This window comes from Urocitellus parryii, chromosome 4 (assembly GCF_045843805.1).
Source record: "Urocitellus parryii isolate mUroPar1 chromosome 4, mUroPar1.hap1, whole genome shotgun sequence".
Classification (NCBI taxonomy): domain Eukaryota; kingdom Metazoa; phylum Chordata; class Mammalia; order Rodentia; family Sciuridae; genus Urocitellus; species Urocitellus parryii.
The window spans coordinates 117282009-117333718 of NC_135534.1; the positions used below are offsets into that span (position 1 = coordinate 117282009).

At 45.7% G+C, this 51710-nt stretch overlaps 1 protein-coding gene across 1 annotated transcript; it reads left to right on the forward strand.

Moving 5' to 3' along the window:
• Positions 1-446: 446 nt before the first annotated feature.
• Positions 447-45393, forward strand: St14 (ST14 transmembrane serine protease matriptase). The gene is made up of 19 exons (XM_026392446.2): positions 447-542; positions 21719-21878; positions 22192-22319; positions 22543-22613; positions 23585-23742; positions 23933-23968; positions 24254-24494; positions 27622-27761; positions 28096-28193; positions 30564-30673; positions 30805-30935; positions 32325-32429; positions 32845-32955; positions 33062-33175; positions 33485-33607; positions 34436-34622; positions 43466-43740; positions 44611-44747; positions 44841-45393. Exons 1-19 carry the CDS (start codon positions 462-464, stop codon positions 45000-45002), a joined length of 2568 nt encoding a protein of 855 aa, XP_026248231.2. The 5' UTR covers positions 447-461; the 3' UTR covers positions 45003-45393.
• Positions 45394-51710: the final 6317 nt, after the last annotated feature.

Below are 51710 nucleotides of genomic sequence, written 5' to 3' on the forward strand. Positions count from 1 at the left end.
CAACCTAGCTAAAGAAGCTCTCCGTTCCATAGAAAGTGCACTTGGTTGTTGTTAGGTCCTTACAGATCTCTGGTCTAGTCTGGACATCCCCTCTCCCTTAACTGGAGGCCGGTTAACCCTTAACTCCTCTCCGCCTTTACACGAGGGGAGGAGCTTTCCTTGGAAGGCGTGACCAGAGGCGGAGCCCGAAGACGCGGCGGCGGGCAGGGAACAGGTGCGCGGGCTGGCGGGGCGGGACAGACCCTGAAAGCCACACCCTGAAACTACCTGCGCGGGCCAGGAAGAATGAGAGCGAGAGCGAGAGTGAGAGCCGCCGCCGCCGGCAGGGCGCGCTGGGCCTGCCCCGGAACTCGGCCTTGCCTGCGCCCTGAGCTCCCCGTCTCCCCCGCGGCCCGCGGGCCATGGGAGTCGGCTGCCTGCAGGGATCACGTCTCTGAGACCCAAGACCCACCACCGAGACCATGAAGAGCGATCGAACCCACAAGGCCGGAGGGGATCCAAAGGACTTCGGCCTGGGATTCAAGTACAACTCGCGGCAGGAGGTGGGCGAGGACCGGGGTCCTGGGTGGGCTGGGCGCTGAGGATTCGGCCCCACGAGCCCCAGTGTCCTGCGCACGGCGCTTAGTCTCGGCCAAGCTCCACTCCATTGCCCGTTGGTGGCCCGGTCGCTGGGCGCACAGGTGGAATTTCCTGTTCGGCGGGTACCTGTCCGCCGGCGGCCGGGCGGGGCTGACCGGACCTTTGGTACCAGAGCTGCGGTGCGCTGGCCACCGTGGAGGTGGGAAGCCCCAGGGGCCTGGAGGCACTGAATCACCCCCTCCGTCTTACTTCCCTCTCGGTCCTTTCCCTGACTTGAAAAGAGGAGCTCCGTATCGGTCCCTCCATTACCTTTGGATTATTAATATACATCTGTGGGGAGCCAGGGCGCGGACGCAGGGAGTAAGATGATTTGGGCCAAGGAAAGGAGGTTTCGTGGGGCTTGGAGACTTGACTATCCTTGGCCTTTGCAGAATTTTTTTTTTTCTCCCTTGATCAAAAGCACTTTGGGACCTTTGCTGAGAGTAATTGGGAGACCTAGAGCTTTCCGTGGTATAGAGGGTGGAGCGCGGGTCTCCTAGTGTTAGTTTTGCCTGGGCTTTTCCAAAAAGGAATGGAGCCCTTTGGGAAGGTGACTGGGTAGGGATGTGGGAGCGCGTGCTTGAGTCTTTTGGAAGATACTGAATCAGGAAGCTTTTCTTTGACTGGAAGAACAGAAGCGAGATCTTTTGAAAGATCTCAAAAACATTGCATTTAATGTACAGAGTCCGGGAAGGGGGTGTTAGTCACTTTATTGAAGGACACACCTAGGTGGCAGTGCCCAGGCAGGACTAGCAGCCAGAACTCCCTATCCAAAGAGAGGACCCCAGGAGGACCTCACACTTCTTGGAAGGCACTGAATGGGTACTGAGAGGTAGGTTTGTTTGGTGAGGGAGATTTATTCCTTTATCCTCAGCCTCATTGTTCCTGGCTTCTATGTCAGGCCAGATTTTTTTTTTAATATGTATTTTTTTTTCAGTTGTAGGTGGACACAATGCCTTTTTTTTTTTTTAAAGAGGGAGGGAGGGAGGGAGGGAGGGAGAGAGAGAAAATTTTAATATTTATTTTTTAGTTTTCAGCGGACACAACATCTTTGTTCGTATGTGGTGCTGAGGATTGAACCCGGGCCGCACGCATGCCAGGCGAGCGCGCTACCGCTTGAGCCACATCCCCAGCCCATACACAATACCTTTTTAAAAATTTTTATGTGGTGCTGAGGATCGAACCCAGTGCCTCAGGCGTGCCGGGCGAGCACCCTACCACTGAGGCCAGATTTTGGAGCCATCTCAAATTGATTCCTTTTCTTCAAGCAGCATCCTGACTTAGGGAGCTTGCATAACACAAGATTCCTGGCTGTTGTGGGTGCCCCCACCACACATACCAATTGAGGCTGGGCAATGTTGTTCTCTCCACTTTTCGCCCCCAAAGACTGGAGCTTCTGGTTGTGCCTCTGCCCTGCTGTGGAGCAGATTGACCTGTTCCTGCCTTCTCTTCCTTTCTGTAATTGGGGTGTTTGTGAATCCTTAATAATTACCTACTTGAGGCTCTAGACTCCTGCCTCAGCAGAGAGCCTACTATTTGGTGTTTATTATTTCAGGGCTGTTTTTCTCCCCTCCTTCCATGTTTACCCTTTCTGTCTTCCCTTTCTGGGACTTTCCTGCTGACACTGGGAAAGTAGATCTTCCTGGAGTCTGAGTCCAGCTTACTCCCTGGGCCATTTCCTGGAGGGCACAGCATCTTCCCCTGATAGGGACCAGACTGGGTCTAACTTCCCAATCTTTCCTGGGTTGCTGGACTTGTCTGGTCACCTCATTTTCTTTTCCTTTGGTTCCTGCTCATTTTCTCCTGTGAGGCTTATCCATTCTCCATGCCATTGGGTTGCTCCTTCCACTTTTGATTCTGCTTTTTCCTTCCCGTGACTCACACTTTGTCTTCCTTTTGCAGAGCTCCACTGAACCAACTCTGTACGTAGTTCTAGGCCAAGTACTGCTGAGGGGCTGGCTCTCAAAGACCATTACTGTGTGGTTGTTCCTGTAAGGAACTTATAGCCTGGGGGAGCAATGCTAAGAAACATGTGCAGAAGGTTAGATGGGGGCAGTGTTTCTGGAAGGAAGTAGCCAAAGCTTGTTTTCATTTCTTCTGAAAGTTTTCATATATTCTTCCCACCCCAAGCCTCACCCGAAATCTCACTCCCTGGGATCACCTGGAATTGTTTGTGACTGGGGTCTGCCTTGGCACATTATCTGACCAGGAAGTGGGGCTGCTCTCCCCTGGGTTTGTTCTTTGTGTCATCAGGTCATGCTGGGTCCCAGGAGCACTGTTGCTAAGGCTGATGACCTAAGGCCCTTGCCCCACCCCCGCTGCTCCAGTCAAGTGGGAAGTGGCCCTATTATTCTCTGTGGCTCTAAGGCCCCCGTTGCCTGTACTGTGTCTGGGGATTGTGTGAGCCCTGCCTGTGTGGGAGCAGGTGTGCAGGTGCCAGTTGTTAAGGCAATATTAAGGAGAACTGAGAAGCCCGCCTCACTGAGTTGCTAGGTCCCTGTTGAATATTTGGTGGTGACTATGAAGCTGTTTTGACATATTCATATACAATCAGGTCTTAATTTTCATAAGCAAGATTCAGTGTTCCCTAGCCATACGGGAGACTGGCTTTGGGGAATTGGATTCTGTGAGGTCAAAATCAGGTGCTTGGGGTGGGGGGCTAATCTGTACAGCCCTGGCTTTTTAGGGTCATCTGTTTATCAATTGCTCAAACATTCACCCATTCATTAAGTCTTTCGTTGACATAAGAGACACTTATTTATTAGGTAAGTACCCACTATCTGAGCATGCACTGGGAAATAGAAGTGACACAGTCCCTGCCAGTCACACAGTGCCTGCCTTCAGGGCCCCCTTGTGTGGTATGGGATAATGGAGTTATATTCAGTGTCACGAGTACTAGATTCTGGACAAGCCCTTAGGAGCATCAAGAGAGCATCTGTGTAACCCAAGCTGGAAGTGTTTGTGATCTGGTGGCAGTAGAATGCTACATGGAGCCGGGGCCCTGCCTAGCCATATGATCTCAGAAATGTTACTTAATTTCTCTAAGTCTCAGTTTCTTGTGGTTATAAAATGGAATGATGCATATGTGCAGGTTGCAAGTATTCAAAGGGATACTTTACATGAAAGTCGTGTGTAAGTTTTTGCACAGAATTCAAATCATATAGTTTGAGTTTTGGAGTTGGAAAGCTGTGGGATGAATAGGAAGTTGATATAATAGTGGGATGCAAGTCAGGAGGCTGAGAATCCCAGAGGGTTTTTTTTTTTTTTTTTTTTTGATACTGGTGTTTGAACCCAGGAATGCTTAACCACTGACCCACATCCCCAGCCTTTTTTAATTTTATTTAAAAAAAATTTTTTTTTAAAGAGAGAGTGAGAGAGGAGGGAGAGAGAGGAAGAGAGAGAATTTTTTTTTAATATTTATTTTTTAGTTCTTGGCGGACACAACATCTTTGTTGGTATGTGGTGCTGAGGATCGAACCCGGGCCGCACGCATGCCAGGCGAGCGCGCTACCGCTTGAGCCACATCCCCAGCCCCTAATTTTATTTTTAAAAAATTTGAGACAGGGTCTTGCTAAGTTGCTGAGGGCCTTGCCAAGTTGCTGAGGCTGGGGTGGGGTGGAGAGTGAGGGGAACTGTAGTGGAGGCAGTGAGCAGAGGGAATCTGGAAGTGCTTGGAGGGAGGGATTCATAGATCCTAGCCTTGGAGGGGAAACCTGTCCTTTCCAGAGTACTTCCCTCCACCATGGTCCTGGGAATATCTGGAAATTCATAGTCCTCATTTAAGAGTCTGGAAAACTGAAGCATAAGAGACCATCCTAGTTTGATAGCAAGCTTCTTTGGGTAAGATACCCAACTTGTTTGCTACCAGTGGACTTCATCAAATGGTGGTTCTGCTCAGAGCCAAAGCAGCAGCTTGGGTGTCTTGTCATCACAGGCTGTAGAAGGAGAACCAGCTGAGGCTCCCTCACCCCCAGCCTCTGTGGCCAGTGGCCTCTGTCCCTCAGAATGCTGTGGTCTTGGAGTTCCCCTGGCTTCTCCCTGTTGGTGTGGTTCTCTCCTAAGACAGGAAGTCTGTTCTTAGAAGGGGAGGGAGAAAGTGACACCGTCCCCGGGTATCCTACGTTCCAAAGATGAGATATTTTTCCTGATACTGTGCACACGGCTACTGGAGCATCTGGACTACTTGTAATGACACTAGCATTTATGAGCATGGATGGGTTAGCTATGCCCCTTAGAAGTAGTACTATTGTCTCTCACTATCTGAGGGGGATTGGTGCCAGAATCCCTGGTGGACACCAAAATCTGAGGTGCCATTAGATAATGTAACATAGACAGTCATGCATTGCTTATGAGGGATATGTTCTGAGAACTTTGTAGGTAGGTGATTGATGTGTGCAAACACCATAGAGTGTTCATACACAAACCCCCATAGTGTAACCTACCACATACCTAGGCTATATGGCATATACAGTTGAATCTGTGGTCTGTTGTTGACTGAAATGTTAATCACACATGATTCTATGTGCAAAAATTCTGTGCACATCCTCCAGTATGCTTTAAATCATCTTTAGGTCACTTATAATCCCTGATGCAATGTAAATAGTTGTCGCATTATATTGTTTAGGGAGTAATGATAAGAAAAATCTGCACCTATTCAGTTCTGATGCAATTTAAAAAATATTTTTGGTTCTCATTTGGTTGAATGCTCTCATGAGTACCAGGGGATATGGCATGTTGACTGCTATTATTATTATCATCTTTTTGCAGGTGAGGAAAATGGAGTCTAATTAACTTGCACAAGGTCACAAAGCAAAACAGAAGTGGGGTCTAGGTTGGGACCCAGCTTGTCTGCCTCTGCTCTATTGTACTTGGACTTTAACATACAAAACATGTCTGTCAGCCCAATAGGCACAAGAAGGGATGGATTACTAAGGATAAGAGTTCATTTGATATGGTTAAGAAACTAGATTTCTTTTTTGGGGATGTTTCTGAGATGCCTGGGGCTAAGTTATGAAAGCTGTTTGATAGTGTGGAAATGAGAATAAAAACTTCTTGGCTTTTCAAGAGAGTTTCCACACTAGTTGGCAGTGGTGAAAAGAGTGTTTGCTATTGGCTTAGAGTCTGTGGATAGTAATTCTTTATTGCAAGCTTTTTTATATTAAGAACTTTTTCTAGAAGCAGGGCCCAACTAAAAATTCTGTCTTGGGTGCTCATTCTTTCCGTATTTGCCCATTTTGTCTGGGCTTAGTGCTATGTTGGGTTTCCCCCAGAATCCTTATGATAGTTGACTAACTGTTGTAAAGCTTGGATCCTTCATCTATTTTGTCCCACATGGATAATTCTGAGATGCTGTTGGTGGTAATGATGATGGTGGTGGGAAGAAGGTGAAGAAAAATATGACAGTCATTTCTACCCTTCACTAAATATGTGCACTTCAGTTCTCACTTGCTCCTTGTAGCAGCTATAAGAAGGAAAATGCCTAGTTCACAGATGAGAATACTGAGAATCAAAGGGCTTGTGTAAGTGTCCCAAAGACAGTAAGAATTAGAGCAAGAATTTAAACCTAATCTGTGCGACTTCAAAGCCTATGATCTTAACCACAAATGCTATCATAAAATTGTATCCCAAAGATGTTGGTGATTGACGCACATCCCTAGCAAAGCCCCAGAACACATCATTAGCGAGTTGTGAGCACATAAAAAAAGAAGTAGTGATCACCAGGTGCCAACACAAGTGCACCAAATTTTCTCACTTCAAACTTGTCTGGTTTCCCTTTTGATGAGGTTACTTAGCCGGTAGACCAGGAGCTCACTAAGCTGGAGGTATGATTCCAACAATGCTTTAAATAACACGTAGCTTTGTCTATCACGCACATGATTAAATATCATTAAAAATTTAAACTGAAAAAATAATTCACCTACCCAAGCCAACATGTCGTCAGGTTCCCATCTCTTGTTCCTTGTTCTACATAGGTGTGTGTGCTTTGTCTAGTATGTTGTAGTTGTGCACATACCCTCTGTGTTCTGGGGATGGCCTGTCAGTCTTCTGTCTATTAGACATGCTGGAGGACTGGGGAATCCTGAGATCTGGTAGTATTATGTCTGATCGTGCAGTTGCATTTAAGAAGGTCCCTCTGGGTGTGGTCTCCCACCTGGGTTCTGGGCCATTTCCTTTTTAGTGACAACTCAGATGAGGTCTTGGGGCTCTTGCCTATTAGCTGTTATGGATGACACCCAGCTGGGAGGGAAAGGTCGATACCTGGATGATTTAATTATGAGTCAGAAAAGAGCTGGACAGTCGGAATGAGAGGCTGCCACGAGCAGAACATGTCCTTCTGGCTTAGGAGTAAGAGCTGCACATACCACAGCACCGTCAGTGCCAGGAACAGAAACACCTCCCTCCTGTGGTCACCCTTGAGGAAATGGTTGACTCCACCATATGAGATCCAGATTTAGAGTTGACAGTAATCACAGGAAAGGCCACGCTTGTAATGTGGCTGCCCAAAATCTAAACTAAGTTTTTTTCCCCTACAGTTTTATTTGGTCATACCTGTAATATTATTAAAAGGCTAATATACTATAATTTATTGAATACACACATATATAGTCAAAGAATATCTGGCCAATGAAGGCAAGTAGTAAGAATTTTAGAAATGGAGGACAGTGCCCATGCATAGGCATTGTGACAATTTTCTGTTGCCTATGCCTGTTTCCTAAAAAATGTTTGTTTATTTTTCATTAGAAAAATTAAGATTTTTTTTTAATCAAACAATGTAGAACTGTATAGCTAGAAAGCAAAATTCTTCCAAATTCTTTCTAGATTTTAATCCCTGTAAACGGAGTGTCCCAAAGGCCCATTGGAGATGGTGGAAACTTAAAGAGGTACAGCCTAGTGGGAGGTTTTTGGGTCACTGGGGACATGCCCTTAAAGGGGATTTTGGGACCCCAGTCTTTCTTGCTTTTTCATGTCCCCACCATGAGGTGAATGGCTTTGCTCTGTCACTCATATCCATCATGATGTGCCAACACAGGCCCAAAGCAAGCATGCTGATTGGTCATGCACTGCAGCCTACAAAACTGTGAGCCAAAATAAACTCTTCCTTTTTATAAGTTGATTATCTTAGGTATTGTGTTACAGTAACAGAAAGCTGACTCATGCAAATAGTTTCACTGATACTTTCCCACAAGTCTTCTATGCCTATACTAATGTCAATGAAGACGTTAATATATATATACATACACATATTCTTTTCCAAATGAAATCATAGTATAATACCATTCTGTAGGTAAGACATGATTCTGACTAATTGATTCATCAATCATATATTAAATATCTTAATCTGGGCTGGGGTTGTGGCTCAGTGGAAGAGCGCTTGCCACACATGCAGGGTCCTGGGTTCGATCCTCAGCATCACATAAAAATAAATAAACAAAATAGAGGTATTGTGTCCATCTACAACTAAAACATAAATATTAAAAAAATATATCTTAATCCATGCTGGGATTATTGAGCAAAGACACAAGTCTTTCTCGTCCCCTTCCTCATCTAAGAAGAGATACCCCATAAACTGAATGGTGGGAAGTAGCCATATAAAGTTGGTGCTCAATATCTGCATACTGCATTTATGAATTCAACCAACCACCTATTGGAAATGTTTGGAAAAGAGATGTGTTTATATTGAACATATACAGATTTTTTTCCCTGTATTTATTTCCTGAGCAATACAGTATACCAACTATTTACGTAGTATTTACATTATTAGTATTCTGAGATGATTTATAGTATAAGAGAGAATGTGTGTAGGTTATATGCAGTACTGTATTATTTTATATAAGGGACTTGAGCATCTGTAGATTTTGACATCTTATGGGGTCCTGGAAATAGTCTTCCGGTGGATATGATGGACAACTATACTTTTTGACTTTTTGTATTTTTTCAGTCTATCTTAGTACTTTCATGTTAACTACCTACTCTTTGAAAACCATCATTGAGGGCTGGGGTTGTGGCTCAGCGGTAGCATGCTTGCCTAGCAAGTACGGGGCCCTGGGTTTGATCCTCAGCACCATATAACTACAGCTAAAAAAAAAAAAAAAAAAAAAAGAAAGAAAAAAGAAAACCATCTTTGATTGCTGAATAAGCTTTTATCAAGTGGATATATCATTTGTTCTTATTTTCATTTTATTGCTGCACGTGCTACTTGTCTGGATGAGGTGGGTTACTGATGAACAGATACTTTGGAAGTCATGTGGGTTAGACTTCGTGGAGTTATGCTGTTGAATTCCAGGGACTAAGGTAGTTGTGTTCATGGAAATATGACTAACAGTGAGGTTAAACCAGATAGCCAAAAGTTTAGAAAACATTTTGTATACACAATCAGAGGAACTGATCATGGTTAACTAGATCAAGAGAGAGCTTTAGCACTAATGTGAGATGGAGAAATTAGACTGGTTCTGTTGCAATGCTGACTAGTGCCGCGGTCATTGCAATGCCACACTCTGGGGAAGCAGAACTTGCTAATATTGATGCTCAGTGAAACTACTATTTCCCCTATGAAGGATGGCCCCAGGAAGATGAGAAGTGAGCTGCTCTCTAAAATCTGTCCTGCTCTAAGCATTGGGTTCCAAGAGCCTTGAAGTTTTCACCTTGCTCCTCTCTTTTTACTTCCAGAAATTTTACCACCAGAAATTCTGCTTTGCAATAATGGACCCAAGGGTCTCCCCTGTTCTCTCCTGGGGCCAGGGGTTTTCTTATTTGCCTATTCCATCATTTCACTCCAACATCTTATATAGCTCAGTTAGGGGACTGGGAGCCATAGGTATTTCAGAATCCAGTCAATTCTCAGAGGCTACATGTAGATTAGGACTTTTCCACTAACTTCTGCAGATCCCTAGGTCTCCCAAAGCAGAAACAAATTGGGTACCTGCACGTCACAGAATACTCCTCAACCATGAAAAAGAACATTGTCTAATCTACTGATAGATGTCATAGCTTAAGTGAGTTACCAGGGAGCTTTTTACAGTGAAAAAAGGCAATAGTCCTTAAATCCTATATGCTGATTTATTTATATGAAATTTTTAATTTTTATTTTAATTTTTATTTTTTTTAAAGAGAGAGTGAGAGAGGGGAGAGAGAGAGAGAGAGAGAGAGAGAGAGAGAGAGAATTTTTAATATTTATTTTTTTAGTTCTCGGCGGACACAACATCTTTGTTGGTATGTGGTGCTGAGGATCGAACCTGGGCCGCACGCATGCCAGGCAAGCGCGCCACCGCTTGAGCCACATCCCCAGCCCCGATATATGAAATTTTTTAAATAAATGAGAGGATGGATTAGTGGTTTGGGGGTCTGAGGGGGATGGGAGATGGGAGGGAGGTGAATATAGTTACAAAAGGCAACAGGGGGAACCTGGTGCTGGACCTGCTCACAAGCTTGACTGTGATAGTGGCTATAGGAGCTTGTACAAGTGATTAAATTCTGTGTAACTCACTACACACATAAGTGCAAATGTAAGTAAGACAAGCTGTCTGAATATCATCCCAGGTTATATCAATGTTGTGGTATGATCATATAGTTTTATGAGGTGTTACCATTGGGGAAAACTGGGTAGAATGTACAGAGGAGCTCTCGTATTATTTCTTACAACTTCAAGGGAATCTACGATTATCTTGATAAAAGTTTCAACAGTAAAGAATGCACTGAGCCACGGAATCAGATTGTGGGTTCAGTGAAAAGAAAGGAAGTAACATGCTACTGGCCACACCCTCACTCCTCTTGTTTAGTGTTCAGAGGATCCGGTGTCTGGCTGAAGCTGTGCAGGAGGAAGGTGCCTGGGCTGGGAAGGGCTTCTGCAAATAAGGAGAACTGTGCGAACTTGGTGTAGGCTCTTCTGAGAGCCTGAGATAGAATTCTTTGGTTGGAATTTCCAAAAGAGGATGTGTCCTGGTGGTGGTGGTGGTGGTGTGTATATGTGTGTGTATTGCGGAGGCAGGGACAGGAGAGGAAGAGACCAGGCAGAATCCAGAGTGGAATGGTGGCCCAGCCACTTCTGACACCAGAGAGCCCTTGGGGCGGCGGGGGGGGGGGGGGGGGGGGGGGCTGTCAGCAGAGCTCCTCAGTGGGGATAGAACATTCTACCTTTTTCCAGGATAAGGAGAGTACTTTGGGACACAGGCTTGGAAACTGTCCTGGTGCCTGGAACCTCCAGGATAATTCCAGCCTGCCCTGGGAGGCTACCTAGATCTAAACATGGTGGGAGAAGTCCTTCCATCAATCTACCCACCAGTCATCAATCAATAGATTTACATGCCCTGGGCTCCATCCCCAGCACTGCAAAACAATCAAGTGCTAACTCTGGGCAAGATTGGGGGTGGAAGGGATGGAGGGGAAGGGGGCAAGAGAGGAGGCTCTCCTGGCTCGGGTCAGGCTGGCTGGTTGGGCAGACCTTGACACAACCCCCCATCCCTATGCCTGGGCTTCAGGAAGATCTGCCAGGTCTTTAAATCGGCCCACACACCGTAAACTTGTGCTGTAAAAGTTTGTGTTTTGTTTCAGTGTTTGTACTCCAGCTGTTCCCACCAGACCTGAGGGAGAAGTGGGACTGCATGGCCTTGGCAGGTGGATGGGTGGTGGGTGGAGAAATAAAAATCAAAGGGAGGTTAGGCCCCTGTCATTAGCAGAAATTAGCTTAATTATATCCTACAGCTGGTTTACTTGGAGGGGCATAAGGAGTCATTAACCCACTTTTAAGGGGGAAACAGGCGCCATGAGAAGTATTTGCCCCAGTGGCTCAGGGATCTCAGCTCCGACCCCTTATCTAGGTCACACCCATCCTACTCTCCCCAAAATGAGTCTCTGTCTGAGCCTTGTTGCAGGGGTGTGTGGCTCCCATCTGGAAGGTGTACCGGCAGGGAGGGCCCTGGCAGTTCTGGCAGGTATGAAACCTGCAGGATCTAGCTGCTCCCTGGCAGAGAACCACCGTGTTTCTGTGTTGGCAGAGTGTCCTCAGTAGACAAAGCCAGGTCCCTGGGGGACTTTCCTTCATGATCTGGCTAGGTGTGGAAACTTGGTCTATTTCTTTCAGTCAGAGCTACCAGCTGGCCAGGGGATCCGCTTTCTGTTCCCCTGGTGGGTTGGACTTACACATGTATAGCAAATTCTGGATCCTCCCTGGGAGCCTCATGCTCCCATTTGTTTCTCAGTTGCTCTCGGTCTGGTTGGGCAGCTGAGGAAAGTGATGGTCAGAGGGCGAGGATGAGAGGGCTCAGTGGCAAAATGGCAAAAATGTTTGGAGAGCTCAGTGTTCTCCTGGAAGCTGGGACTGGGAGTATGTGTCTGTGGAAATTGGTGACAGCCCAAGGGACTTTTGGGATGATGCTATAACCTATGGTGGGAGGATCCCCAGGGCAAGGAAGTAAAACCCAACCCCACACAGCAGGTACCTTGCACCTTAGGTGGTTGCTTAAAATAGACCAGCCTGACTGATGAATCTCGAAGCCTCCTCTCACTGGTGATGGGAATTGGGTGAGCCAGGCAGGCAGCCTCCTGCAAGCTGGAAATGGTAGGTGGGATTTCTCAAACTCTCAGGTTCCTAAGAATGATCTGGTGCACTTGTTAAAATTATCAGATCCCAGGCCCTGCCCCTGACCAAAATATCAACATCTCCAGGAAGAGGAGTTTGGGAGTCTAGATGCTAAGCAAGCCCTTTGTTTGTTTTAGTTTATTTATTTATTCATTCATTCATTTTTTTGTGATACTAGGGATTTAATCCAGGGGTGCTCTCCCATTGAATTATATCCCTAGCCCTTTTTATTTTTTATTTTGAGGCAGGGTCTCACTAAGTTGCCGAGCCTGTAATCCTCCTGCCTCAGCCTCCCAGTTGCTGGGATTATAGGTGTGTACCACTGCACCCAGCTAGTGTATTTTTTATTATAATTTTCCACAACTGGACAAGTCTGGGGAATGCTGGGTGGTATGAGCATAGAGAACTGAAGCCTCTGTGGGCTTCTTGAGAATCTGTCTTCTTGAGAGATCATTTATCCGAGGTAGGTGAATAGGTGGGAGTATTTCAATGTGGGTCTTCTTTTTGTTCCCTTCTCATTTGTCCTTCAGTCATCCCTGGGCTCTCTGGATTAGACGTTGTACTGGGCACTAGATTTTGATGGTGGTAGAGTGGGTATAGTCCCTGCCCTTAGAAGCTTGCAGGTGACTGGCTGCTCCCTGTACACAGCTGCCCAGGTCCACCTGAGGCTGCTGGTTTAACTGGAGAGACCCCATCTATGCAGGGCCTCTCTTAGCTGAGACCACCCTTTTAATACAGGTGTGCCTCTGGGATGTTGTGGGTTCAATTTCAGAATATCCTCATAGAAATTCACATGAAATATTTGGGTTTCCTAGTACATATAAAAGTTATGTTTATCCTATACTTAGTCTACTGAGTGTGCAGTAGCATTCTATTTAAGAACACAGTTTATATACTTAATTAAAAACACCTTTTTTGTGGGGCTGGGGTTGTAGCTCAATGGTAGAGCGCTTGCCTAGCATGTGTGAGGTACTGGGTTCGATTCTCAGCACTGCATATAAATAAATAAAATAAAGGTCCATCAACATCTAAAAAATATTAAAAAAAACCCTTATTGTTAAAAAATGGTAACAATCATTGAACTGTTAAAAAAATGTTACTCATAGACTTATTGTATGCAGAGTTGCCACACCTTCAATTTGGAAGTGTCACAATATCCGTGAAGCGTAGTAAAATGAGATATAATAAAACGAGGTAGAGTCACCATTAGCAACTGAATGAAGAGGCCTTTCTCTGACATTACCTCTGGTATCTCTCTCAGTGCTGCCCACGTCTGGGCTTGGCATTGTCCAGATGACAAATATAACAGTTCGAATTTGGAGATCATTCCTTGTGCAGTCATCTGAGATGGCCACTAGCCATTCAGCGGGCATTTAGAGATGGCCACAAGAGTCATGCTGGCTTGGTCTTCCCATTGAGCAGGGGGAACATCTTTGACGTGTTGCAGAATACTTCTCAACCTGGAGAAACATTCCTGGTGCTCAGTCCCTACTGTCCTTTCTTGCTTGAATGATCATAGGGACTTGACTGCCCCCAAAGGTGGTGATGATGTCATGGGATTGAGATGTGTCCCATCTGGTTAGGTGGATGCACTGAGTCATTGAACATGCAAGTGAAGAGTGTCTGCCACACATCAGGGACAATTGGCAGTGGCACATGAATCTATCCACCCTTGTCCTGATCTCAGGTCTGAGCCACCTGTGTCCCCAGACAGTGAAATCACATCTGCCCCTTGACCTTGATCTCCAGCAGCAGAAGCAGGCTACCATTTGTCTTGTGATTGCCCTTAATGGTCCCTCCCTGAAGTCTAAGTAACCTCTCAGGTTTCCAGGATCATCCGCTGCCTTCCCAGCAGATCACACCCACCTTAGTTAAATGAGGAACAATCTTTAAAAAAAACACAAAGTCTGGCATGAAGATTTATTTTGTCTCTCACTTGTTTTGGTTGGTATTTCATGTGAATTTTGGATTGTTAGTAGTATTTTTGCTGTTTATAAATATAATCACCAGTTGCTTTTCTCCAATGAGCACCACATTATGAGCTATCATTGGCAAATTCTTGCTTTGGATTTGCTTGTCCCAGAGCTGGAGGGAGGGGGTCAGGGCCATAGTGAGTTTGTGTCCCAGTGATGGGTGTAGTAGTGAGTGCTAGGAACTAGGAGAGGGTTTCTCTCAGTGGGCGGATCCTGTTGTGGATTTGAACAGAGTTTTGTTTGTTCTGCTTTTGGCTTTCAGCCCAGGTTAGTTTCTTATTTAATGGGAGTAGGGTGACCACAAGCCTTTTTCCTATATATTAGTAAATAAAATATACTTTTTGGGGGGTCTTCTATAAAGCAATTGTGTTATTATTTTTTGACAGGCATTGACCTTGAGGAACATACCACTTGCACTACTGTGCCAAAATCTACAGGGTTGTTGTGATATCCCTTCCTGGGTTTCTGGGCCTGTCCAGGAAGTTGGTTGGTAATGGCACTAACTGAATCACATCCTCCCACCTGCTGCCTTGATTCTCCTTCATCTGTTCCAAGTCCTTTACTCAACAAACACTCCAAACACTTTATTCCCATCCATCTTCCTGGAAGTCATTCCTTGTTCTTTTGTCACAGTGGCCTAGAACTAGCTTGTGTTTCTGGGGACCCTGGCCAGGGGCCAACTAGAGTTGGTGGTAGGAAGAGGCCCCCGTGGTTATGTGGCCCTATCTATGTCTGTGGTAAGGCAGCACCTGGCTTCATAGCATTACGTCGTGCATGTGCACCTGTGGATGTTTACTTTTAAGAAAAAAACAGAGGCAAAGCAGATACAGGTGCACTTTCTCTTCGTTTGGTCTATGACCACATGGATTATGTGTGCAATTAAGTCAGGGTGGATGGGAGCTCCCTGAGACCTCTTCCTCCTCCCTCCACATCTGTCCAGCACTGGCTTAGGGTCCTGTGTCTGAAGCCCTGCCTAAGAATTGAAGACCTTGGCTCCTGTTCCAGCTTTGCTCCTTTACTGATTGCTATCTTGGGGATATAGCTCAGTTGGTAGAATGCCTGCCTCGCATGCACAAGGCCCTGGGTTCAATCCCCAGTAACACACACACACACACACACACACACACACACACACACACACACAGTATACTGATTACTATCTTTGTGACCTTGGAGGTCACTCCCTCTTGCTCCACCTCAGTTTCCTTATCAAAAAAAATAAAAACCACCAAGGGATTATGCAAGATGACATCGTTATTACTCCTGAAAATGGAGTTGAGAGTTAGGACTATAAAAGGAGGCAGGCTAGTTACTGATTAAACAGTTGTTTCTGGGCTGAGTAGAGCCTCAGAATTCATACTTGCTTCTGGAGGTTGACCACCCAGGGAGGCAGAAAACCAGGATCAGATTCTGGATCTGCCACTGAGTGCTTTGTGAGTTTGCAGAAGGGTCATTTCTCCCTGCCTTTCCTGTAAGTCAGAAAGTGATAGTGCTAGTCTTTTTTTTTTTCTTCCTATGTATTTCATGATTGAGTACCTAGAAGAGCACAAAAAATGTATTAATTCCTGGTAAAATAATCTTCAAGGGCTGGAGTTGTGGCTCAGTGGTAGAGTACTTGCCTGGCATGTGTGAGGCCCTGGGTTCGACCATCAGCACCAACACCACATATAAATAAATAAAACAAAAGATTCATTGAAAACTATATATATATGTATAAATCAAGTTTTTTTCTTTTTTTTTTTGGTGGTGCTGGGAATTGAACCCAGGGACTTAGTGTACATGCTTAGGTAAGCACTCTACCAACTGAACCATATACCCAGCCCTCAAGTTTTTTTTTTTTTTTAATCGGGCTTCATCTGCCTGATAAATAAAACGAGGAAAATAAATATGAGCTCATAGAAAATTATCTGGCATCTGATCTAACTAGTTAACATTTTGATATATATTCTTATATGTGCATGTATGCTTTAGACATACATACTTATAGTTGAGACCAATACTGCCAGTTTTGAATGACTGGCAGGATTAAAGTGAGGGTCAGGAAAGGAAATAGTTGGAAAATTACTTTGTAAATTGAAAATACATCTAAACATAACAATTTGCTATTTTCTTATTTTTCTTTTTTGTTGTTTGTTTTTGAGGTGGGGTCTCACTATGTTGCCCAGTCTAGTCTCAAATTCCTGGACTCAAATGATCCTCCCACCTTAGTCTCCCTCCCAAGTAGCCGGCATAACAGGTGCATGCCATAGTGCCTGGCTTGTTATATTTCTTACACACACACACACACACACACACACACACACACACACACAAACCATCTGTTCAGAGTCCAGCTGAAGCCTTTCTTTTATCATTCTTAAGTAGGAGTAGAACTGAGGGCCATCCAACATTTAAAGAAAACTATAGCCTGAGAGAGAAAGGAAGGCTAAGGCAAAGTCCAAAGATAATCTTAAAAAAATATATCAGCTTGAATGTAAAACCTAAAACTGTAAAATTGCTAGAAGAAAATACAGGAGAAAGTCTGCAGCATAGGCAAAGATTTCTTAGATACAGCATCTAAACTACAAATCTTAAAAGAAAAAATGGGACAAATTGCCCTTCATCAAAATAAAAATACCTTCTACTCTTCAAAAGAGTTATTAAAAGAATGAAAACACAAGCCACAGACTAGGAGAAGATCTTTGCAAAATATATAAACAACTTGTATTCAGAATGCCTGTAAAGACCTCTTCAAACTCATTAATGGAAAAACAAGCAAGCCAATGAAAATATTGGCAAAAGATTTGAAAAACACTTCAGCAAAGATGAAAAACTGAGGACAACTGAGCACATGAGAAGATGATCACTATCTCGAGTCATTAGAGAAAAAACACTGAAAACCACAGGACACTGCTGTATGTCTAGTAGAATGGCTAAAATTAAAAAGACGACCATACTGAGCACTAGATGGGACATGGAACAATGAGAATTTTCACACACTGCTGATGACCATGTAAAAGCCTACAATCACTTTGTAAAACAGTTTGGTGGTTCTTTAAAAAGTTAAACATATACCTATCATACAAACTTGCTAGTCCACTGCTAGGTAATTACCCAAGAGAAATAAGAGCATTTTCGAATACAAAGCTCATACAGGAGTGTTTAGAGTGGCTGTATTTGTAGTAGCTCCAAACTGGAGACAATCCAAATGTCCATAACAGGGATCCATGCATAGGATAGTGCTTCGAGAGTAAAAAGGAACGTAGTATTGATGCATGCAGGAATCTCAAAATAATTGTGCTGAGTAAAAGGAAGCCAGACAGAAAAGAGTGCCTACTACATTATTCCACTTACACAAAGTCATGGAAAAAGCAAATTAATCATTAGTGACAGGAACTGGATTATTGGTTGCTTGGGGCAGGAAAGGGAATCAGGGAGGAACTACAGGAAGCTTTGGAAGGAGATGGTTATGTTGATTATTTTGATTGTGTTGATGGTTTTGTGGGAAAATAGATATATTTGCCCCAAACTGTATACTTTGTGTATGTACAGTGAAGCTATTTTATTTATTTATTTTTAAAAAATTTTTAAATATTTATTTTTTAGTTTTCGGCGGACACAACATCTTTGTTGGTATGTGGTGCTGAGGATCGAACCCGGGCCGCACGCATGCCAGGCGAGCGCGCTACCGCTTGAGCCACATCCCCAGCCCCAGTGAAGCTATTTTAAAAATTAAAAATAAAAGATTTGCAGGAGCAAGTTTAAAAGCATTCCCCGAAAAGAACCAAATGATGAGGAGATGTAAAATATGGGAGAGAGAGAAAAAAAAAAAGAACAGATGTGTAGAGTCTCCACTCTTTATATATACACACACACACACACACACACACACACGTATTTTTTAGTTGTAGTTGTACACAATACCTTTATTTTGTTTATTTTTATGTGGTGCTGAGGATCAAACCCAGGGCCTCAGGTGTGCTAGGCAAGTGCTCTGCCACTGAGCCACAACCCCAGCCACCCCCCCTGCCTGCCTCAGTATCCACTCTTTATCTTTGTTGTTCTGAAATTTCATCATGACATATTTAGTTATTTATGTTTTTGCATTTATCTTTTTTTACCATTCATTGAGCCCTTTGAACCTGAAGATTTATGCATCTCTTCAGATTATAGAAATACCCCTTAGGTATTTTTTTGGTAATTGTCCTCTTTCTGCCAGGAATTGGGCTCAGGTGTTATTTATTTTTGTAGTGCTAAGGATTGAACTTGAGGGGCAAGTATTCTACTGCAAGTATTCTACCACTGCACCACATCCTGGCCATTGGGCTCAGGTATTATAGAAGATATGAGCGAGACAAGGAAATCATTGTTAGAAATCCCCAAATCCCCACCTCTGCCCAAGCAAAAAGACAGCTACCCCTCCAGATCCCTGTAATAGAGGGAAAGGATCTGGAGAAATGGAATCAAATATCTCGACTTGAGGATACCAGATTAGAGGAAAGCTAAATGAGGAAAGGGGAATGAGTTTTTTTCTCCTATCTATTCCTGAATGCTAGTTGTCAGGTTTAAATCACTCCAGTCGGGAGATTAGAAAATTGTAATTCTCTGAAGCAATTAAACTGTCCCTTGGAAAGATCCACACAGACTAATCATTGGTTATGCCCAGTAAAGTAATCTGGCTGAGCTTCCAAACAGCCTTTACGGCCTCATTCCTGAATATGAATGAACAAGCAAGGACCCTCAGGCATTTGTGGAAAGCCTTCAACATGAAAGGTACAAGATGCCATCAAAGAGGAAAATTTCAGAGAACAAGAAAACTTGTGTTTATTAAAATTTTGACAGCAAACTCGAAAAACCTTAATAGTAAGGTTAGAGATAATAAGATGCCCTGTCTCTAAATAAAATGCAAAATAGGACTGGGGATGTGGTTCAGTGCCCCTGAGTTCAATCCCCAATACCCCCTCTCCCCCTCAAAAAAACGAGAAAGGATAAAGTAGAGGATCAATATAATAAAAATTAGGGGCTGGGGTTGTGGCTCCACGGTAGAGCGCTTGCCTCACACATGTGAGGCACTGGGTTCAATTGTCAGCACCACATAAAAATAAATAAGCAAAATGAAGGTATTGTGTCCATCTACAACTAAATAATAATAATAATAATAATAATAATGATTGAAGAAAGGTAGATTAGAGAAAATTCCAAATTGAAAGGATATGTGGAGAATTTAGCATAATGAAACGTATATCCTGGAGGCTTTAAGGGAAAGACAATAAAGTTATTAAACATGAGATGATGGATTTATAATATTCTGATAGTTCTCAAAAGCAAAATTAGAAGCAGACAATGGAGCTTTCAAAATTCTAAGTGAAAAATTAAAAAAAAATATTGTTTAGTTGTAGATGGACACAATGCTTTATTTTGTTTATTTATTTTATGTGGTGCTGGGGATCAAACCCAGGGCTTCACACATGCTAGGCAAGTGCTCTACTACTGAGCTACAACCCCAGTCCCCTAAGTGAACTCTCAACAAATGTGGATATACAGCTAAGTTTCTTTTTTTTTTTTTTTTTTGGTACCAGGAATTGAATTCAGGGGTGCTTAATCACTGAGCCACATCCTCAGGGGTGCTTAATCACTGAGCCACATCCCCAGCCCTTTTAAAAAATATTTTTATTTAGAGACAAGATCTTACTGAGTTGCTTTGGGTCTCACTAAGTTACTGAGGCTGATTTTGAATTTACAATCCTTCTGCTTCGATCTCTCTAGTTGCTGGGATTACAGGCATCCACCACCCTGCCCAACTCTAGAGTTAAAATTTCAGAAACATGAAAGTGTCCAAATTTCCTCAGGAATGTACTAATGTATGTATTTTTATGAAAATGCAACAAACCCCTAGACATTAGGATATGGAATTTTAGGAAATAAGGGCTTCAATTGAAGACAGAGAAGAAGGAAGTTCCCAAGGATGATGGTGAAGGAAGATCTACATAATCGCCATGAGAAAGGACAGAAGGTTCCAGGAGGAAGGCTCTCAGGAAGGAAATGAAATGACAAGTTATGTGACAGACTTTATATGTTGGGGATGGAGACTATTACAGAGACCTTAGAGATTATACATAGAGAGTTGGGTATATGTTAAAAAAAGTAAATGAAAATTTGAGCAAGAAAAACAAATTATACAAGAAAGAAAGCTTAATAGCGAACAATATTTTCACAGCTAAACAACAAAAGTAATAAAATCACAAATGGATATAATTTTTTAGAAACTTTGATCCCAGAACTTTTAGGAGAATGGGGGAGAGAAAGAGAAGGAAGGATATTAAAATCCACATTATCAAAATAGGAAATCAGTTCATGATATTTTAAGCAGATGAATTAAGACAATGGTATTAGTATATGCTTTATAATATGGGAACAATCAGCTTGAAGTGATTGTTTTAAGTGTCTATCTCTGGGGTGTGCTTCTGTGTGTGGTATTAGGTAGAGTCATTAGCATAAGCAATTAGGAAGCTAAAATTAGACATATAAATATTCCAAGGTGGCAGGAGTGGGGAGAATCTTTTATAGTGGTGCATTAATCGATGATATGAAGCGGCGACAAATCAAGAAATATCAGGTTAAGCATATAATGTAGCATCAGAAAACTGTTGAAAGTGATGGCGTCACTTTGTGGAATTTGGAGTGGGGCTGTGGTGATCATAAGCCCCTTTGGAGGGGGTATGAAGTAGTTGAACTTAAAGCACCACACTGAAAAAGCAGGCCTCTCTGCAGGATGAAGCACCAGTATGTGCTCTGGGGAGAAATCTTGCTCATCTGCCAGGGGCCCCTGGGACACCCCTCCTGCTCCTCTCCATATTCATGTCCCCGCCTCCTGGCAGGGAGGAACCCAGAGAAGCTGCCATCTGTTTGTCAGAAATTTTGCTTGTTTGCTTTTACAAAAGGGTGTGGAATCCAGGAGGGGGCTGGCTTTCCATATCCACTTGGGTCCTGGGTTAAAAGCATGTGGTCTGTTTCACTGTAGCACTGCAGAGCTGCCCAGGCTTAGTGCCCTTTCCCTTTTGGCTGGTTAAACATCAGCAGGGGCAAGGCTGCTGGGCAAGGGCGTGGAGTTTCTATGCCACCCGCAGGCTCCTGGCCCTGGTGACCATGGGGACCGAATCTAAATAGGGTGGCATTGGAGCAGGTGAGGGCTGGCCTTACAGGTCACCCCAGAGATTCCACAGTGCCAGTCATGGCTTTGAGCTTACATCTACCTGAATCAAAGATGATTCATGGAAATTGAGACCCTCCGTGACTGGGTTTAGCTAGCCCTTAATTTCAATTTAATTTTAATTGATTCATGCCTGGGTTGTGTGGATGGGAGGGCTTCCCTCACTTTCCTCCAGTAGGTTCACATCTTGCAGCAGGCAGTCTTGGCCGAGTGGTCTTTATGTTCATGGATGGTCCTTATGTTCAGCCCAGCCCTGACTTTTTCTCCAAGGCAGACCTCACAAAATGTCAATGTTCTTCCCCAGCATGGATGGGAGGCTCTTAGGCTGAGAGTTTCTGAGTCCCAGTGCATCTTTCTGTTCAGAACATGAAGGGCTTCGAGGAAGGTGTGGAGTTTTTGCCGGTGAACAACGCCAAGAAGGTGGAGAAGCGGGGACCTAGGCGCTGGGTGGTGCTGGTGGCCTTGTTGATCGGCTTCCTCTTGCTCTCCCTCGTGGTTGGCTTGCTGGTGTGGCACTTCCAATGTGAGTACAGCTGGGGTTGGCTATGGGGGAGGGTGGTATGGGGTGGCTCTCCCTCTTCCTGCAGTGCACCGAGCCAGGGGCCACCAGTGGTGGACGGGAGGAAGAGAATGGGGGAAGCGTAGAGGGATTAGAGGGAGTGCTCTCAGGTGCCATCTCCCTGGGCTCTTTTGAGCCATGATAGGGAGGGATGAGTTGCTGGTCAGAGCCGGCCCCTCCCCACACTCGCTCCCCCAGGAGCTAAGGGTAGCTGTAGGTGTGAGGGGACAGGTGGAGGTGCACCACTGCCCATGACCACTCTCCTGGCCTGGCACAGACCGGAATGCTCGGATCCAGAAGGTCTTCAATGGCTACCTGAGGATCACAAATGAAAACTTTGTGGATGCTTATGAGAACTCCAACTCCACTGAGTTTAAGAGCTTGGCCAGCAAGGTGAAGGAAGCGGTGAGTCCAGTCCCTGGGCAGGGTCCCTCCAACGGCTGTCTGTCCTGGTGTCCCTAACCCCCCCAAGTAGAAAGGACACTCTCATCTTTGCTCCAAGGTCACTGGGCTGGGGTGCAATGTGGAGGGGAGCTCAGGTCTCAGGAGGGGAGGGAGCGGCCTGGGCTTGGGGAAGGGATTATTATTGTTCTTGGGCCTATTGTGAGTGTTGTCCCCTTCCCCTCAGCTGAAGCTGTTATACAGTGAAGTCCCTATCCTGGGTCCCTACCATAAGAAGTCTGTTGTGACTGCCTTCAGGTGGGTGCCGGGGGATGGTTTGAGTGGAGTGGCCCTGGTCTGTCTGGGAGTGGGATCAGTGTGATATTCTATGTGGGGCAAAATGCCTGGGACCCTAGGGTATGATGAAGCTGAAAGCCTTGGCTTGTAAGGCCAAGGCGACTCCTTGTTCTACCCTTTGTGCAAGTGATCAGCACACTTGATTCTCCTGTCTCCAAGGCAGTGGTGGCCACAGCAGTGTTGGTAGGAGGAAGTGCACAAATGCCTGTGGATTGCTTTGCCTAGGGCCAGCCAAGTGAGCTGCCATCAGGAAGGGCAGTGAGTATTTTTTTTAAACTTGGCTTTGCGGAAGTTGAGTGCCTGAGAAGGCTTCCATACAAATATATCTTTTTAAAAGTAGATTTTATTCCCAGAGTGTTTTTTTTTTTTTTTTTTGCAGTGCTGGGGATTGAACCATATGCCTTATATAGGCTAAGCAGGTGCTCTACCAGTGAGCTGCATCCACAGCATTTTTTTTTTTTTTTTGGAGATGGAGTGTTGCTGTATTGCCCAGGCTGACCTTGAACTCCTGGGCTCAAGTGATCCTCCTGCCTCAGCTTCCCAAGTAGCTGAGACTATAGGTGTGTGCCACTGTGCTCAGCACCCAAAGTACTTTTTGTTTTGTGTGTTCAGTTGAAACCTCAGGACAGCTGGGTGGCAAGTGGCAGTCTTATCTCCTTTCCCAGAACTGAAAGGTGATTTTGTGTGCCCAAGTTAGTGGCCAAACTCCAATCTAGATTTTTTTTTCCCTTCCCTTCTAAACTTGAGCTTACCACAGAATACGTCTCGTTTTGAGAGGAGGACGAGAAGGTAGTGGTGGACACTACAGAAAGTTGGGATGATAGGGCCTCTGTATGCACTGAGGTCCCTGTGTTCTGGGAGATTGTGGGTCTTCAGAACCTGCCTCTGGCCTTGTCTCAGTCCTTGTCTCAGGCTTGACCTTGTCTCCCTAGTGAGGGCAGTGTCATCGCCTACTATTGGTCAGAGTTCAGCATCCCGCAGCACCTGGAGGAGGAGACGGAGCGCATCATGGCCCAGGAGCAAGTGATCTCCTTACCACCCAGATCTCGGGCACTACAATCCTTTGTGTTGACTTCGGTGGTGGCCTTCCGTGAGTCTGGGGTAGGCCGGGAGTGGGCACATAAAGGCCAGCCTGCAGAGGAGTGGAGTTGGGGGGACCCATGTGCCTGGGGCCCATTGCACTGAAGAGGACTCTTGCTGGGCACCTCCCTTATGATAATAAGGAAGCAGGAATAAGGAAATAGATGCTATGAGTAAATATTCTCCTTCTTGTTCTTTAGCCTCCGACCCCAGAACAATACAGAGGCCCCGGGACAGTGAGTATCATGCTTCTCACCCCTAAAGCTGAGAGAAGGAGGGATATGGCTAGATGTCCTTTGAGCTAAGGGGGTCCCTAGAAGTCATTGCCAATGGCCAGCACATCCCTCCTCTTCTTCCAGTCCCCTCTGAGAAGCCCCCTTCCTTCTCTCTCCAGGCCCAGGGCAGCCTTGGAAGTCTCAGAGTGGGGAGGCTAGGCCTGGGGTACACCCCTGCTGGGTCTCTGGGTTGGTCTCCCCAGGGGCAGCCCTGGCCCCACCCCATGCCCTCCTTATCTACTGCAGACAAATGCAGTTTTGCCCTGCATGCCCGTGGCAAGGAGCTGACGCGTTTCACCACACCTGGATTCCCCAACAGCCCCTACCCGGCCCGTGCCCGCTGCCAGTGGGCCCTGCGGGGGGATGCCAACTCAGTCCTGAGCCTCACCTTCCACAGCTTTGATGTTGCACCCTGTGACGTGCAGGGTAGTGACCTGGTCATGGTGTATGACACCCTGAGCCCTGTGGAGCCCCATGCTGTAGTTCGGTGAGTGTCCTAGGGAGCTGGGGTGGGGCCACAGGAGCCTGGCAGCTGCAGGGGTCAGCCACTGAACCAACTCTAGTGAGGCGTTGGGATTTAGTTTATGACTTTTGGCTACAGGCCAAACTTGCAGGTAACAGAGGATAGTTGTGGGGTACTTCTCAGCACAGGCTCCAGTTGGGGAGGGGGGTCTCAGGTGATTCCTTAGCTTAGGCAAGATTGAGGAAGGCTCACTGGCCCCTGGATGTTGAATCCAGCATCAGCAGGATGTGCTTCCTATAACTGCCAAAAGGAAGGTGAATCCTGACTTGGAAAAATGTAGTTCTTATTATTAATTAATCAATTAATAATATTAATTAGTAAAACCCACAGATGAGGAGTCCACCGCCATTGCGGACAGTTCATTATAGTTCCCAACGGGGGGATGCTGTATGTCATGGCCAGCATGCAGGGCCACACAGTGGAGCCCCAGGGTTGTCCAGGAAGCAGAGGGAGAGAAGATGAACTGTGGGTGAGAGCCTTTATCATGGTTTACACAGGAAAGGGTGAGTACAGGGTGAACAGGCTTAGGACTGGCTGGTTTCAATCATTATAGCAGGCTCTGGAGCATAGGACTGTCCCCTGCTGTCTGGTACTTGGCCTAGCACCCAACTTTGAGACTTCCAAACTATCCTTGGCTTAGTCACCCCAGGGCCAGGTACCAGACATCAAGGGACAGTCCTATGCTGCAGAACTTACTGTAATGATTGAAACTAGCCAATCCTAAATGTGTTTGCCCTGCACTCTTCCTTTCCCATGTAAACCCTCAGTAAAGGCTGTCGCCCACAGTTCCTCTTTACTTTCTCTGCCTCCTGAGTACGATGTGGGAGTTTGATAGTGTGTGGGGTCTGCATAGGAAAAGTGCCCTAGCCAGCAAGTCCTTTACCATTTCTAAGATTGGCAGCTCTTGGAAGGTAATCTTTCTAGGGTTAGTAAAACCCCTGATGTCAGAGCATCAGAATTATAGAAAATAGCCAGGTGCAGTGCCACAGGCCTGTAATCCCACAGGCAGCAGGGTCTCAAGTTTGTGGCTGACCTACGCAACTTAGCAAGACCCTATCTCAAAAATGAAAAGGGATGGAGGATGTAGTTCAGTGGTTGAGCACCTCTGGGTTTAATTCCCATTATTGGGGGGAAAAAAGAATTACAGATAATAAAAGGGCATGATCAATCTACCTGCTGAGGGAAGAACCAAGGTGCTTGCCCTGGCTGGCTCCATGTCAGGATAGAGCCCACTTCTCATACCTGGGTGAAGGTGGTCAGGTTCACCTGACATTGATCTCTGGAAATGGGCAGGTGTTTCTTGATTAATGATGGGTTAAAATTCAGGCCCAAACCAAGATAGAACCATTTTTTGCCACAGCTCAGCAGTCAGGATTTCTACACATCTTTTCCTACCTCTGTAATTTATTAATTTACGACAAAGAAATACACAACCTCAAGAGAGTAAAAGTAGAAATCAACAATCAAGGAGGGTGAAAGTCACCTATTACCTTACTGCCTAAGAGTAGCCATTGTTAAGTTTTGTGTGTGTATGTGTGTGTGCATGTGTTTGTACTGGAGATTGAACTCAGGGACACTTAACTATAAGCCACATCCCCAGCCCTTGTTTGTATTTTATTTAAAGACAGGGTCTCACTGAGTTGCTTAGAGCCTTGCTAAGTTTGCGAGGTTGGCTTTGAATTGGGGATCCTTCTGCCTCAGCCTCCTGAGCCACTACAATTACAGATGTTTACCACTGTGCCCACCCATTGTTAAGTTTTTGATGTATATTTTCCCAGACTGTTTGGCTATTTACGTATGTGTATGAGTCTTTAGAAATAGGATTACATTTCTGGCCATTGTGATGCAACCCTGTAATCCCAGCTACTTAAGAAACTGAGGCAAGAGGACCACAAGTTCCAGGTCAGACTCAGCAACATGTCAGACCCTTTCTCAAAATAATAAAAGGTTGGGATGTAGCTCAGTGGCAGAGCACCTCTGGGTTCAATCTCTGGTACTGAAAAAAAAAAAAGAATAAAAGAAATAGGATTATGGTGTACAATAATGCAATAGTATACATTTGGTTTTGTTACCTGTTCTTTCCAAATCAGTCTGACCTGGTCATTTATCTTATCTTATCTTTTTTATTTATTTATTTTTCTTGGTACCAGGAGTGCTTTACCACTGAGCTACATCCCCAGCCCTTTTTAATATTTTATTTTTAGACAAGGTTTCACTGTGTTGCTTAGGATCTCACTAAATTGCTGAGGTTGGCCTTGAACTTGTGTTCCTCTTGCCTCAGCCTCCTGAGTTGCTGGGATTACAGGTGCTCACCACCATGCCCAGCCCTAAGTCATTTTTAATGGTTGTATTAGAGGCAGGATGACATGGTCATTGGCACTGTGGGCTCTGAATGCCTTGAGTTTGAATTCCAGCCCTGCTGCTTATTTATTTATTTATTATTTTGTGGTACCGGGTATGGAACCCAGGGCTTTGTGGATGCTAGGCAAGGGCTTTACTACTGAGCCTGTCATTTATTGACTGTGGGATCTTGGGTAAGTTACTGAGCCTGTCTGTGCTTTCTATTATCTGTGACATGGGGGTAATAGTATTGCTTAGATTTGTGAGTTAGTAGTTATAAAAGCACTAAGGGGCTGGGATTGGGGGCCAGTGGCAGAATATTTGCTCAGCATGTGTGAGGCCCTGGGTTTGAACCCCAGCAACCGTAAAATCAACAACGACAGCACTGAGAACTATGCCTGGCGTGTTCTTAATCAGTGTTAGTTGTTTTGACTACTGATGTTATAATTTAACACGATTTACTTAATGAATCCTCTGTCAGGCATTTCATGTTTCTCGGGTTTTACTATTTTAAATAAAGATGAGCAGTCTTATCCCTAAGTCCTCACAGCGTTGATTGTTTTTTTGTGTGAGGATTGTCCGACTGTTTGGGGAGGGACTTTATGGAGGGTCTTTTGGACCCCACCCTTGGCCTTTTGTGCACCTGTCCAGAGTTAGGAAAGGGGTCCTTGAGTCCCCTCTGTGTGGAACTGAGCTGGGTGTGTGACAAGCCTGAATTCTCTCCTCACTTCCCATCCCTCTGCCCCCACAGGCTGTGTGGCACCTACCCTCCCTCGTACAACCTGACCTTCCTCTCCTCCCAGAACGTCTTGCTTGTCACGCTGATAACCAGCACTGAACGGCGGCATCCTGGCTTTGAGGCCACCTTCTTCCAGCTGCCGAAGATGAGCGGTAAGGAAGGCAGGGGAGGGCAGAAAATGCTCACAGGTGCAGAGGAAGGGGCTGGCCTTAGGGGTGACCTGAGCCCAGGAGGCCAGAGGCTCCACCTTGTGGCTAGTAAACTGGGCCCCATCAGCCAAAGAGGTTTGGAGCTTGAGCCAAAAGGACACTTTGCTGACCACCTGGGTCAGGAGCTATTTTTAAAACAGTCAACTTGTGAGCACCTCGCTGGAAAGCCACCAGGTGCCCAGGAGGCTGAGGGCCTCAGGTGCTGCCCTTGGGGCACAGTCTCTCTACCTGCCTAGCTGGTGGAGCTGGCCCTCCACCCTCATGCTTTTCTCTTCAGGCTGTGGAGGCTCCTTACGTGAATCCCAGGGGACATTTAGCAGCCCTTACTACCCTGGCCACTACCCACCCAACATAGACTGCACATGGAACATTGAGGTAGGTGCTGTATTACGTGAAAGGGAAGGTCGGAGGCGGGGAGGGGGATGCCCCAGGCTGTAAATGGTGAACAGAGAAGAGAGAAGATGAGCACCTTCAGCAACAGAAGAGTTCACATACTCATGGGTTAGGTGGGATCTTCCTCTGCTGTGTCAAGCTGACTCGGGTCCCAGCTCCTCCCCCATGCTAGGCCTGCTTCTAGGAAGAAAGGGGGTCCAAGTTCTGTGCCTTAGAGGTGCTGTCAGGATGGTCTCTGGAAATCTGCGTGAAACACAGAGAAAGTCCTGATCAAGTGGTAGTGAGATAAGAGCATTTTGCCCGTTGATAACACTCACTGTATCATCCTGATCATCATCTATCCCTTTTCCTTCTCCAAAAACTTTCTTTAGTAATAGAAAAGCCTTCTTTAGTAATAGAATATGGTGTCCTCCTCTTCTTTGTGGTTTTGCTTTCAGAGGTCTCAGTTACAATAGTCTGAAAATGTTAATTATAAAATTCCAGAAATAAATAATTCATAAGGTTGGAATTGCATGTTGGTCTGATTAGCATGATCAAATCTCATTCTGACCTGAATCATCCTCCTGGGATAGGAATCGTTCCTTTATTCAGCATGTACATTACCTGGGCATTAGGTACTTAGTAGCCTTCTTGGTTTTCAGATTGACTGCTGTGGTAGCTCTTATCTTCAAGGACCTTCATTTTACTTAATAATGGCCCCAAAGTATAAGAACAGTGATGAAAGCAATTCTTATTTGCCAAAGAGAAACCCTAAAGTGCTTCCTTTAGGTGAAAATGTGAATGTTTTTAATTTAATAAGAAAAATAAAATTGTACACTGAGGATGCTGAGTAAAATAAAATCTTCTATCTGTGAAATTAAGAAGGAAAAATAATTTATATTGTAATTTTTCTATTTTATTAGTTACTGTTATTAATCTCTTACTGTGTTTGATTTATAAATTAAACCTCAGCTGGGCATGGTTGGGCACGCCTATAATCCTAGTAATCATCAGGAGGCTGAGGCAGGAATATTAAAACTTAAGGCCAGCCTCAGCAATTTAGCAAGGCCCTAAGCAACTTAGTGAGATCCTGTCTCAAAATAAAAAATAAAAAGCACTGGGTATGTGGCAGAGTGGTAAAGTGCTGGGTTCAGTCCTCAGTACCAAAAAACAAACAAATACGCAAACAAAAAAATATTTGGGTACATATACACAATGAAATACTAGTCAGCCATAAAAAAGAATGAAATCTTGTTGGCAACATAGATGCAACTGGAGACCATTATGTTAAATGAAATAAGTCAGGCACAGAAAGACAAGCACCACATGAGCTCACTCACTTGGGGTTTTAAAACAGTTGATCTCAACTGAGTTTGGTGGTGTACTCCTACAATCACAGTAACTTGGGAGGCTGAGGCAGGAGGATTGCAAGTTTGAGGCCAGCCTTAGCAATTTAGTGAGGGCTTAAGCAACTTAGGAAGACCCTGTCTCAAAATAAAAAAAGAGCTGGGAATGTAGCTCAGTGATTAAATGCCCTGGGTTCAGTCACTGAATTTCATAGAAGTTGAGAATAGAATAGTGGTTACCAAAGACTGGGATGAGCGGTGGGAGGGAGGAATAGGGAAAGACAGGAGCAAGCAACTCTGGTATACTGTTGCACAGTATGGTGACTACAGAATAACGCACTGTACATTTCAAAAAAGCTAGAAGGAAGGATTTTTTTTTTTTTTTTTTTTTGTACCAGGGATTGAACTCAGAGGCACTTGGTCACTGAGCTACATTCCCAGTGCTATTTTTATTTTATTTAGAGACAGGGTCTCACTGAGTTTCTAAGCACCTCACTGTTGCTGAGGTTGGCTTTGAACTCGTAATCCTTCCGCCTCAGCCTCCCAAGCTGCCAGGATTACAGGTGTGTACCACCATGCCCGGCGAAGAAAGAATTTTGAAAGTTTTCACCATAAAGAAATAATCAGTGTTCAAGGAGATACATATGTTTAACCTGATTGAAATATTAGTGTATACATACATCAAACATTATATGGTTTTCCCCATTAATATGTACAATTTTAGTATTTTTGTGTATCTGCTTTAAGAAAACTCTAAAAATTGGGGGGGAAAAGAGAGAGAGAGAGAGAATCACCTCTAATAGGTATGTATTGGAAAAACCATGGTGTATATATATATATATATAGGTACTATCCTGGTTGTCAGGCATCCACTGAAGTCTTGGGACTTGTCCCCTGTAGATAAGGAAACTACTGTAGTGTGTCCCTGCTTCATGCTGTTCCATGCCCACCTGCCCACCAGCCATGTGACATCCTGGGGTTTAGGGAAGAGGAAAAGAACTCAGAGTCCAAAGCATTCTCTCTCCAGGTACCCAAAAATAAGAATGTAAAGGTGCGCTTCAAAATCTTCTACCTGGTGGAACCCAACTTGCCGCTGGGCACTTGCCCCAAGGACTACGTGGAGATCAATGGGGAGAAGTGAGCTCCTGGGGATTGGGACCGCCAGGCCTTGGCACTGGAGGTGGGGAGGGGGCAGGGGTCCTGTGCATGCCCAGTGTCCTGGCTCCATGCTGAGGTGTCTCTCCCTCACGCTCACGCCTCTCCTCTAGGTACTGTGGAGAGAGGTCCCAGTTTGTCGTTAGCAGCAATAGCAACAAAATCACAGTTCGCTTCCACTCGGATCAGTCCTACACTGACACGGGGTTCCTAGCTGAATACCTCTCCTATGACTCCAGTGACCGTGAGTAAATTCTACTGCAGCAGGGGCCTGGTTGGTTAGAGGGATTCACACAGGATGCACTGTTTGCTCTATATATTATCAGCATTGTGCTTTTCCTGATTCAAAGATAATTGGAAATGTAAGATGCATATCACTCTAGTAGCTTTTTGAGTAAAGAATTTTATTTCAGATGCAGTTATTATAAAAGACTGACAGCAAATGTAGGTTCACACCATGCCCTTCAGGGTTGCATCCCAGCACAATGTATCTGGAGCCTGAGGACTCTCCTCTCTTGTCTTCCTGGGGCTATCTGTCCCTTTGGTTCAACATCACTGTGACTTTTATTATCTATGCTTGTCTTTATGGCTGTTGAGCACTTTTAGGATAAATATCAAATTTTTGAAGCACATTAGAAAATAACCCTTGGCTGTGTGAATAGCAATTGGTTGATGCACACAATACAGATTGAGTCTCCATTATCTGAAATGCTTGGGACCAGAGTGTTTTCGATTTCAGATTTTGGATTTTGGAATATTTGCATATGTGCAATGAGATATTTTGGGGAGTATGTGAATTTAGTGCTTAGACTAAGTTCATTTATATTTTACATATACCTTGTACACATAGTGTATTTGGTACACCTGTTTTTTGACTATAATCTGTCACACAAGTTCAGGTGTGTCATTAGGTTGGAGCTCAAAAATTTGGAATTTTGGAGCATTTTGAGTTTTGGATTTTGAATCTGTAGTTTTAAATTTCAACACTGCATCATAGAATAACCTTTCAGAAGACATCTTTGCTCTACTAAGGAACCCACGTTTAAGTTAAAATTCAACTGCATGACTTACCAAAAGTGTAATTAGATGAGCAAGTACCTTTGATCCAAAGACATGCTTGTGACCAAAGCGTATGTGTGCAGGGGCAGTGACAACAGTCTCCTCACATCTTTGTCCTCTGCTTGATGATCCCAATTGTCAGACACCTCCCAGTTTCAGAGACAGTAAAATATGAACAGTTCCCTAGCATGAAGGAAATAGGTGATGTCGTTAACCCTTGGGCGAGAACATGCACATCATCCATGTACTGAGCCTCCGCTGCCCCTGTCGCGGGCGGGAGCCTGGTGCTCAGAGGCATGAGGGTACAGCAGCACTGCTAATGCAGCCCCCTCCTTCCACTTTGCCTGGAGCTGCTGGTGTTCGTCACTGGTGGTCAGGAGGAGCTTGGCCAGCCCTGCCCTGCACCAGCTGCTGCTGTAGGAGCTCCCTCGCCATAGTTTGGTGGGCCTGGGTGACCCTCAAGTGCCTGCCTGACTTCCCTGTTTGCAGGCTGGGTCTTCCATGTGGCTGTGAGGTTGGCGTTGAGGGAGGGAGGTTGGGACCACAGACCTCGGACCTGCTTTGTTCCCTACAGCTTGCCCTGGGATGTTCACGTGCAAAACTGGGAGGTGCATTCATAGGAACCTGCGCTGCGATGGCTGGGCTGACTGCACCGACTACAGCGACGAGTTACACTGCGGTGAGTCACGCTGGGAAACTGGAATGTCCCCTCCTGCCCTCATTGTGCCCCATGGCTCCTGCTGGCTGCCCCTTGTGGCAAGAAGGCCCGAGGTGGTGGGAATTTGTACTTATGTTCTGCTGCCCCCCTTCCCTCTGGATGCAGAGACATCTGGCCCCTTTCCCTCCCCCTGCTGTCTGCAACTCCTGGCTGCTGGTGAAGCAGGCCGTGGAGTGTTTTGAAAGTGCTGAGGTCAGCTCCTTAGCTGGTGGAGCAGGCATGCCCCAGGCCAGCGCTCCAGATGGGAAGTGGTCCCCCGGCGGCTCTGATTGTCCAGGCTTCCCCTGGGGAAGTCGTGAGTGATGAGGCTGCCACCAAGAAGACCAGGATCACAACCGAACCTTGCGGCTGACTTCTGCCTCTTGCCTCACTCCAGCATGCAATGCCACCCACCAATTTACCTGCAAGAACAACTTCTGCAAGCCCTTGTTCTGGGTCTGCGACAGCGTGAATGACTGCGGGGACAACAGCGATGAGCAGGGGTGCAGTGAGTGTCCTGGGGCAGGTGGCCATCTGGGCTTCCCTGCAGCTGTCCGCTTGGACTGGGCAGACAGGGCATGTCAGGCCTTCGTTAAGGAGTTGTTCTTCCCCAGGTTGTTCCGCTGGGAACTTCCAGTGTGCCAACGGGAAGTGCCTCCCACAGAGCCAGCGGTGCAACGGGAAGGACAACTGTGGGGATGGATCTGACGAGATCTCGTGCGACAGTGGTGAGACCTGGCTCTGCCTTCCTACAGGGATGCGGACATTTTTTCCCGTGTATCTGCACTAGGAGCACACTCCTGTGCCGCGTGCCCAGAGATTAGTAGACAGACCTGTTAAGTGTGATAAGAAAGAGCATCAGTTGGGGGAGAATCTTTTAGAAGGTAGAGAACATGGGTGTGATGGTTGGGGCCAGCCTGGGGGAGGGGTGGAGGGTAGATGGATCATGAGGTGCCTCTGAGGGCTTCTGGCACTGACTCTGGCTTATAGTTATGGGCTGCAGAGGAGCTGATTCCATCTGTGTCCTCCTTGAACAGCGAGCGTCGTCACTTGCACCGAACACACCTATCGCTGCCACAATGGGCTCTGCCTGAGCAAGGGCAGCCCTGAGTGTGACGGAAAGAAGGACTGTAGTGATGGCTCCGATGAAAAGGACTGTGGTAAGCAGAGCTTCTGTGTCTGGTTAGGCAGGCTGTTCACTGTGTAAGGCACCCATAAAAGGGTGCACCCAGAGGGGGAAATCCTGCCAGCACCTTGCTCACCTAGGTCTGTGCCCGGAAAGCTGGTGTATTTGACTGGAGCAAAGATGCTGTACCATAGCCTAGCTCTGGTTCTGGAGAAATGCCCAGGCAGGCAGCACGTTGGTGCCTCTGTGGCACAGCTGGGGTGCTGGCAGAGGTGCTGGGCTGGTGCCTGCTCTGTAGATGGAGCCCCTGGTGAGTGGCTTGCAGAGGAGTCCTTAGCTCCTCTGAGTACCAGACAGGGTTTCCCCCACCGGCCCATGTGTTAACTTGCATCCCCTGTGTGTTGCTGAAACAGGGGTTCCGTTTGGGCAGAGTTACAGTTCTGTGCCTTCCTGTCAGGCCTCGGCTCTTCCCTCTCGGCAGTCAACAGGCATATTTAGGCAAATGACACCCAAATTGAGTCTAAGCAAACCAGCAGGTGTCTCAAGACCCTTTAGTGCATTTGTGCAGGACAGAGGAGCTGGGAGCATGGGGGTGAGAGGAAGGGGAAGGTAGACGACAGAGGGTGCCTGAAGCTCAGAGTGCTGAGGTCAGCTTCCTTAGCTAGTGGAGCAAGCATGCCTCAGGCCAGCTCTCCAGATGGGAAGTGGTTCCCTGGTGGCTCTAGAGAGTCCCTCATGCCACCTGTGCTCCAGCACTGCTGTGCAGGCCAGAGCCAGAGGTGATTGCCCTGGGAGTGGGGAGTCTGGCTGCTCCCTTGTGGTTGGGTGGCCCGCCATCTTTGGTTCTCTGTTCTCTCTCCAGACTGTGGGCTGCGGTCATTCAGCAAACAGGCTCGGGTTGTTGGGGGCACAAATGCAGACCAGGGTGAGTGGCCCTGGCAGGTGAGCCTCCACAGTCAGGGCCAAGGCCACGTGTGCGGGGCTTCGCTCATCTCTCCCAACTGGCTGGTCTCTGCAGCCCACTGTTTTATGGATGACAGAGATTTCAGGTAGGTCTCTGGGTGGGTGGTGAGGTCCCCTGTGCCTATGAGTCATGCCAGGGTGGGCTGTCACTAGGATAGGGTGGTGGAGAGGTGGCAGTTATCTAGCGGCAGAGCTTATTAACAGTGCTAATGAATACTCACTTTTATTAGGTATTCTCTCAGTCAAATACTTCTGTGCCACCCCTAGTGGGGCCGATCTGTTTATATCTCTACTTTATAGAAACAGACTCAGAAAGGTAAGGGCATTGGCTCAAGGTTGCACAGCTATGTGGCAAAACCAAACTTGAGCTCAAGTGTGTTGATTCCAAAGCCTTTTTGGTTAATGTCTGTACTGCCTGGTTTCCTGGAATTAGTTAAAGATGAGTCTTGGTTTTTCAATCCTGCTCTGGTTTGCAAGTGACCTTAGGCAAGTCATTCGAACTTCTTAGGCCTGGGGATGATATGATGCTGTTAGTTCTCATTCTTAGAGTTGTGAGAATTAAATATTATATTGTCCTTGGTACACAGTGCTATGCCTGTCACATAGTAGGTGCAGGCTGTTATGCTCGAATTCGGGACCCCCAAAAGACCAACAGAGACCCAAGATACATGTAAGCAGCAAAGAGGTGTTTATTGCGAGTTAGCTCCCTCCTCTGTGCACACACACAGCAACTGGTGATGCTGAGAGGCCCCGAGCCCAGGGTTTGCAGCAGTTTTATACACTCTTTGGAGAAGGCAGGGACCCCCACATACATCATAGCCTCTCTTAGCAAATCATCACACACCGCAGGAAAATCAAATAACAACTCTAAAACATGATTAGCACATTCACTGGCGGGAACAAGTTGGGTAGGGGTGATTGGTTACTATAAGAGGGGGATTCATTTGAACTGATTGGTTTAGGCCATGAGGGGTGTACGTGCTGAACTACATGGTTTCCCAACATGTTATCAACCACCATAAACTTCTGGGAGGGTCATCTGGCATCCCAGGTATTTCCCTGTCTCATGCTGATTGGTGGCTGCTAGGGGGCTGCTATGGGTCCTCACCTAGCCTGACTGAGTCAGGGACACCTGGCACAGCAGATCTCTCCTGTTATTTGTAGGTAAACCACTTAGCAGGGTGGGAATGTGCCTAGGAGTGCTCTGTGGGTCTTTCCAAGGACAAAGGTGATGTCCCTTCCTTGGACAGGCTTTGCTCTGAGGTAGAGGCTGGTTTTTCAAGGCCTGGAAGAAGAGCCACATTCGTGTCCCAAGGCTAGGTGGGCAGGCACCAGAGTCCAGGAGGCCAGAGAATTTGCAGGAGTTGACTAGGTGTGGGGCTGGGGTTGTTGGGGTCTTGCTCCTGGCCTGTGCAGGTTGTCTGGCCATTGGCCACAGGAAGGAGTCTAAGGGGATAGCTTGCTCTGTGGGCCTTCTAGGGGATTGTACCTTGCTGCCAACTGCATGCTCTTCTGCAGTAGGCAGCTCCGGGACAGGCAACACAGGCTGCCTTGACCTGAGAGGAAAGATGGGGCCCACGGCAGGAAGGCAGCCAAAGGCCCAGGTGTGTGTGGTGTGGGTGATGGAGGCAGCAAATGGCTGGGGGAGAGGGGGCTGGCTCATTTACCACTGGGCCTCTCTAGATTGTCGCCATCCAGCCTCATCCAGGCCCATCCAGCTTGAGCCAGTTCTTCTTTCTTGTTTTGTCATACTGAGCTCCACACTGGGCAGGAAGAATTATTTTTCTTAGTGGGGTTTTAAGAACTTATTTAAGAATTTTTAAAAATAAACTTTTTATTTCAAATTGTAAAAGTGTTATGGATTTCTCATGTACCCTTTACCCAGGGCCCCTCCACCTTAGCATGTGTGTTTATACTCAGAAACTAACACTGGTCCGTTCCAAGTAATTAAACTCCAGATTTCACTAACCAAGTTTCATGCTAATGTCCTTTCTGCTCAGGAGCCAGCGCTGGCAGGAGAGCACAGGCAGGAGAGCATCTCCTTGCCCTGTCTCTAGGACGGGAGTGTCTCAGTCCTGTCCTTGCCAGTGCCGAGGCCATGTGCTGTGTGGAATGGCCTCCTGTGAGTTAGTCTGATGTTTTTCTCATGACCGGACTGGAGTTAGGAACATTTGGAAAGAATGTCACATCATTTCAGCAGATAAATGGCATGTGGTAGTCAGCTTTTTGTCACCGTGACTAAAATACTCAACAAGAACAACTTAGAAAAAGAAAGATTTATTTTGGCTCAACAACTCAGAGGATTCAGTCCATGGTTGACTGGCTCCAAGGCAAAAATTTCATGGCTGAAGGGCGTGGCAGAGGAAGGCTACTCAGCTCCTGGCTATCAGGAAGGAGAGGGGCGGGGGGAGAGGGAGACACACACACACACACACACACACATACACACACACACACACACACACACACACACACACGAGGGGGGTGGGGGGGAGGGCCTGGGGACAGGCACACCCCAGTGACCTCTAGCTGGGTCCCACTCCCAGTAGCCCATTCAGCTACCAGTGGATAAGTCCATCCAGTGAGAGCCCTTGCTGTCTGAGGTCCCTGCTCTCAACACATGAGCTTTTGGGAGGACAGTCCAGATCCAAACCATCACATGTGTGAGCATGACCTGCCTCTAGTGATGTTGCTCATTATCCTTTGGTTAAGGTAGTGCTTGCTAGCTTTCTCCACTATCACATCATTATTTTCTCTGATCTTTGGATGTGAGTCTATTTAGAATTTTTCTTTTTTTTAAAATTTTGTTATGATAACAGAATGCATTACAATTCATATTACACATATAGAACACAATTTTTCATATCTGGATGTACACAAAGTGACTCTATCTTACTCTCTGACAAAAACGGTCACATTAGCTGTAGCGTCAAAGCATGTTTTGTATAGAGTAGGTGAAGACCATACTTGCTTTTGTTGTCTAATAAAAAGGAATGATGAGAATTTTGAGAAGTCCAGTAGATTGAGGTCTCAAAAATTATTTGCCTACATGCACAGCAGACTCTGGATTTACTTGATAGATTTATATCTGTAAGTTGACAGCTTCATCTTTTTTGTAGTCCCCCTGGTAAAGAGCTAGAAATGGCTGTTGCTGCAAATAACACTCCGGATGACTGGTATATCCAAACACAATAAGTTTATTGAAAATAGGGCTTTTTCATTCCACTGCTGTCTTTCCTATCTTTGGATACATGTCTGAAGAGTGTACAAGAGGCAGCAGTGGAATTGTGTGCCAGAAGAATAGAACTCACTGTGCAGAAATAAGCAAGTGACACAATGTTTCCAAGGAACAGTTCATAAAGCGGTCTTGGATGACTTTAAATGAAACGATAGAAATGTAAGTCCTCCATAACATTTGAAGAAATGGGATATAAATGTCCCAGACTGTATGATAGGTTTCTATTTCTCTCAAGTGACTTGGATACTGGTATAAGAGAGGAAGAAGACAGAACTGGTCACTCAGGGAAGAATACATTCCCTTGTCCTGGCTCCGGTTAAGATGAATGTTGTATTCGCTTATCATGATCTTTTTAATTAAACATGATTAATTTGAAATACATTCAAATCCCTTTTGTGCTAATATATTGAGTTATTTATTGGTTAGCTGACTTAAAAGAAATACTGGTTAAGAGTGCTGGCTGTGGAGCTAAGATTGAATTTAAACTTTGACTTCCCTAATTACTAATGAGTTGTCTCACATGTGACTCAAATTCTCAGAAACACAATTTCCTCATAGGTGAAACAGAAGAATACCTACTTGTAAAAGTTAGTATACAGATTAAATGAGGAAAAGTATTAAACATTTAGCATAGTTTACCTGGCAAATAAAAAATACTCAACAAATGAGAGTGAAAGCAAAAAAAGAACAAATGTTATTTTCCATTCTAGTATAGGTGCACTGTAAGGAAGTTTGTCCTTTTTCATTTATTTGCATTCATGTTGACTTGTGTATCTATTTTGTATTTGGGGGTTGTAACCCAATAACGTGATACTTACTTTGTTGCTCAGATTGTTCCAGAATTGCCGGTTGGGAACTCCTTGAGGGCCGCTTCTGTGTGCCTTTGACTTGTTCCATTCTTTCAGTGTTTCGGAGTCACTCTCTTGCTTTCTAGCAACACTAGACTCATCTGACACCTTCTCTGCCCCAGCCTTAGAACCAGTCACTTCTGCAAGGAGCACTTCATCAGGGGATGGTATTAGAAATCAAGACCTGGGTGCTCATTGTTATTGCAGAGTCACTCTTTCTAGGTCCTTCAGGGGGCCCAGCGAGGAGATAGGTGTGTGTGTGTGTGTGTATGCGTGCGTGCAGTGGGCCTGTGTTTACTGCTTTCTCTTTCTTTGCTTCAAAATTTCATTTTTTATTTCTTTTTCCTCATCTTCTGTTGAACATCTGTCTTATTTCTGCTAATTCATGGTGCCGTTTATAACAGCCACTGTTGTTAATAGTATGTGGGAAACGAGCCTTAGTTTCTGTACTTCACAGTCTTGCTAGGTCAGGGATAACACACTAGAGTTGCTCACACCTTCATGCACACATGAACACAGGTGGTAAGTGCTGGGCCGGAACTGTGTGCAGGCTACCCCAGGCCCCCCAGGCGATGGGAAGGGTGACGATTGAGCAGGGGAGTCTATACCAAGTGCTGCAATGTGAGGGGTTTTGTCAGCAGGACCAGGTGGTGCAGACCTTCCAGACAAAGGGAGTGTTGTGCACAGAGGCAGACATGTGAAGTGTGTGGGGACCTGGGGTCGAGTTACTCTGTGTGCATTTCTGAGTCATCTAGTGCTCCTAAGGCACTGTGGAGAGGTGGTGTTGTTGTTTTTTTTTTTTTTTTTTTTTTTTTTGGTACCAGGGATTGAACTCAGGAGCACTCAACCACTGAGCCACATCCCCAGCCCCATTTTGTATTTTATGTAGAGACAGGGTCTCACTGAGTTGTTTAGTGCCTTGCTAAGTTACTGAGGCTGGCTTTGAATTTGTAGGTCAGCCTCCCCAGCTACTGGGATTACAGGCATGTGCCACTGCACCTGTCCTGTAAGGTGTTTTAATGCCATGAAGTACACAAGCTGCCTACATTTAAATGGTGGCCCACACTTATTAATGTGTGTCTTAAGCAGAAGATTCTTTACTCAAGTCCTTATCTTACAATTGCAGGGCTGTTTGGTCAGCCTGGAGAAGGGTGCTTGATTCTTGTAAATGCTGTCTTAGTGATTACTATGGGAAGTTTCAATGACTGCATCTGCCCTCCTGGTCTCTCTGTTCCTGGTAGGTGTGCAGACCTCAGACACTGGCAGTCTGTCAGTTGGCTTTCCATCACGCTGACAAATATCTGAAACAATCAGCTTAGAAAAGGGTCACTTTTTTTTTTTTTTTTTTGCTCACAGTTTTAGAGGTTCCAATCTCTGATTAGGTGGACCCATTGCTTTTAAAAGCCTCTGGTTGAATGGCAATGGCAGAGATCAAGGGACAGAGCAAAACTGTTCTCCCTGCTGGACATGGTGGTGTCTGCCTGGCAATCCCAGACACTCAGGAGGCTGAGGCAGGAGCATCACAAGTTTGAAGCCAGTCTCAGAAACTTAGCCAGACCCTGTTTCAAATTAAAAATAGAAAGGGCTGGGGATGTGATTCAGTGATTAAGTACTCCTGGCTTCAATCCCCAGTACCAAAAATTGTTCGCCTTGTGGCTGGGAAGCAAAAGAGAAGAAGAGGAAGGGACTGGGGTCTCATAATCTCCCCTTCAAGAGCATGCCCCAACGACCTAAAGACCTCCCAGTAGGCCCCACCTCTAAAAGGTTCTACCACCTCCCAATAGTACCACCATGGGGACCAAGTCTTTAGCATAAGGACCTTTCAGGCGACACTCTAAATCTAAACTATAGCACTGAACTTGCTGATGAAATTGAATGCTTTTCTGGGTGAATAATGTTGGCTGCAGGAAAAAGACCACTGTGCAGGATTAATAGAGAGGGTTTCTTTTTTTTATTTTTATTATTAGTTGTTCAAAACATTACAAAGCTCTTGACATATCACATTTCATACATTTGATTCAAGTGGGTTATGAACTCTCAATTTTACCCTGTATACAGATTGCAGAATCACATCGGTTACACATCCACGTTTTTACATACTGCCATACTAGTGTATGTTGTGTTCTGCTGCCTTTCCTATCCTCTACTATCCCCCCTCCCCCCTCCCATCTACTCTCTCTACCCCCATATACTGTAATTCATTTCTCTCCCTTGTTTTTTTTCCCTTTCCCCTCACTTCCTCTTATATGTAATTTTGTATATTTAACATAGAGAAGGTTTCTTGAAAGATGGTTTGGGGTTGTTGGGTGCATAGGGCCCAGTTTGGGGGAGAGGAGGTGAGGCAAGGAGCCTGACAAGGGCCTTTCTGTGCTGGGATAACACAGAATGGAGGTGGAAGGGACTAGGCTGACTATCCCTCTCCTCCATCCTATCTCATCCTTTCTACTTCCGAGACTTTGCCTACTGAGCATTCCTGAGCATCCTTTGGCTTGCCCTAGACTACAGACCTCCTTGCTCCCTCCCAGCACTCTGGTCTGCACAATACATTGCCAGCACAGTCTTTCCAAAATCTTATTGCATTAACCTCTTGCTTAAATGCTTGCCCTGGCTTGCAGGATAAAGTAGAAACCCCTTTCCAATGACAGCCATGTCATCTGTCCTCTGCCAATCCGACCAGCCTAGTCTCACCTCTGGTCTTATACCTTTACGTTATTCAAGTTTTGCTTCCTAAAATCGCCCCTTTTTCTTTTTAAATATGCTGCTTTCTGCCCCACCTGCAGACTTTGATCCAATCCTTTTTTGACTTCAGGACTTGATTTATTTCCTTCCTCTCACTGCCACCCAACCTGTACTCTTCCAGAGCTTTCTACCCCTTCCTCTGTGGGATATTTTTCATGTTGGGCTGTGATCGATGATTTTTATGTCTCTCTCTCCCAGTATACTGTGAACTTGGGGAGTGAGTTTAGTGTAATTCTTTGAACATCATGGGTGCCCAATAGTTACTGAATGAATGAATGAGTAAATGGATGGATGCCTGTATCGCCAGGATGAAGGATGAATGGGAAGAAACATTAGAAAAGGGAAGACTAGCTGGGCACAGCAGTGCACACCTCTAATCCCAGCTACTTGGGAAGCTGAGTCAGGAGGATCACAAGTTCAAGGCCAGCCCAAACAACTCAGCAAGACCCTGTCTCAAAATAAAAATTAAAATGGCTGGGGATGTAGCTCAGTAATAGAGTATCCCTGGGTTCAAACCCCCATACCAAAAAAGAAAAAGAAAAAAGAAGAAAGGGAAAGGCCAATGAGTGGTGGTGGGAAGTTGAGGCCTGACCTGATTCGTCTTGGGAATCACTTTACATTATTTAACAAAATGAAAAGGATCTCACAAGAGCAGTTTTTAGGAAGTTCTTTTTTAGAGAGTAGAGACAGAGCCCAGTTTGGAGGGTAGTGCTTCAGTCAGGGTGTGAGGTTCTGGTGAGCGGGCTGTGTGGCAGCCCAAATGACAAGGAGGTGACCAATGCAAGGGGAGTCAGGGGACCTGTGGAACAGCAGGGCTTCAGCAGGGAGGAGGCTCAGCTCAGGGCAGGGGTGAGGAGGGGTGCCATGGCTGCACAGCTCAGCTACCTCTTGACTTTCCTGAGAGATTAGAGAAAATGAAGTAGGTGTTTATGCTTGTCTCTGCAATTTAGATTTTTCTATTTTAAAGATCTACTTTTTTTCAATTTTTTTATTTTGGAAAATGTTCAGTCCTACAAAATGTTGCAAGTATAGTGGTGAAAGGAAGGAAGGAAAAAAGGACTAGAGCAGTGAGCACCTCGGACCCTCTCTGTGTTCACTAATTGTTGCACTTGACCCCATTTACTTTATTTTGCTCTTTGCATGTGTACCTGTGTTTTGGGGAACCATTTCTGACTTAAGTGCATCTGCTAGGACACTTCTTTAGTACCTCAGCCTATAACTTTTTTTTTTTTGCCCCACATCTGAAATTGCCACTTCTCCAAAGAGCCCTGGTTCCTTTTAATGGAGAAACGGAATCTAAGTCTCGGGTGCCCCTGGGAATGGCATTACTTTGAGGCTAAATTTTTTAAATCATGAAGTTTTTTTAGTGAGACTTTTCATTTTTGTAAATCTCTTTTTTCTCCACACTGGAAGTTGGCTCTCAGCCACATCTGTGTCCTCGCTTCTTTGCTCTTGTCCTCCAGAGTACATGATATGGTTTCAGAATCGCTAACTTGTTCCACGGCCAATCACTAACCTCACATTAAAACTCAATATATTTTTTTCAATTCGCTTTGGTCTCAGAATATATACCAATGTGTTTAAAAATTGGATGATTTTTGAGTTATTCCTCCTGTGAAAGGTCAGATTAAAAGATACTTTTTTTTTTTTTTTTTTGCATTACTAGAGATTGAACCCAGAATCTCGACCATGCTAGGCAAGTGTTCTACACTGAGCTACATCCCCAGCATTTTAAATTTTATTTTGAAATAGGGCTGGCCCCAGACTTGCCATCCTCTTGCGTCAGTTTCTGGGATTACAAGTGCACTCAGCTAAGATATGTATTTCTTGATAATCAGATTAAAAGTGTATTAAAAGAGGGAATAAAGAGGTCCAGAGAGGTTCAGTGCTGTGTCAGAGTGCTTAATAGCGTTTTCAGTTTAGGATCAAGCCCAAGTAAGGGCCACTTTCCTCTGTCACCTGCTTCTCAGCAGCTCCTGGTGGCTTTATGTATGGTGAGCAGGAACTTGGTGTGGTACTGGTGTGCACACGCACTCACACGTGTCTTGGTGCAGCCTTGCAACTGCAGTCTCATGGCCACTTCTCCTCCTCTGACTCCTCCCAGGTATTCAGACCCCACTTTGTGGACTGCCTTCCTGGGCCTTCATGATCAGAGCAAGCGCAGCGACTCTGGGGTGCAGGAGCACCAGCTCAAGCGTATCATCACCCACCCCGCCTTCAATGACTTCACCTTCGACTATGACATTGCACTATTGGAGCTGAAGAAGCCTGCTGAGTACAGTTCTGTGGTGCGGCCGATATGCCTGCCTGACACTTCTCACGTCTTCCCTGTTGGCAAGGCCATCTGGGTCACAGGCTGGGGGCACACTCAGGAGGGAGGTAAGCTTCAGGCTGGGCCCAGGGACCTGCAGAGAGCCTGAGGCCTTCCTCAGAGGCGGCTATCAGCTATCCTGCCTCTGTATTTGCATCCTTTTTGGTGTCTAACCTGTCTGCCTGGCTTCTGAGCTGATGGATTTCCCTGATTTATTTTTGCCTGGCAGGATGAGGCTGTATAAGGTAGAATGTAAAAGGGGCATGGGATTTGCAGGTTGGGCTCTGGATTGAAGGCCTGGCTTTGCCGCTTAACTACCTGAGTGACTTGGGTGAGTTTCTTAAACTCTGACCTTGGCTCTTCATTGGCAAAAAGAAATGGTACTTAATGTATATGAGAATGTGGGTGTGGATGCACTTTGTCACTTGGAAAGGCCATTAACTGTGCTGAGATATTACCTGTCATGAAAATGAGTGGCCTGTTCTTCTGCACCCACTTGTAGGAGGCAGTCTGTTGGCAAATTTAAAAAATTTTTTAAATCCACTGTAATATTTATATAGCATGTTGCTGAAAATTTGTAGCATATAGAGAGGTAAAGAGTAAAAACCTGACTTGTAGCTCCCCTGCCTTGGCAAAACCACTGTGGCACCTGGTGGCACTTTCTGTCTGCTGCTTTCTTCACACCCCTTACCTCGGTGCACATTTGACTTCATATCATGTGACAGATTTCCGGCATGATGCCTATTTCTGATTGAGTAGTATTCCATTGAGAAGTGCCATCAATTACTTACGCATTTGTTAGTTGTCCACACCTGGGCTGTTTACAGAGCTTTGCTGGTCAACTGCCTCTGGTGGGGAGCCTCTCCAGTGACCTTTTCCCTATGCAGCTCGTAGGAGAGCTCCCTGATTGAGTCAGCCCTGTCCTACCCGCTCTACAGGCTCCGGGGCGCTGATCCTGCAGAAGGGTGAGATCCGCATCATCAACCAGACGACCTGTGAGGGCCTGATGCCGCAGCAGATCACCCCGCGGATGATGTGTGTGGGCTTCCTCTCCGGGGGCGTGGATGCCTGCCAGGTGTGTGGGCTGCCGGTGGGCGGGTCCTGGGGAGAGGCCAATCCTGGGGAGAGATGGGGCAAGGCCCTCACGCACAGGGCTTTCTCTACTCAGGGTGATTCCGGGGGCCCCTTGTCCAGCGTGGAGGAGGATGGACGAATCTTCCAGGCAGGTGTGGTGAGCTGGGGTGAAGGCTGTGCCCAGAGGAACAAGCCAGGCGTGTATACGAGGCTACCTGTATTTCGGGACTGGATCAAAGAGCAGACTGGGGTGTAGAGGCAGGGAAGCCTGCCAGTGAACCCAACATGAATGCCTGTGGGGCCACCCCAACGCACACCTGCAGGCTGAGGACAAGACCACTGGCTGTATTCCTGCTTCGTTCCTCTCTTCTCCGCTAACCCAGACTGTGAACTGCATCCTCAGGACTCTGAATCCCCCCTGGAGAGCCTGTTGCCTCCCTCAGTCTCACAGTGGGGTCAGAAAAGTGAGGAGGGGGAACAATGGGCAGTGCCCGTGGCCCAGCCAAGCACAAAGGCTTGAGGACACAGACTCCCGCTCCAGCCCCAGGCTGGGCCTGAGGCTTTTTCCTGCAGACCTGCTTCCTGTGTCTCTAAGGAGGAGCTTCTGGGACCTCATCAGTGGAGGAGGTGGCAACTGCAGTCGCAGGACTGTGGGGTCCTGGGTGACACTCCTCCAGAAACCCGAGTCCAAAGGACCCTAGAAAACAGACGAATCTGATTGGAATTGTTTTACCCTCTCCCAATGTGGCCTTCAGTGTGTGTGTTTGTGTGTATGATAAAACATTTTATTTCTTTTTAGATAAAAATTTTCCTTTCTGGAATTGACTGGCTGTCTGTCCTTCCTCTTAGCTCCATTTGCAAGAAACTGGTCCTAAATTCCCCTCAGCATAGACCCTGGTGTTAGATTGCGTGGAGGCCACACTACCCTGCTGTTTTCTTCAGGCCAGCCCGGTGCTGTGTTTCTGTACTGGGGCCTGAGCAGGGGCAGTGGGTCAGCCAAGGAATCTGGGGAGAAGCAGTTGTAGGGAGCTGGTGTGATTGCCCAGGCCCTGGTCTAACTTGAGAGGGGAGGAGCTTTGCTGGAGAAAGTTGGAAGAGGTGTCTTTGCACTCAGTGAGGAGGTGGTCATTTGAGCTATGTGTGCTAGCACACCTAAGCTCTGTGCTCACAGACACGAGAGTGTGCATGAATTCCTGGCTGGCTGTCATGGGCTGAATGGATAGTTCACTAAGCCTTGTTGGAATGACACTGCCTTGATGTAGGGTGTCCACGCCTCTTGTGCCACCCCCCCTTTTTGCTTATTAATTTAAAATATTCTCTCCTTGCTTGGGGTGACCTAGAGAGATGGTGTCAAGGATTTGGGGAGAATCTAGGGAGCTTTGCCAGGGACATTTGATGGCCTTCTGTGTGCTGAGGTTCCTATGTGCTGGGGTTGGGGAAGAGGACTGGCCCTGGGCTGACTTCCAGGGCCAGTGTCAGACATGCAGAAAAGACTTTGCTCATCCCACCTTCTAGTCAGGTCTACCTGCTAGATGATGCTGATACGTATTGTTGAATGAATGGTTTTTGATCCCAGTGTGGAAAAAAAAGGAGTGAAAGTTAAATCTGATTGGAGAATTTGGTAAGACTTCTCAGGGGAGGTGGTGCTTGCGCCCTTTTCATTTTAGCCTGAGAGTTATACCATCTAGAGTAAGAAGAAGTTGTATGTGGAATGAAGATGATGCTGGATGACTCCTATGTAGATTGGGCCACATAATACATGTTACTTTTCTTCCCTAACCTGGTTGCTTATCCTGATGGTGTGAGACAGATGCATCTCTGAACCAGAGACTATGCTAGATGAAGAGGATTCATGTGGTGCCTTGTGTTGGCTGATTCCCAAGAGTGCCTGGGCCTTGGCATATAGGACTCAGTTGCTTTGTGGACATGGTTGCTCACACAGTGGGGTTCAGGGAGGCTGGCCCAGCTTGTGCCTCCCACACGCCACATGTACCTCACTGTCTGCCCTGGACTTCCATCCATCTTGACAATTACCTGCCAGATACACAGGCAGTGTCATTCAGAAGACTTGACAGGTTAATGTGTTTTGTTCCAGGTTAATGTGGTTTGCACACTCAGTGTTTCCTGGGAAAGGGTTAAAAACAGACTGTTGTCCTTCATGGTCATCCCCTCCCTATCTAAGACCTTCAGCAAGAGGTCTGGGGTGGAGTCTGTCATGTGATCATGGCTCTTACCACGTGGTCCTGGAGTGTCAGAATCCCCAGGGATCTCACTAGTGGACCTTCCCACACTTCACCTAATACCTCCTGAGTCAGGAATTCTGGGGGTGGTAGGAGAGCAATCTGGTCAAAGATGCTCACTGGGGTTCTAATGCATGCTGAAATTTAAGAAGCACTGTTTTAGCAGTGGGTCTTGCCAATCTCGAGTGTGACCATGGACTAACAGCATCACCAAGTGCTTCACTAGGCACCCAGGCTGAAGTTTACAGGGATGCCCTTGAACCTACAGTCCTGACAGGATCCTAGAAACCTGCCTGGATTTATATACACATTTGATCCCTGGGAAACCAATGGAGTATCAATGCTTTCAAAATGATTATGGAGCCAAATCTTGGGTTACTTCTGGCTAGAGAGCAGTAGAATAAGCTAGGCATCTAGTGGGTGTTCAAGTGCATCACTCCTTGTTCATTGGTAACACATATAATGAAGATAGAAATCACTGGTACCAACAAAGAGCCAGAGTCAGCAAGATGAGTGCCACCAGATTGCTGGAAATGTGGCTGCACAGCCCTGCAGCCGTATGGGCCTATCTTTCACAGGAGAAGGCTGGGGGGAGGGACTTTGGCCAACACTGTTTTGCACATGTTTGCATTTTTTATTCAAGAACTCTTAGCTCAAAGCATATGACACAAAATTCAATTTAATTAGTGCAGGCTGATGTGATTGCAGCCAAGTTCACCGTGCAGGGAATGAAATGAATGATGCATTCTTAGACCCACTCACTGCAATTGTAGCCTGGAGTAAAAGTGTTGAGAGCAAGAGACAGCCCCTCTCCCCATCCCCAGCACTCAGTGAGGGCTGCCTGCCAAGCAGTGCACTGCCTGGAGGTGCCCTGTGCTTGGCTTAGTGCTTGCTCCTTTGTTGCTGTTGAAGTCGTCACAATTATTGAACAAGGGGCCCTGCTTTTTTGTTTTGTGCTGGGTCCCATGAATTGTTTAGTTGGCCCTGAAGCCTTATGTACCTGGCCATTCTCTAAGCAGCCTAAGGTGTAAAGAAAACAGACACAGAAAAGCAAGCAAGGTGCAGAGGCAAAGTAAAGGGGGCTGCTCATTTGAGCCGCCAGCTTTATTTATATCCAAAGTTTACAGTAGGTCATTGACATTATTAGTACATATTGCTCATTGTATAAAGTTACAGCTAAGTGGGCAGGTTTAGGCCCAGTGACACATTGGTGTTGTCTAAGAGAGTTCCTTTATTCTCAGAATCTGGGTATCTGAGATTAGGTCAAGAGCCTCCTCACGAAGGACTTTACCATAGCAGCTAGGCATTGAGCATGTATTAGTTATCTTACTAGTTTCATGGAGAAACTGTAGAATATTCCAAGTGTGGAAAACAGGGCTCCTGTTCCTCTCCGGGAGTTTGCTCACCAGAGGAACGCTGCCTTGTACATTTCTACAGCCAGAATCCTTACCCTAAGGTGAAGTTACAGAATGTGAACTGGGACAGGGAATCAGAAGGCTGTAAGAGATGGTGAGTGTGAGGTGAGACATGGAGTCTGCAGGTGTAGCTGGGTCTAAGTGAGGAGGAGGGAGTAGTAGTGTGAGGTCAAGGGCCTCCCTGTGTAACCATGCACAGCAGCCCAAGCTTCACTGGGAGAACACAGTGCTGTGACTGGTCCCCACCAGCTCAGTGCACTCTGTGGAGTCCCTGATTGACTGGCTTTTTTTGTTGTTGTTGAGTTGTGGGATCTCCTCCTAAACTGCCTCGTCTCAATTGTTTTAGCCATTAATCAAAACTATTTAAAATTTAATGAAGTTGAACTCAGGGATCTGCATGTTGCATCTATAGTGAATCCTACTCAGACCTAGATTCTGTAGAAATCAAAGTGAAATTTGGATCAGTGCGGGTGGAACTGATGTTAGAGAGAAGGTTTCAAATCCTGTCTCTATGTTGAAGGGCTCCAGAGACTGAGCCATGGAGGCTGTTGTTCAGGCTACAGGCCACATGATGGCAGTGTTGCACTGATACAGGGGAGAGGGCTGTTCACTGGTCCGGCATGGGTGCCAGTTCCTGCAAGGCTGCCTTCTGCTTTCCACTTTCCCTTCAGTGCAGTGCAAGTGGGGCCTGTCTCAGGCTGAGCGTCCCTCAGCAGGACGCCTTTCTGGTCAGTCCTCCAACCCCGATAGTGCCACTCCCACTTCAGTCTGCAGTCAGGACCCCACGGGACCTCAGCATTGGGACATGGAGGATGACACATTACCAGGCAGGCTCAAAAGTTGTTTTGGGAGTTGAGAACAGAGAGGTGACCTGTGGCGAGGCAGGTGTTACCTGTGTAGGTGGTAAGCAAGGGTGAAACAGGATCCCATAAGACACAATGGGCACTTGAGACAGCTGCTCCAGGGTATCTACTACAGTAGCATCTATTCACAGGCTGTGGGGGTGTAATGGTGTGTGTGTGTGTGTGTGTGTGTGTGTGTGTGTGTTGGGATCAAACTCCTAGTCCTAGAAGTGCACTGATGAAATGTACAAAGGACTTCATGTGGCTATGGCACCAAGACACCTCCTGCACTCAGGGGCATCTGAGATGCTTATAGATTCTGTCAGTTGCATGTGATGAAAAGTTGTTTTTCACTAGACATGGTGGTGCACACCTGTAATCCCAGTGGCTTGGGAGGCCGAGGCAGGAGGAACTTGAGTTCAAAGCCAGCCTCAGCAAAGGTGAGGGACTAACCAACTCCGTGAGACCTGTCTCTAAATAAAATACAAAATAGGGCTGAAGATGTGGCTCAGTGACTGAGTGCCCCTGAGTTCAAACCCCAGTACAAAAAAAAAAAAAAAAAAAAGAAAGAAAAGAAAAAAGAAAAAGAAAAGTTGTTTTTCCTTTTTCCAGGTTTGGAGTCATTGTGTGTGTGTGTGTGTGTGTGTATGTTGCAATCACACTTAAGGGAAATTGGTTCTTCCAACCAGTGATTCTTTGAATTTCCTGGATCTATGAAATGACAGAAAAACTCAGCATTTAATGAAGAATGGTGTTGCCTAAGTTGTGTGTGTGTGTGTGTGTGTATTTTCCTTAGTCATGATCTTTCTAAGTTTCCCATGTTGGCCTTGAACTGGTGATCCTCCTGTCTAAGCTTTCCACAGCTGGGATTACAAGTGTGGGACACCATGCCTAGTTCCCTAAATGTTCTAAGTGCTCCATTATATTTATTTATTTAATTTAAGCTGCAAAATAGCACTATGATCATTCCCATTTTATAGATAGAAAACCAAGGAACTAAGCCTTGAATGACCTGCCCAATGTACTACATTTAAGGGAATATTGGATTTAGGACCTGATAGTAAGGCTCCAGAGTCTATACTCTTAGGCAATATGGATTTTCCAAATAATCATTGCAGGCATTATGCCAATTTTTTTTTTAAACTGGAGTGTGACTACTATGTGAAGATTTTTTTAAATATTTATTTTTTAGTTGTAGTTGGACACAATACCTTTATTATTTATTTTTATGTGGTGCCGAGGATCAAACCCAGGGCCTCCCGCGTGCTAGACAAGCGCTCTACCACTGAGTCACAACCCCAGAACCATGTGAAGATTTTTAAAAGGAATTATGCTGGTATTACTTAAAACTCATTTGTTACTAAACTCTCTTTGATGCATGATTAATATACATGGAATACTTGTGAATATGCGTTGAATAGTCCAAAGTGACACAATCATTTCTTTATACAGTTTAATAAACATTTTTCTGATCTGAGAAAAGTTAACACATTGTTACTGATTTGCACATCATAGTCAAAATATTTACACTTGAGAAAATTTATTAGTATTGCTAACTATGAAGTTATAAAATGTAACATGTCCTAAGATTCTGCATCACCATCATTGGTTTAGTTACCTGACACGCTCTCCTCAGCACCACTCATATATGATGTGTTTACCTTTAGTACTATAGTGCTCTGAACAAACCACACAAGTTGGCTTTCAGGAAATTACTGATCGTAGGCAGTGCTCTGAGAATTCTAGGCTTATGGCTTACAATGTGTGAGAAGACAAATGTGCATCCACATGGCACTGGTGATATATATACACTGCTGCTCTTTATTTTTTGTACCAGGGATTGAACCCAGGAGCACTTGACTACTAAGCCACATTTGCAGAATTTTTACTTCTTAATTTTGAAGCAGGGTCTCACTAAGTTGATTAGGGCCTTGCTAAATTGGTGAAGCTGGCCTTTAACTTGTGAGCCTCCTACCTCAGCCTCCTGAGCTGCTAGGATTATAGGTGTGCACCACTGTGACTAGCTGCTGTCTACCTTTTAAGTGGCATAATGATTACCATGCAATGATTACCTGATTAAAGGTTATAAATTAATTTTTGGACTGAAAAAAACAGGGTGTGACAATTATGCAGTGAAATATGGTTATGCTGTCTTTATGGATATTTATCCACTCCACCTCATATTAGATATTATTCACATGCTTTCACCATTTCACAAAGAAAGGAAATTTTAACATGAGGGCTAAAAGTAGGTCATCCTCTTAGTATAAAAACAGTCTTTTAAATGCTTGAATATGGGCACACTCTTTATTTTCTTTGTTTTTTCTATGTAACATAGATTTCCAGTCTCAGGGCAGCAGATATGTTTGGACCATCATTTGGTAACAATTCCTCTAAGCACAAATTCCCCTTTCTTTTGAGAATGCTCACGAATCTCCCAAAGACCTTCTACCTCTCTGAGACCTTC

What these genes read in the sequence shown, in the direction of transcription:
- St14 (XM_026392446.2), top strand. Translation starts at nt 462, where the DNA reads ATGAAGAGCGATCGAACCCACAAGGCCGGAGGGGATCCAAAGGACTTC. An exon ending in TCTGTTGTGACTGCCTTCAG is followed by an intron (nt 22,614 to 23,584) that starts GTGGGTGCCGGG and finishes TTGTCTCCCTAG; the next exon opens with TGAGGGCAGTGTCATCGCCT. An exon ending in ATGGATGACAGAGATTTCAG is followed by an intron (nt 34,623 to 43,465) that starts GTAGGTCTCTGG and finishes GACTCCTCCCAG; the next exon opens with GTATTCAGACCCCACTTTGT.